This window comes from Cajanus cajan, chromosome 2, assembly GCF_000230855.2.
Source record: "Cajanus cajan strain Asha chromosome 2, NIPB_CcT2T_4, whole genome shotgun sequence".
Classification (NCBI taxonomy): Eukaryota; Viridiplantae; Streptophyta; class Magnoliopsida; order Fabales; family Fabaceae; genus Cajanus; species Cajanus cajan.
Genome location: NC_138518.1, coordinates 49,062,323 through 49,134,411, shown reverse-complemented (window position 1 = coordinate 49,134,411; position 72,089 = coordinate 49,062,323). Strand labels below are relative to the sequence as shown.

The 72,089-nt window shown below is 33.6% G+C and overlaps 3 protein-coding genes and 2 long non-coding RNA genes across 5 annotated transcripts in view; 1 reads left to right on the top strand and 4 right to left on the bottom strand.

The window, feature by feature from the left end:
* Positions 1-14,383: 14,383 nt before the first annotated feature.
* LOC109793870 (non-specific lipid-transfer protein P3) lies at positions 14,384-14,858 on the bottom strand. The gene is made up of 2 exons (XM_020353339.1): positions 14,491-14,858; positions 14,384-14,393 (listed from the first exon to the last, which is right to left on the bottom strand). Exons 1-2 carry the CDS (start codon positions 14,856-14,858, stop codon positions 14,384-14,386), a joined length of 378 nt encoding a protein of 125 aa, XP_020208928.1.
* Positions 14,859-25,387: 10,529 nt separating this feature from the next.
* Positions 25,388-29,729, bottom strand: LOC145954324 (uncharacterized). Its single transcript, XR_014431526.1, has 2 exons — positions 26,620-29,729; positions 25,388-25,560 (listed from the first exon to the last, which is right to left on the bottom strand). It is a non-coding gene; the product is annotated as an uncharacterized LOC145954324 (long non-coding RNA).
* A 516-nt stretch (positions 29,730-30,245) lies between these two features.
* On the bottom strand, positions 30,246-35,302 carry LOC145954323 (uncharacterized). The gene is made up of 2 exons (XR_014431525.1): positions 31,478-35,302; positions 30,246-30,418 (listed from the first exon to the last, which is right to left on the bottom strand). It is a non-coding gene; the product is annotated as an uncharacterized LOC145954323 (long non-coding RNA).
* A 20,860-nt stretch (positions 35,303-56,162) lies between these two features.
* Positions 56,163-60,247, top strand: LOC109808753 (membrin-11). The gene is made up of 4 exons (XM_083068348.1): positions 56,163-56,551; positions 58,370-58,490; positions 58,576-58,725; positions 59,822-60,247. Exons 1-4 carry the CDS (start codon positions 56,298-56,300, stop codon positions 59,981-59,983), a joined length of 687 nt encoding a protein of 228 aa, XP_082924474.1. The 5' UTR covers positions 56,163-56,297; the 3' UTR covers positions 59,984-60,247.
* A 6,663-nt stretch (positions 60,248-66,910) lies between these two features.
* Positions 66,911-72,089, bottom strand: part of LOC109806931 (DExH-box ATP-dependent RNA helicase DExH6) — a 20,703-nt gene continuing 15,524 nt past the window's right edge. The window contains exons 16-19 of the mRNA XM_083068347.1: positions 68,803-69,804; positions 68,243-68,696; positions 67,838-68,024; positions 66,911-67,704 (exon numbers count right to left, since the gene is read on the bottom strand). Coding sequence (XP_082924473.1) covers positions 67,290-67,704; positions 67,838-68,024; positions 68,243-68,696; positions 68,803-69,804 — 2,058 coding nt within the window. The 3' untranslated portion in view covers positions 66,911-67,289. The remainder of the gene's footprint in view (positions 67,705-67,837; positions 68,025-68,242; positions 68,697-68,802; positions 69,805-72,089) is intronic.

The window sequence follows — 72,089 nt, the reverse complement described above, 5'->3', positions numbered from 1 at the left end:
TTTACCTTTGATAGAGTTTACCTATAATAATAGTTACCACTCTAGCATAGGTATGGCACCCTATGAAGCCTTGTATGGTAGGAGGTGTAGAACTCCTTTGTGTTGGAGTGAGCCTGGAGACAATGTCATCTTAGGACCTGAGATTGTGCAACAAACTACTGAAAAAGTTAAATTGATACAGGATAGGATGAGGACAGCTCAGAGTAGACAGAAAAGTTATGCTGACAGAAGAAGAAAGGATTTAGAATTTCAAGAAGGTGACCATGTATTCTTGAAAGTCACTCCGTGGACTGGGGTTGGCAGGGCATTGAAATCCAGAAAACTTACTCCTCGATTTATTGGTCCTTTTCAAATCCTTAAAAGAGTCGGTAATGTTGCCTACCAAATTGCTTTGCCTCCTAATCTATCAAATCTTCATGATGTTTTTCACATTTCTCAACTTCGAAAATACATTCATGATCCTTTGCATGTGATTGAGTCGGATCATATTGAGGTTAAGGAGAACTTGACGATGGAAGCTACCCCGGTGAGGGTCGAGGATCGAATGGTAAAGCAACTTAGGGGTAAAGAAATTCCTTTGGTAAAAGTTATTTGGGGAGGAGCTATACCAGAAAGTGCTACTTGGGAACTAGAGGAGAAGATGAGAACTTCATATCCATTTTTGTTTAATTCAGGTAATTTCGAGGACGAAATTTCTAAAAGGAGGGGAGTAATGTAACATCCCAAAATTTTATTTTTATGTATTGGGATTATTAGAAGGTTTATCATATTTTTACGTATTTTACTATTCATATATACGTATTTTACTATTTATGTATACGTATTTTACTATTCATGTATACGTATTTCTAAATAGTATTTTTTTTTCAATTATTAGAATTTGAATAGGAAATGGCTGCGGTGGAATGCAGAGGCTGCGGAATTCAATTGAATTCCAATTCTATTTATTTGAATATTTTAATAAAAAGTAACTTTTAATATATAATAATGAAATAATATTATTTTAATCTATGCATAGTAACTTCATAAATTCTATAAATAGGAGTTTAAGGTTTTTGGAAATTCATAATTTTAGAGAGAAGAAATTCTAGAGAAATAAAAAGAGAGAATAAGAGAGGAGGTTCTGCTCTAATTCCGGTCCCGATTTAAGAAAAAGAGGAGGAGGTTCTGCCCAAGTTCCTATTCATCCAGGTACGGGGGAAAAGGGGATTATTTATATGTAGAGTACATGAGGGAATTGGGTAGAGGAATAATTTCTTAAAATCACGTTTAATTTATCTGAATGGAAGGCCGAGCCTCCTATTAATTTATAATTTGGAATTTATCTGAATGGAAGGTTGAGCCTCCTATTATTTTGTAATTTAAATGTTCTTGATAAAAGACTAAAATTTACATCTTTGTTATATTTTTATGATTTGGAAAATATAAATGGATTCCTAACTAGGAGGCACTGCCACCTTTACTGGAGTTAATTTATATTTTCTTTATTATTATCTATATATATATGTATTCCTAGTTTTTCACTATATTGTAAGGGTAGTACTTATAAGACTTAATCTGGTATGTATGAGTTTGAATTATCACATTAATTCCATGTTCTATGTATGATTGAGGTTGGATTGAAGGGAAAAGGTTTTGGTTAGGGTTTTCATGATTTCTTCATGATTTCCATGGATTAATGGTTAAAACTTAAATTTATTGCTTAAAATGATGTTTTTTGATATTGTTTATGTTTTTTTTTAATGGTTCAAATTCGTGTAATTTGGATTGGATTCATGATTGGAAGGAATTTTCAAGGTTTTCATGGGTTGCTGGTTGCAGAATGCGCTGGGCGCGCTGAGTGCAAGTCTGGGCGCTGAGCGTGAATATTTTGATTTTGAGGTCTTAATGAAAGTTGTAGCCTTGGATTTTAGCTTTCCAATGGCGTTGGAATCACCCAAAAAGGAGGTCTAGAACTCCAGATATGGATGTTTTAGTGAAGAGGGGTCAAGCTGTCAGCTTTATCTATAGCTGTTGCGGTTTTTATCATTTTTCACAAAGTAGATGATGGAATTAGGACTTGATGTCTTCATGAGAGTTGTAGGAAATTTTCTTATCTTTCATATGAAATAAGGATGAGCATGGTAGGAGTAGTATAACCCCTGATACGCTGTTTATAGTTTATACTAATCATTCTATTGATTATTATATTAGTTATTGTTATGTTATTTGATGGATGATATTGATGTGAATTTGAATTATGAGTTGAGATATTGTATGATTATGATTGTGATGTCTCACATTGATGACTAGGATGGCACGACCCCTGGGTAAGTGGTGCTATAGGGAAGGCGTGACCCTAGTATGATGTGGGATGAGTAGGACAGTTAACACCACCACTTATGTCGCTTATGGCAGCCCTGGCATAGGGTTAATTGCAAGAGATTGTATTGATTGTAATGTGATTGTGTTTCCTCACACCAAAATGGCGAGGGACGGCACGGCCCCTGGGTAAGTGATGCTACAGGGAGGGCGTGACCCCTGGTCTGGTGTGGGTTGAGTGAGGCAATTAACCTGTATCACTTGTGTCAGATGTGGCGAGGCCTTGGCATAGTGTTAATTGTTGGATTGACATGAATGTTGTATGTGAATATGATGAGTAATTGATATATATATATATACACTATATAATGAGTTATGATGAAATTATACTGTGATATGATTGAATGTATTTTGCATATAGATAATTTTTCTTTTCTCACCGTATAAATTGTTGATATTTTAGGTGGAGAGGATCCAACTGCAAGTGGTATATAGAATGCCATCCGTTAATTTGGGAAATGCTCTGATAGTGTGACATCGGGGCAAGAGGATCTCTAGGATAGAATATTTGGTATTGTAATAAATGTTATTTTCTTTGAAAAATGTGTAAACTCTTGAATTTTATCTTTCAAGTTTTATTTTTCAGTCAGAACAGTTATGAAGTATTATGTGAACCCTTTTACCAACTTAAAAAGTTTATTTTCCTTAATTTTTTTTATTTATTATATTTCGATATATGTATTGGGGTAGTAAGGGTGTCACAAACAAGGTGTACCTTAGGGTCACTGATGATGTAATAAGCTAACAAGGTGTAGCTTAGGGTCACTCCCGATGTAACATGCTAACAAGGTGTACCTTGAGTCACCCACGACGTAACATGCTAACAGGGTGTACCTTGGGTCACTCACGGCGTAACATGCTAACAAGGTGTACCTTGGGTCACCCACGACGTAACAAGCTAACGAGGTGTACCTTGGGTCACCCACGACGTAACATGATGATATGATGAGAAATGTGATTATGAGACATGTGATTGGCGCCACATGCATACATCTATGAGTCGAATCCATGACATCCTTGCATGATGAATGACTGTGTATGTATTACATGTAAAAATTGAATTTGCATCTGATTAATGAGTAGTTATGACTGGCTTATATGATTTGTGTGTGTGTTACCTAACTGTAATTTCTACATCTGGAACCGAGTGAGATGTTTCTCACTCCCTTGTTGTTTTTTGTATGTGTTTTAAATTGTGTTGCAGGTGATCATCAACATGAGGATATTGGTGATGAGGCTTAGACTTCAGTTGGACATGCTCTGATAGGATATGTGACATCGGAGCATAGCTAGGCTTAGTTTAAGATTTTATTATATTTGTTTTAGAATGACTCATGTTTCTTTTTGCTATAAATTCTACATTTGACCATGATTTTAGTTTACGAATGTGAATTCTCTACTCTTATATTAATGAAATTATGGTTTTATTCTAAAGATTTTATTTAACCCAAGAATATGTTTTATATTTTTTTTTTATATATATGTTGGGGTAGAAGGTGTCACACACATAATTATTTGAAACTAATATTAAATATATATATATATATATATATATATATATTAGATTTTTCTTATTATAATAAAATTTGAATTATTTTTATAGTAACTAGTCAAGATAAATGAATTTTATTATCATCATATCAAATGACAAAAGAATATTTCACTTTAAATTCTTCACTCATTTAAATATCTAAAATCAAACCTCCAACTACAAATTAATTCAAACTTTTCTTCTTATGTCTATAGACTAACTTTTAACTTTATAATGAATGATGATATAATATTAAGATGAGATTATAGTTAAAATCAATATAAAATAATTAAGCTAAATCAATTAAAATATTTTAATTATTTAAAAATTAATATAACATAATTTATAAAATAAAATGTATTAAAAAATATTAATCTAGTAAATAAAAATTATAAATAACATAAAATAATTAAATCACCTCAATTAAGAACATCTCATTAATTATTTAAAGTAAAAAGTATTATATATTAAATAAATAAATAAATAAAGTTAAAGGTACATTACTAAATAAAAATACATAAATATAATATAAAATAACCAAATATAATAATATAAAAATTTATCTTATCTTAACTAAAAGATAAAGTCGATTAAAGATCAAAGTAGGAAAAGGTTTTCTCACGGTTTTTTTATTTATTTTAAAATATGATAATTAAAATTTTAAACTATTAGAATAAAATAAGAATATTATAATATTATATTAAAAGTTCAGAATATTACATTAAATAATATATTTTTATGTTTTAAAAAATAAATATTCATTGTTTTTTCAAGAAAATCAAGTAATTTGAACCAAATCATCATATTATTAATAGGTTAGGTTTAGTTTAGATATCAAATTTTTATTTTATATAAATCAAATCAATTAAAATTGATTCTTTCATACTCTAATTTATGTCAAATTCGAATCAAACTGTCCTAAATACTCATAATAATATTAAGATTCGGAGTTCAAACATTGTGTATTATCCTTTTTCTACCACTAGGTCTAGTTTAATAGTTCAATTAATAAATTTCTTGTAATGAGATAAAAAAAAATTATTTCAGAAATATCCATATAATTAAATAATTAAAATAATTGTTATATTTAATAACATAATTTCATACAAATAAGTAGAGATATAATGGATAGGGTCTAGATTGACACCGTATACCGCACAAAAAATATACTCATATCTTATTTCATATTTGCATGGATAATAACTTTAATTATTATTATCTTATCTGCTTATATTTATCTGAAATAATCACATATATACTGTTAGTGTAAAGTTTTTTTACATTAGCAACTAATTAAATCTTTTAATTGTGTCATGTCATTGTTAAAAGTAAATATGTTTATAATAACATGACACAATTAAAAGATCTAATTAGTTGTTAGTGTAAAAAAATCTTTACACTAACAATGTATAAGTGATTAACTCTATTTATTTAGAATAATTTTTTTATTAACTTAAATTATCCACCTACTCTAACCTTTAGTGCTTCTGACTATAATTTTTCTGTACATACGAGGGAAGCTTCAGACTTTACTTAAATAAATCGAAATTTTTTTTCGCTTAGACTACCTTAATGTTGGTTTCTTGTACCTATATGCTTGTACAGTGATATGTTACCCACAATTTACTTAATTGCAAAGCTGCAGCTAGATAAATAAAAAAACAAAAAAAATTGTAACAAATTAATGATAAAATTTTATATTTATAATCTATTTTAATATAATTTTTCAAATTTCAATTTTTAACAAATATAATACAAAAATATTGATCAAAGTTTACAGTTATTTTCTAAAACATTTTATCTTTTACTGTAGTCACTAGTACAAAAGAGGTATTCCACGTCGGTTATTTTGAGTTTTTTACGTCAGAAAAAATATCGGCGTTAAATCGGGAGACGTAAATCTACGTCGGCATTGAAAAACCGACGTAAATTTACGTCGGACATTGGTAATATCCAACGTAAAAAAGTAGTAAATAAATAAATAAATAAATAAAAATAACAAGTGCAAGCAGAACGGCCCGTTCTCCATTCAAAACGGCCCGTTCTCCATGAAGAACGGGCCGTTCTGCAAGCAGAACAACCCAAAAGATAAGGCCAACAACCCATACAAATAGAACAATCAAAAAATCGAATAGAACAGATAGCCACAATAGCAATGCGAAGCAAAAAGGTGTTAATGAAACCCTGATTCATACCTGATGAGCTGCAATTGTGACACCCTTACTACCCCAACACATATATTGTAATAATGAAAACTTAACAAAAACAATTTTTAATTTCGGTAAAAGGGTTCACATGAGAATCTTCAAAATTGTTCTTCAATAACCACAACGATAAAAATGAAACGTGAGAGTTTACAAATGATTTTCAAAAATAATATTTACAATTCTAATTTCATATAACAATCTATGTCCTAAAGAAAATCCTCTGCCCCGATGTCACAATATCAGAGCATAACCACAACTCAACCGTTAGCATTCTAGATGTCACTCGTAGCCGGATCTTCCTCACCTAAAATATCCACAAATCGCACGGTGAGAAAAGAAAACATCTATATATATATAGCACATAAGAAAACACAACATATTATCTCATTATAACTTAATATTCATAAATATTTCAACATATCGTATTTCAATCAATCATACATCGTCATCACGTCATAAATCTCAATCACACCAATCATCACAAATCTTGCACTTCACACTATGCCAAGGTCACGCTACCCATTTAACAATCTCAGGCCGTGCTCACCCCTGATATAACACTGTGCCAAGGTCACGTTATCCCTATCCCAGGGCCGTGCTCACCCTTGACATGTTAACCAAGGTCACGATACCCACGTAACAATCCAGAGCCGTGCTCACCCCTGATATAACACTGTGCCAAGGTCACGTTATCCCTATTCCAGGGTCGTGCTCACCCCTGACATGTTAACCAAGGTCACGATACTCATGTAACAATCCAGAGCCGTGCTCACCCCTGATATAACACTATGCCAAGGTCACGTTATCCCTAACCTAGGGTCGTGCTCACCCCTGACATGTTAACCAAGGTCACGATACTCATGTAACAATCTCGGGCCGTGCTCACCCCTGGTCATAGGTGTGAAGAACCACAATCACATCTCATTCACATTCACATCCACATCCACATCCACATCCACATCCACATCCACATCCACATCCACATCCACATCCACATCCACATCTCAATTCCACAATACACACACAATTCACACAAAATGGTGATTCACATACCCCTCAAGTAATTCATCATCTAGATCATCAAACAATATAACAATAACATTCATAAACTAATATAACAAACAGCAGAAGTATCAATTTAATATAATTTTAACGTAAACAGTAAAATCCCCAATTGTTCCAAAACCTAACTCACATGCACTTTTCTACAATTTCGTTCTCCCTCTCAGATCATCATTTTTACAAATTATTAGCATATCTATAATCCTCAACACATACAGAATCTAATGGGATCCTCAATTTCTCAAACAGAAATCATCCAATTTTTCACAACCTAACTTACAGGCACTTTTCTATAATTTCGTTCTCTCTCCCAGAGCATCATTTTTACAAGTTAAACATATATTCGTAATCCTAAATATATATAGAATCACATAAGATAATTAATTCTCCAAACATAAATAATTATAAAATTATTCATAACTCTAAGGGTTCTTCCTCTACCCAATTCCCTCATGTAACTCTACATATAAATAATCTCCTTTTCCCCCGTACCTGGATAAATAGGAACTCGGGCAGAACCTCCTTTTTTTCCTTAAATAAGGATCGAAACTAAGACTGGAGCAGAACCAAATCCTCTGAGTTCCCCTTGGTCTTCAGAGAGAAGAAGAGGAACGAAAGAGAGAACAGAAGAGAAGAGAGAGTGAGAATGAGAGGTGTGTAGAAATGAGAGGATTTGAGACCTATTTATAGGATTTTTCGCCCACCTACCACTACGGCCCGTTCCAAAATTGGAACGGCCCGTTCTGGGCCCTTCAAACCTACGCAAATTTTTGAACTGGAACGACCCGTTCCAAAACCAGAACGGCCCGTTCCCAATCCCAGCAGAACGGCCCGTTCTCCCTCCAGAACGACCCGTTCTCCAAACCAGAACGGCACGTTCTCCCTCTGGAACGGCCCGTTCTCCAAACCAAAACGGCCTGTTCTCCCTCCAGAACGGCCCGTTCTGATTCTCAAATTTTGGGCCTTTAACTTATTCCAGAACGGCCCGTTTCACTTTTGAAACGGCCCGTTCTGGGCAACGAATTGGGCCTACGGCCCATTGAAAATTGGGCCAATAGTGTGCAAATGAGTAACAAAGAGTTCACCCTACTCTGCAGAAGACAAAAAAAATGATTCAGTAATAAAGGAGAGGGAGAGGGTTTACAGAGAAAAAAAACGAAAAGTGATGAAGAGTGAATGCGCGCGGTATGCCTCGCGCTCTCTTATTTAATTTCGCGTCCTTTTTTTACGTCGCACCTAGTAGGGTCCGACGTAAAATGTCAAATCTACGTCGGACACAACATACATCCTACGTAGATTTGACATTTTACGTCAAACCATACTAGGTCTGACGTAAAAAAGTTCGCGAAAATTACAAAAATGTCACCACATTTTTTTACATCGAATTTTTGTGTTTCCGACGTTAAAAGGGTGACGTAATATACTAATTTTCCACTAGTGAATAAATATCAAATAAAATTTGAATATTTTTTTAATAAAATACATTTATTACTAACAATGGCTATGTTTTTTAATATACTTCTGTTTTACACCTTTTATTATATCTATTTATTTATGTAAATGGTACTATCTTTATTTCTTTTTAATATTCGTTTAAGGTTTATACTTTTATAGATAAACCAAGAAATGCAATAATTTTTTTTTCATAAAATGATTTTAATGTTTTTGATTATGTTCTCTTTCATTTTCATTTTTATTTTCATTTTTTGATTATGCCCTCTTTCTTTTTTTATTTTTCATTTTTTATTCCTTTTCGAATCTTGCCATTGGAATATTCTATTTTGCTTTCAGATCCTACATTGCATTTCATGTAAATGTTGAATTTGAAAAAAAAATGGTTTTTTTTTTCTATGAACATGATTCATGTAGACAATTAAGAGTTAATTTGTGCTCTCAATGTGTGGTTTTTGCATGTGAAATATTATTTGTAACACCCCAATTTTCAAAAAGGTTATTATTATTATTATTAGATGGTATTTGGTCATAATTATTTTAATAATTATAGAGGAATATTATTTTGTACGTTTTAAATAATTATTATTTTGGACAATTATTTTGTACGTATTAAATAAGTATTTTTATTAGCATTTTTAAATAAATATTTATATGTTTTAAGAGAAGGTTGATTTTATATGATATTTTGTTATTGAAATTATATTATTATATTTAGGGTCAGAAATATATTATTATTATAGAGAAAAAATATTTTATAATATACATGTACTTATTTTATTTAATTATTTTGAGGAAAATTAGAAGTGGGTTAGAAGAGAAGGAAAATGGGTTGGGTTGACCCAGTCCAATGGATTAATTTTAAGAAAGGAGTCAGGTGGTGTTAACCCTATCTGCCTCATTTGCGTTCTGAAGGGTTAGGAAAAAAAGAGGAGAAACAAAGAGCTCTAAGGAAGAGTACTCAGGAACGATCTTAGATCACACCAAGACCATTCATCTTCTGCTCATCCAGGTACGGGGGAGATGGGTTTCTTCATATGTGAATATAGGGGTGTTCGGGTAGTGAGGGCAATCCCTAAGTCCCTCTAGGAACTCTATTTAAAATTCTGAACGATTATCTGTGCAATCGATGTTCTAAATTCTTAATTCATTTAGAAGAACTTATTTCTTGAATTGTCTTTGAATTCCATTGGGGCTTTCTTGTTAATTCTTTATCCTTAAATTTGATGACTTGAATTTTATGTGTTAAGAAGAGTTTAGATTTTTTTTTGTAAAACCAATAGAAACCAATTTTTGAGGCTTGAGATGTGTATGGATTGATTTGGAATGTATGAAGAATATAAATGGAGTTAAACTGAACCAACGGGGTGTAGAAGTAGTGAAAATTGGTAAAAACCTTGTTGAAACTCGTAAAACGCAAGTTTAATTTCACAGAGGGGAGTCTAGGCAGAGATTTGGGCGCTCAGCGCCAGTTTTGGGCGTCGGGCGTCGGGACCCCGACATACGTTTGTAATTTTGCGATATCTTTCTGTGTAGTTATCCAAATCGAGTTCCGTTTGTTTTTTTAGAAACTAGACATCTGGGGCTACCATTTAGACACAAGAATCGTGTAAAAATATTAATATTTGATCAAGTTATGTGAGTTGCAATTTGAGCCTTCCAATCTGTGTGCGAACCACAACATCAATTTTTGTGAGCCCTGAATGGTAACCTAAACGACTTTATTAGGATTTGTGTTCTTCATGAAAGTTGTAGATATTGATGTTAGGATTCTAATGGAGTTGGGATCACTTAGAAAGGATATGTATATCTCGAGTTATGGTTAAATTATTAACTGAATGTCATAGATATTGTGATGTGTGTGAAGAATTATGTGAAATTTGTGGTCTATGATGTTGATAGCTTAATGATAGGTACCTAGCATGTGAGGATGATATTGCATGGATTGTTATTGACATGTGATAATGTTATATAATGGAGATGCATTAATTATGAGTTACGTGGGATGCATGAGTTGCATGAGACTTATGAGTTGCATGTGGTGCTTGAGAAGCCAGACGTGGCTATATTGCATTGGACCCTGGGCCCAGAGAGGGGTTGAGACAGGGGGGACCATGACGGGAGGCATTCCATGCGTGGGCCGTTGGGTGTTTAACTGCGCAGCTCACTGGCCACAAAGGGTTTAACGGTGGGTGGATTGCCTTTGCACGGGCCGCTGGGTGTTTAACCGTGCAACATACCGGCCCTGGGAGGGTGTGAGAACGGTATGCCCGCATTGGCAACAACTAAGGGAATTGACGAGGTACGCCCATTGTGCGGAGTGCCAAGTTGAGACTCTTAGGAGAGGAGATGTGTATGAGCATATAGTGAGCATGTGTATGAAAGCTTGTATGATTGAAAAAAAATGATGTTTGGTAATTATATGAGATGTATTTGTTGTTTATAGTTAATGATGATATTTTGGTGCACGGTGTGGGGTGGGAATTGGGTAGCTCTATGTTCATATATGATGTTATCTATCTCTCACCGTCCTGTTTTTATGTGGTTTTCTTTTAGGTGAAGATGAAGGCACTCATAGTGTTGAGTTCTAAAGGGAAAGGGTTCTGCTCTGATAGGATGTGACATTGGGGCATGAATTTATGATGCTTTAGTTATGAATTGTTATTTGTCGTTTGAGGAGACTTATTTTTAGGAGTTTTATATTCACCTTATATTTGTAAATTCTGGATCCCTTTCATTTTTCTTTAGAGACCTTGATAATTTTCTTTTAAGAGTAAAACTTTATTATTATTATTATTATTATTTCTATTTATTTCAAGACTTGTGAACCTATGAGTTTTTATTAAAATATGTGGACCCTTCTTGATGTTATATTTATTGAATTATTCTTATTGTTGTTACTTATCTATTATGGGGTAGAAGGGTGTCACATTTAGTGGTATCAGATACCAAATGTAACACCCCAGCAACCCGCATGTGGATATTGTCTGCTTTGGCCGCAGCCCTCAAGGTTTTGCTTCTGGCAATGACACGCATGCCACCCCAAAACGCGTCCACACAAGGAAGGTATCCACACCCATATATATGGCATGCTTCGTTCTCCTTCCTAACCGATGTGGGACTTCACATTATTATTTTAACAAAAACTAGCCTTACTTCCCTGTAATGAATATATTGAAGTGCATTAATGTATATTCCAATTTTGCATAAAGAAAAATTGTATATTTCAATTTACATCGTCTAATAACAAAATTCTGATTTTTGAGGTATATATTAAAATAAAATGAAATCAGGAATCAATTTAAAAAATAAATAAATAAATAAGAAAGATGTTGTTAGAAGAAAAATCATTAATTATAATCACTACAATAAAATAAACTTTTAGTGGCATTTAATATGACTTTTAGTGGCAATAAAAATTGCTATAAAATCTTTTACCGAATTTCACACATTAGCCATTGTATGCAGTGTCGCTAAAATATTTACCGGCAATTATTATACATGCTAGTAAAGACCCTCATAATGGTCGGAAAAAGTGTATAACTTTTTGAGTCATTTGTTGCTGGCATTTAAAATTGCCACTAAGAGTTTAAGAAAAGATTTATAATACTCTTTATTTCTAGTCGATGTAAGACTTGTAAGATGAGTACAAACACACTTTAATTACCTTATTTCTAATTGATGCGGGACTTAGAAGATGAAGGTTATCTTCTAAGTATATATTCTTTAATTTTTTTAATTATCTTATATCCTAAATACCAACTTAGAATAGTAAGTTATAAATCTAACTCAACCTTATAAAACATACTTATAAGGTGAGAGTTATCATTCACTTATATACTCTTTAATTATTTTATTTCTAGTCGATGTGAGACTTAAGTTTTTTCTAACAAATAATTGTCGTTAATAGTAAATTTTGAAGTGATGTAAATACATTTTTAGTGACCATTATATAATAGTCATTAATATTTTTATTAAATAATAAAATAGAGACAATTAATTTATTGCCATTAAATAATTGTCGGTAATACTAAATTTTGTTGTAATGAATATGCTATTACTTAGATTTTCTATCAATCAAAAATTATAAATCATACCCTCGCCACTTCATAAAACTTTATGCTCCCATTGAAGAAAAAAAATGAATAAATTATGATGTAATTAATGTCTAAATTGGAAAAATTAAAATTAAAAATTGTTTGTGTATTTAAATTATTGCATTGCTTAATTAATTTTTCAAAACTTGTATAACCTTTTCATTTTATTTAAATACTTTTTGGTTCATTTATTTGATCTTCTTTCTCAATTAGTTTTTGTGCTAATTCTCGTACGGGGAAATTCTTTTTTTTTCTATAATAATTTTGTTTGAATACATGAAGATTATTAGGTTGTTAGATAGAAATTGTAGGTATAATTAATGTTATTTGAGAAGAATGTTTTCATGAACATAGTTTTCTGTCATGAAGAGAGCTACTCCATGAAAAACGAATTCAATTATTAGTGATTAGTGTGGTGAGGAATGGATGCATAAGGCTAGTTGTGAGTATTGCAAAGATTAAAGTGTTAGAAAGTCAACATTACAAAGGTTTTGGCCTAAACGAAATTATTTTGCTTAAGCCAATACCTTGCCGCACCTAATGGACACATTTTCTACAAAATTTGGCTTAAGTGAGAAAAACGTGGCTTAAGCGAAATATGCTGCGATTTGATTTGTGTTCATACTCTTCAATATTTGCCTGAAGCGACCAATCCTATTCTAATATGGTTATCCTTTATTTAGCATTATTTAGTTAAATAGGATATAATCATTGCATTTGAAGATACAAGATCTTTAAGAGTTTGTAAAAGGGTATTCATACTCCTTGTATCTATGTATATACGAATTACCAATACTTCAATTTGTTTCACGTATTCATATTCGATATGTATTCAATAATCAATATGATACTTTTGGACACTTCACTGATACGTGACAGTAAAGTATCCTAACCTTTAAAAATATTATAAAAATTTTATTTAATTTCGATACTCTCATATACTTCACCGATACTTATGAGTAATAAGTATTCAAATTTTTAAAAAAATATAAAATATCCATTACAGCTAAATAAGATATATAAAACATGTTTAATGTAGAAACATAGAAATATTGATCTTTTATAAACTGTAAATGACAATTATCTTCTATATAGATAATTTTAAAAAAGAAATAAAATTGATAATATTATTTTTATTTGTAAATAATAAAACGTAATTTATAATAAAATGATTTATAATTTATTTATTTTTAATAATGTACAATAAATATATTTTTAATTTAGATTTGCGAAATATCAATTATATATTTAATATTAAAGAATTTTGATCAAAATTACATGTACATATTAATTATATTATATGAATATTAATATATATGGACACATATCTTACATGTATATTTTATATATTTTAAAATAATCATATCGCCGTATCGTATCAAATACGTATCGTATCGGTAAATTATAATATTATATATTGTTATTTTTGGGGAAAATAAGGGCTCTTTTGAATTCACCACATGTTTATTAGATCCAAATTTATTCATCCTTTCATGTAATTCATCTTTCTTGAAGAGGTGAACTTACATTGGCATTTACACGTCATACACAATCAACTTTTTCTTAGATCAGATCACAGAACTAATTAATGATACCTATATCTCTCTCTATTTTATGCTCATTAAGTATCAAATGGCATGATGGTGTCAAAGCCTATTTATCTTCTTGAAGAATCATGGAATCCTGCACATAATTAAGCAAAACAATATTAAAAATAAATTATGACACGAAAGTTTAAGTTGTTTAACGTACGAGAAAGAGAAAGATGGGAGGGACTTACGAGTCACAATTCTCTCTAGGGTCAATAGGAAAATAAGAGGAAATGTTGCAATCTTGTGGAAGCCGTTTCACTTTTTCGGGATCAAAATGAAAAAATGCTGCATTCTTTTGCAGACACTTACAAGCTGTTCTTTTACGTTGAGTGGTGTTGGCATTGTGAAACATTGCTGCGACTCCTTCGCAGCAAAAAGCAGGTGCAGGTGGTTTACTTGTGCTTGTTGAAGCCAAATAATACACACAGTGGATAACTAAGGGTTGTTCGTCAATGCACTCACCATTAGCTTCACCTTTACTCAGTGTTGTGACCACCATCCCAAAACCTAGAACAAGCATGAGAATAAGAGCCATAGTAACTTTCTTCTCTTCCATCTTATGTCCAATTTTTTTTGTATGCAACTTTTCTTGTCAGTATTGTTGTCAAGTTTTTATGAACTATGCTTAGCATGGCCTTATTATATAGAAATTGCGATTTATTTTTTGGTAATTTATTTCTAATTTATTAATATTATACTATGCGATTTTCAGGGAGGCTGTTTTTTTTTTAACACCAACAGAATCATATTCTTGTGATTAAAATAATATTATGAATACAATGAGGATTATAAATATTTTCAGAATCAAACAAAATAAAATTTTTAATTAAGGAATGACATACCAAATTACTTTTTTTTTAATATTGAATAATAATAGAAGGAAAAGAATTTCATAATTTAACTAATTTGATTAAGAATCATGTTACACTAAAAAATATTTTCCTCATTAATATAAATTTGATTCACTGTCAATTTGCAATTTGCTTCAATAATCACATTATGAAATTGGGACTGTGGAGCCAATAGAAATATCTTCCTCGATAATATGAATCTAATTGACTACCAATTTGTAATATGATTAATAATTATATTATGAAATTGGTGATTGTGAAGCCAATATACAATATAGTACTTGCTTCTCCCTCCTTTACCAGCATATTGGCCTTGATAAAGATAATTTTTACTTGCAAAATATCTTCTCTTTCATTCTTTAAACAAACTTCAATTCTTGTGATGCCTTTCACAAAATATATATATATATATATATATATATATATATATATATATATATATATATCACAATCGCACTTCAATTTGTCTAATAAGAAGGAATCCACACATTTAAGGAATGTTTAATAACCTCCACTAGATTTGCTTGATGTTCATCACCATTCAACATTTTGTTATCATTTAACCAATTTACAAGACCAAACTTTGCTCTATTTATCACTATATCTGCTTGTTCATACTTTGCATTCCACATCACACCACTAAAGTCTCCATATAGTCATGACGAAAAGTTGTAATTTATCTTCAATAATATTTCATTTTATTTAAAAAAATAAATCATTAAATGATTCACAGTTCAACAAAGCATGATCAATTTGTGGCCACAGTTCACATTTCTGCAAAACTTCAAAGCTTTGTAAACATGTCGTATATTCTAAGGAGGCTATGTTGTTGAGTTTTCTATTTAGTGATAATTAATGACAATGAATAGAAAATAAAATACATTTTACAGTCACTTATGATATGCATAATCATATGTTTTATTAATATTTCCTCCAAACCGTATTATAGGGTATAATTTAGAAGGAATTAGTAGTCCTTTTTATAAAGTATTTTACAATTTTATAAAACATTAATTCTAGTTTACATTTTATGCCCCTATTAAAGGTTATGTGAATAAGTTTTTTTTTTCTCATATCTTAAACTCTCTAAAGAAAATTGAATATGTATAAATAAATAAAAAATTATAGATATAATACTCGAGTTGTTTTAAATTAGTAACAACATGATATACTTATCTATAATTTAAAGCAAGTACAATTCAAAATAATAACAAACAGATAAGAATATAATCCCTTGAGTATAGAAGTGTAGTTTAATGGTATAACACGCCCCCGCAAGATTGGAGTTTTGTGAGCAACACCAATCTTATTTTGTAATTATTGATAATGGGCCGGATAGAGGTCTAGTGTGGTAGTCTACAAGTTGATCAGTTGTACAAACATGATGAACTTTGAGTTTTTCATGTTGGACTAAGTCTTTGACAAAGTGAACGTCAATTGAAATATGTTTCATACAACTATGAAATACCAGATTATGAGTAAGGTACGTGGCACTCAGGTTGTCACAAAAAATTATGGTGCCTTTGAGGTGGTGACATCTAATTCATCTTATAGGGAGTGAGTTCATGATAGTTCTACTGTAAAATTTTCTAGAGCTATATATTCAGCCTCTATTGAAGATCTAGCTACAGATTATTGCTTGGAGGATTTCCAAGAAATCAAGTTGGAGTCGCAGTATACAAGATGTGCAAAGGTAGAGGTGAAGTCATCCTTATTTTCAGCCTAATCAACACCACTATATGCAATGAGGGAAAAGGATTTTGGGTTTTTTTTGAAGCATTATACCATGAAAGATGGTGCCTTTAAGATAACGTAAAAGCCTTTTTAAAGTTGTTAGGTGTGTGGCAGTTGGTTGCTTCATGAATTAAGCCAACATGTTCATGGAGAAAGCAATGTCAGGCATATCATGGACAAATACTAGAGGTATCGATTGTACTTCTGTAGCAGCTGGAATCAATGCTTAAAGAACCATCATTCTTGCGTAGGAAAGTGTCGATTGACATTAGAGTGAGGACAACCTTGGCTTCATCATTTTGGTTCTCTCTAAAAGATCAACAATATATTTGTGTTGACTAAGGAGAAATCCTGTGGTAGTTTGAATTACCCTAACACAAAAAAAAAAATAGTGTGAGTCATCCAAATCTTTGATAGAGAAGGTGTGTGCAAGGGCTTCAATCACTAGTGGAAAATTAGTATATTACGTCATCTCTTTAATGTCGGACACACTAAAATCTGACGTAAAAAAGACGCGGTGGCATTTTTGTAATTTTTGTGACGTAAAAAAGTTCGCGAAATTGAATAAGAGAGTGCGAGGCACACCGCGCGCATTCACTTTTCATCACTTTTCGTTTTTTTCCTCTGTAAATCCTTTTCCTCTCCTTTGTACTGAATCATTTTTTTGTCGTCTGCAGAGTGGGGTGAACTCTTTGTTACTCATTTGCACAATGTTGCAGCTCATCAGGTATGAATCAGGGTTTCGTTAACATCTTTTTGCTTCGCATTACTATTGTGACTATCTGTTCTATTCGATTTTTTGGTTGTTCTATTTGTATGGGTTGTTGGCCTTTTCTTTTGGGTTGTTCTATGAAGCAGAACGGTCCGTTCTACTTACAGAATGGCCCGTTCTTTGAGCAGAACGACCCGTTCTCCATGAAGAACGGGCCGTTTTGAATGGAAAACGAGTCGTTCTGCTTGCACTAGTTATGTTTTTTTTTTTCTTACTACTTTTTTACGTCGGACCTTGTTTTGTCTAACGTAAATTTACGTCGATTTTACAAAGTCGACGTAGATTTACGTCTCCCGCATTAACGTCGGTATTTTTTCGACGTAAAAAGCTCAAACTAACCGACGTGGAAAACTTCTTTTGTACTAGTGAATGCACTCAACAACCTTGCTAGAGGAGTTTCCTATAATAATAATATCATCTATATACAAGAGTGTGTATAGAATAAGGTCACTACTTCTGAGAATGAATAAAGAAGAGTCAAATTTTGAATTAACAATTCCATAATCGCATAGAAACTTACGCAAGGTTTGCAACCAAGCCTTTAGAGCTTGCTTGAGATCATAGATTGAATTTCTAAGACAACAAACATGATGAGGCTTCTCAAAATGAATGAAGCTATGAGCTTGTTTCATATAGACCTTTTCACTTAAGGAACCATCAAGAAGGCATTATTCACATCCAATTGGCGAAGTGGCTAGTTGTGTTGTTCTGTTAAGGAAAGAACTATTCTAATTGTTATTGATTTAAAAATAGGGCTAAACGTTTGAGTGTAATCCAACCTTGGTCACTGATGAAATCCCTTGGCTACTAATCTAGCCTTGTACCTATCAATGTCACCATTAGCTTTCTGCTTAATCTTATAGACCCATTTAAAACCTATGAGGTTTGCATTTTGAGGTTGAGGTACCAAGCCCCATGTTCCATGTTGGATTAAAGCATCAAATTCCTTACTCCACTACTAGAAAAATTAATATTTGTGACGAATTTTTGTGACGGAAAAAACATCGTCACTAATAGTGACGAATTTTGTGAGGGAATTTTTATTTTTGACAGACTACCATTTATTGAAGTTTGTGACGGATTTTGTGACGGATTAAATTTTGTCTCTAAAAAATCCGTCACTGAATAAAAAAAATAAAATTAGTGACGGATTTTGTGATGGGTTAAATTTTGTCTCTAAAAAATCCATCACAAAATCCGTCACTAAATAAAAAAATAAAATTAGTGACGAATTTTGTGACGGATTTTTTAGAGACAAAATTTAATCCGTCACAAAATCCGTTACTAATTTTATTTTTTTTATTCAGTGACGGATTTTTTAGAGACAAAATTTAATCCGTCACAAAATCCGTCACTGAATAAAAAAATAAAATTAGTGACGAATTTTTTAGAGACAAAATTTAATACGTCACAAAATCCGTCACTGAATAAAAAAATAAAATTAGTGACGGATTTTGTGACAGATTAAGTTCCTCTATAAATATTCTCTCACAAAAATGCCTCATAATACTATAATAAATAAGTCAGTAACGGATTTTGCAACGGAATTTTTGTCAACATTTATGAGGAATTATTGATCCCTATCAAAATAATAAATTTTATTTATGAAATTTTTATATGTAAGAATTATGCAGAATTAAAGAATATATGTTAAATTGTTTTTTAAAATTATGACAAATTAATCCATCGAAAAATTTATATTTTTGATGGAAAAAAATTTGTAAGAAAAGTTATATTACCGATGCAATATGTCCGACAAATTTATATTTGTCAAAAATGTAAAAACTTTTTACGAAAATTAACAATCATATAAAAATAAAGGTCCACAAAATTATATATATATATATATATATATGATGAGGGTTATAATAATACCGGTATAACTTTTACTAAGTATTACACTGCTCAATAACTTTATATTAAATGAGAATCTTATAAATCCAATCGTTAAATTGAAAATTCTTAACTCTTAAATCATATGTACAAAATTTTATCATAATCCAAGATGATTTGATACTTCATTCTTATAAAACAAAATTAATGTAATATATACATTTCAATAAGTCATGGTGTGTGTTAAATTTTATCGATCCAATTGTTAAATTAAAAGTTATTAAATTTTACTAATAATTAATTTAGAAAAAAATAATTAGCTTTGGAATAAATTATTTGCTAATTAACAATATAATTGAAACAATAATTATTTTAAATTATTTAACTAAAATCTTATTGACAATTTACTATATGATCTTAATATTTTTGTATAACTAATATCTGGTTTTAAATTTGATGTGAAAATATTATGATATAATTTGATAAGATTTTAAGTTTGTATTTTATTAATGGTTGAAAATTAGTAAATAAAACAAGGATAAATACATTTTTTGAATTTTATATCTTTGATTTAAGATAAATAAATATATTAAATTATTTAATATTTTATTTAAAATGTTAAAATTTAATTTATAAGTATGTAATAAATAAATATTTATAATTTTATAAATTATATTATCATTATAAATTATAAAAATAAATAATTTAAATTATAATTTTAAATAAAATTAAGTAGATTGTTAATTATAAAATTAAGTATATAAAAATAAAGATTAATTAAATATATTATTATTATTATTCGTAATATAATTATTATATATTATTATATTTTTATAATAATCTAACAGTTGAATTTACAAAATTTACATTTAATATAAAGTTATTAAGCAGTGTGTAATACTTAGTAAAAGTTACACTGATATTAGTATAATCATCCTCTCTCTCAGAGAGAGAGAGAGATAGAGAGAGAGTGGAGGAATCAAATAATTTATGAAATAACTCTTGGTAAAGTAATTCCGCTCAATAACTCATGGTGTGTGTTGAATTTCATCGATTCAATTGTTAAATTAAAAGTTGTTAAATTTCACTAATAATTAATATATAAAAAATTAATTAGCTTTGGAATTAATTATTTGCTAATTAAAAATATAATTGAAATAATAATTATTTTAAATTATTTAACTAAAATCTTATTGACAATTTACTATATGATCTTAATATTTTTGTATAACTGATATCTGGTGTAACACCCCGAATTTTCTACTAATACAATGTTGAATATTATTATTTTTATATAGTTATTTTTGTTAATTAAAGGGGTTTTTATAAAAGATTGTAAGGGTTTTTAATAATTTAAATTAATTGGGAAAGTTTTTGTAAAATTCTATTTTTTTTTACGCCGGAACAGGCTGTTCCAAAATTGGAACGGGCCGTTCCAAAAGAAGAAAATAAGTTGTTTTTGAAGAAGTAGAATGGGCCGTTCCAAATTTGTAAAAGGCCCATTTTTGTGTTTCCTAGAACGGGCCGTTCCCAAAGGGAAACGGGCCGTTCCGAATTTCATAAAACGCCTAAAAAGTTAAGTTAGAAACGGGCCGTTCTGCTTATGGTCAATCAGTGGTAACACGAACCCCAGAACGGGTCGTTCTAATTTTAGAACGGGTCATTCTGCCTTTTGGAAACGGGCCATTCCGATTTTGGAACGGGTCGTTCCAGTTGAGAAATTTACGCATATTCGAAGGATCCGGAACAGGCCGTTCCGAAATCAGTACGGGCCGTTCCGGGTGCACCAGGATGCCTATAAATAGGGGCATAGGGGGGGTGAAAATTTTATACTGAGTGAGAAAGTGAAATCTTAGAGAGAGGAAGAGAGAGAGAGGGAGAGAGAGAGAGAGAAAGAAAGAAAGAAAGAGAAAGAAAGAGAGGGGAAGAAAAAGAGGGAATCCAGAGGAGGAGGCCCTGCACAAGTTTCAACTTCGCTTATCCAGGTAAGGGGGGAGTGAGAAACCTCGCTCAGGGGTGTGGGGATAATTGTTAGATAGTTTGATTGTCGGATTGGCCCCCAATCCCTTGCCGTTGTTCTGTTTTATTTTCTATTTGCTCTGCTCTGTTTCTTGTTGGAAATAATAAATGATTATGTAACCCCAATCCCTTGTTGTTGTTCTGTCTGATTTTCTATTTGCTCTACTTTATTTCTTGTTGGAAATAATAAATGATTATGTCAATAATGTTAAAAATGAATAAGTTTTAATATGAATAAGAATTCCATTTGTGAATTCCTATGCGGACCTTATGAGGAGTATTGATGACATGACCTTGTAAAATATGGACAAATGACATGAGACCTAAGAATGGACTATTGAGACAAGTTATGATTATGAGAATATGAAAAATAATGACATGATGTACTAAATAAAATTATGTAATCAGTTAAATGTTGAGTCAATGAGATTATGTATGTATGACATGCATCATATGTATATATTACTCCAGGTGTGCCGCTGAGGCCGCATACCCACGATGTAACATGCTAATAAGGTGTACCTTATGGTCACCCACGATGTAACATGCTAACAAGGTGTACCTTTATGGTCACCCACGATGTAACATGCTAACAAGGTGTACCTTAGGGTCACCAACGATGTAACATGCTAACAAGGTATACCTTAGGGTCACTGCGACACCCTCTACCCCACATACCATAACACAAATAAAAAAAATTGAATAACAATTTTTTTTTCATAATTGAAATACCAAACATGTTTAAATAGAAGGTATCACATCCATAACTTAAACAGTAGCTTAATCATCGGAAATTACATAGAAATAATATAAGGTCTTCCTAAATAAGTTTATAAAAACATTCTAATCTAATTTTATCTATGCCTCGGTGTCACATGTCCTATTAGAGCAAATCCCAACATAGAAGCCTAAGCTTCATCACCAACATCCTCAGTCTCATGCTGATAATTACCTGTAAGACATTCAAGAAAAAACAACACAAGAAAAGGGAGTGAGAAACATCTCACTCTGGCTCACAGTGTAGAAATATACGCCGGATAGCCAAACACAAACAAAACAGGTATAACATAGATAAATTAATAAAATCATCACATCTCACTCATCCAAGACATCAATTTTTCATATAAAATTAAAATGCACATGTATGGACACAGACTACATTTTATCATGCATGTGGCGCCAGTAACATATCACATGGCATATTGCCGCTAGCAATACACGAAGAGTAGTCTAGGAGTACATGCCAAGTCACACCCTCTGCGCACTCTCACTAGAAGGACATACTACCAGAGTCTCGTCGGGATAGCTAAGCCGCGCAAGATACATCCCATGCACACAATGGGCGAGACTAGGACTTACAAACCGAGTTATCCCCAAGGACTAATCCCCAAAGCTTTTACACTAGGGGGCCTTCTCTGGCGGTGTATTCCATATCGTACCCTTAAAAACATTTATGCACATGATGCATGTCAATCAAGACTCTATGCATTCTCATATCACATTATTATCATCACATCTCATCATCACATTTCATCATCATATTTCATCATCATCATATTTTATCATCATCATATTTCATCATCATATTCACATTACCACGTTATCACATTATCACATTATATTCACAATTCTCACAGAGCACTTTAATCCATATTAAAACTCATCTATTTGTGAAATTAAATACATATTTACACTCTGTAAACATTAAGGAACAAAACAGAAAACTCAAAAGGTAAAACAGAAAACATTTAAGATTTGCCTATTTCTCATAGGGTTCCCACAGGAACCCACAGAGCACTCTAATTCATATGAAAACATATTCATTTTCAAAATTAACCACATCCTCATGCATCACATCCAACAAGGAACACAACAAAGCAATCATAAGGCAAAACAGAAAACATTCATATTTTACCCGTTTTCTCATAGGGTTTCCCGTAGGAACCCATATAAATCTCAAATCATACAATTACAATTTTAAAACTGAAATTAATCATTCATTCAAGCAATTTATACAATTAATTACATACAAGAGGAACAATAGATGAAACATATACAATTGGGGAAACCCCTCATACATGAGCAGACAACAAATACAACAAACACAGGATTGGGGGCCAATCTCACTACCCAACATATATTCCCACACCCAAAGCGAGGTTTCTTACTCCCCTCATACCTGGATGAGCAGAAGACAAATGGTCTTGGTGTGATCTAAGATTGTTCTTGAGTACTCTTCCTTAGAGCTCTTTGTTTCTCCTATTTTTTTCCCTAACCTTTCAGAACGCAAATAAGGCAGATAGGGTTAACACTACCGGACTCCTTTCTTAAAATTAATCCATTGGACTGGGTCAACCCAACCCATTTTCCTTCTCTTCTAACCCACTTCTCTTTTTCCTCAAAATAATTAAATAAAATAAATACATGTATATTATAAAATATTTTTCCTCTACAATAATAATATATTTCTGACCCAAAATATAATAATATAATTTCAATAACAAAATATCATATAAAATCAACCTTCTCTTAAAACATATAAATATTTATTTAAAAATGCTAATAAAAATACTTATTTAATACGTACAAAATAATTATCCAAAAAAATAATTATTTAAAACGTATAAAATAATATTCCTGTATAATTATTAAAATAATTATGATCAAATACCATCTAATAATAATAATAATAATAATAATAATATTAATAATAATAACCTTTTTGAAAACTGGGGTGTTACAGTCACCAGTGATGTAACCAGGTGTACCTTAGGGTCACCAGTGATGATATGTGAAACTTCCTTATGGCGCCACATGCATGCATTTATGAGTCGAGTCCATGACATCATAGCATGATAAATGAGTACATATGTGATATTGATTATTTATGTGTATTTTTTACATGTGATTTATATTTGTTGTGTGTGTGCTATCTAACCTTTATTTCTTCACCTAAAACTGAGTGAGATGTTTCTCATTCCCTTGTTGTTTTTGTATATGTTTAAATTATGTTGCAGGTGATCAGCATCATGAAGATGTTGGTAATGAGGCTTAAGGCTTCAGTTGGGCATGCTCTGATAGGATGTGACATCGGGCATAGCTAGGCTTATTTTTGATGTTATTATTTTAAAAAGCTTTAATTTTCTCTTCTTTTGTAATTTTGAACGTTCTTGAAAAAAGACCAAAATGTACATTTTTGTTATATTATTTTTATTACATGAATTGAAAGTTATAAATTAATTCCTAACTAGGAGGCACTGCCACCTTTCCTGAAATTAGTCTATATTTTCTTTTATATGATTTCTTGAATTTTAATACTTACATGTCGACTTGTTATGATTTATGAGTTACGAATGTGAATCTTCTACCTTATGGTATTTGAGACAATTATTTTATCCATGAAAGATGTTAACTATGAAAGATTTTTATTTACTCAAAAAGGAAAAAGAAACAATATTTTGTGTATTAATGTTGGGGTAGAGGGTGTCACATTTAGTGGTATCAGAGCAGGTCGATCTAATCGACCGTGAGTTATGTACTTATCATGATTCTGTTGTGTACTTTGACAGTGTTTTGTTTGTTGTATACTTTGTAATGCTTTGCTATGATGATGATGATGATGATGATAATGTTCTCCTTATGCTGATATTGTAGAGTTTGATATTGTTAAGTTATTTGGTAATTAGAGGAATGATAGTCATGATAGTGTTAGCTAATACCATTATGACCGCTCTTCTTCATTCTTATGATTGCTTATTTGTTTGATACTTCTTGTGTGACACCCTCTATCCCAACATGTACATTGTAATAAATCTTTTCAGTTACAGTAAAAGGGTTCACATAAGAAACTTCAACAACTACACTAATTGAAATATCAAACATAAAACACAAGATTCTTTACAAATTGTTTTCAAAATAATATTACAGTACCAAATTCACATAAATATTTCATCCTAAAAATCCTTTGCCCCGATGTCACAATATCAGAGTATTTCCCAAAATAAAACAGTTGGCATTCTAGATGCCACTCGTAGCCGGATCTTCTCCACCTAAAATATCCACAATTTATACGGTGAGAAAAGAAGATATCTATATGCAAAGTACATCCAAACACACCATGTTAAAATCTCATCATATTTCTTTATTTAATAAATTATTTACGATCATGTATCATAGTTTATCAATTCATCATAATCCACTTAGATTTTATAATTAACAAAATCATTTATACCTTTTCTCATTCACATCATTAAAACAATTATTTCACTATTCATAACTCATGTCAATCTCAACATCATCAATAATTCATGCCAATCTCAACAATTAACACTATGTCAAGACCTCGCCACATCTGACACAAGTGATACGGGTTAATTGCCTCACTCAACCCACACCAGACCAGGGTCATGCCCTCCCTGTAGCATCACTTACCCAGGGGCCATGCCATCCCTAATCATTTGGTGTGAGGAAACACAATCACATTACAATCAATACAATCTCTTGCAATTAACCCTATGCCAGGGCTGCCATAAACGACATAAATGGTGGTGTTAACTGTCTTACTCATCCCACACCATGCTAGGGTCACGCCCTCCTTGTAGCACCACTTACCCAGGGGCCGTGCCGTCCCTAGTCATCGATGTGAGACACCACAATCACAATCAAAATCACATTCATACATCCTTTCATCTTATAACTCAAATTCATATCACGTACGCAATTCCATATCACATAGATAACAGATAAGCTCAATATAATAGGGTTTACATACCCCTCAAGCAATTCACATCAATATCATTAATTCTTAACAAGTAATATAACAATAACTTTCATTAATATAATAATCAATAGAATAATTAATATAAACAGTAAAACCCCTCATTATTCCAAAATCTAGCTCACCGCATTTTCCTTACAATTCATTCTTCTTCACAGATCATCATTCCTACACTTAGGCATATTTATAAACCTCAACACAGATAATTTTAATAGAACCAATAATTCTCCAAATCAAATAATTGTAAAATCAATCATAATCCTAAGGAATTCTTCCTCTACCCAATTCCCTCATGTACTATACATGTAAATAATCCCCTTTTCCCCCGTACCTGGATAAATAGGAACTCAGGCAGAACCTCCTCCTCTTTTTCTTAAACCGGACCGTAACTAGAGTAGAACCTCCTCTATCTTCCTCCTCCTTTCTCTCCTTAGGCAGAACCTCCTCTACTGGATTCTTCTTCTTCTCTCTCCCCTTTTCCTTCCCCTCCTCTCTCTCTTTCTCCCTTTCTCTCTCTTCTTTCTCTCTCTAGGACCTCTTCTCCAAGTTATGAATTTCCAAATACCCTAGGGCCCTATTTATAGAAATTTTGAAGTTACTATGCACTATGCACTATTCATTAAAATAATATTATAAGTTACTATGCACTATTCATTAAAATATTAAAATTAATTAAAAAATTGAAACTTGCTTCCCTCGTGGTTTCCTTAGCAGCCATTTACTATTCACGTATACGTATACGTGAATAGTAAAATACGTATATGTAAATAGTAAAAATACGTATATATAAATAGTAAAATACGTATACGTAAATAGTAAAAATACGTATACATAAATAGTAAAATACGTATACGTAAATAGTAAAATACGTATAAAAATATGATAATCCTTCTAATAATCCCAATACATAAGAATAAAATTTTTGGGATGTTACATTACTCCCCTCCTTTTAGAAATTTCGTCCTCGAAATTTTTGCAATGATAAACTCTTCGCTTCTTACTTCTAATTCTTATGCAACCTCATTACCTTACTTATACAACTCTATCAATTTCATCAAATGATTTCTAAGGGTAAGACAAATAACCTTGACAAGCCTATCCATATAAACAAAATCAATCTCTTAAGTGTCTCAGACAAATCTATCACTAAAGTCTTATCCATTCACCATTTTACTTCCAACATGGAGCGTCCAAGTGCTACAAAATTCTTAAAGACTTATAGTATGCTAATCACAAGTATACAATTGCTTCACTCCTCTCTTCATCATAGGTCATAATACTTCCGCTGCGCTACTCTGATACATCGTAGTAGTTCTTAAATGAATGCTAAGAGTACTATTACGTCCTTTTTCTAAGATCATCTTTCTTAATTCAAGGTTACTAAGCACCCAAATTTACTCTTTGCACTTCAAAACAATGTCGATTTCTATTTAAAAATGGTTATCTATACTTCTACCAATCTTCTCCATTAGATTCCCTAATAAAAGATCTGACTCCTAGGCTTCTCTGATCTCACCCATTAATTCACTAATCACTTTCAACATAATCAATTCAATGCCCCTAAGGATAATCTCACACATCAAGCATAAGTCTCTAAATTCTTCAATCAAATCCAATCCTTAAATAATCAAAAAAATATTATATCAGTGATCATCATAATCAAAGCATCTGTCACAATATTGATATTACTTCTATAATCATCTATAAAGATCAAACACCTAAGCATGTTAACTAGATACACATATCAAATCACTAATTTTACTATTCCATCTACAACCAAGTCAAACCTCTATCCATCACCTTATTCTATATCCTCATATCTTGTTACCAATATGAATCAACTAATTGTATTTCTCCAATTTCTCTCAATGATCCACTTGTTATTCGAGTCATACCTAATTTTTCACCACTAGGAGTAATCTCACAAGTCAGACTTAAATTCTTAAAAAGATCCATCTTTCTAATCATAAGGAAAATATAAAGGTTTTCTAATCAAAACATCAATTACCACAATGGCTTTGGCCAAATAACTAATAAGATCAAAATCTTATTTCTTAAGAAGTTTCTAACTATCTCTTTTGGTCAATAGATATTTAAAACTGAATACCTCAAGCTTAGAATCATATAGGTAATGTCTCCAATTCAAGGTCATGGGTAAGGTAATTCCTCTCATGAATTCTCAATTTTCTAGAAGTATAAGCTATTATTTGATCCATTTTGCATTCACATTCTATCCAAACCTACCTTAGGAACATAAATATATACCACAAAAGACTTTCTAAAATCTAGTAGTATTAACATTAGTCAATCTTGCCTTAAGAGTTGGAACTACTCTCATACCTACTATCCCACATAAAGACAATACCCCTCTTAGTAATATAGTTAAGGGCAATGCTATCTTAAAAATTCCTTTAATAAATCTCCAATAATAATAAACTAATATCATAAAACTCTTATCTTCACTAACTGGATTAGATATCTCCCCACTTAAACACAACTTCTACAAGAGTCATATCCATGTTTACCTCAACTGGAATTTATAGGGACAAGAAAACTTATCTCATACAATAAAAATAAATTAATCAATTAAACAAGCAATCACTCAATCAATAAAAATAAGATAAAATAAAATAATAATACTTTGATAACTCAACATACATCCGTCTTGAATATATCTCCACCCTTAACTACAATATGATCATATCATACCCTAAGATCACTTTTACTAACCACACTACATTCACCAATTGATCCCTAAGGTCATCTATCCACATATCAACCTACCTGCATATTAAATCATATTCGAATACCTACTTTAAACCTTCATATATATCATCCATATGAACAACCTTTACCACATAGCATCATACAACCTTAAACAACCTCTTAATCCATATGATAACGCACCGAAATATTTTAACAAAGTCAATTCTTATCCTTGCATTGCCTACTAACCCAAAAACATTATTATACATCCTAACTTCTCTTTTAAACAACTACCAAAGAAAACAACACATCCCACGTGATCTCAACCTATCACCAAAGAAAGCTAAGTGATTAAACTACAACTCTTATGAAGACATCAGAATTTAAAAGGATCATCTTCTTAGCTAAAAATTCAAAAATCACCACAGATATATTAAATGCTTACAACTAGACCTTTGCTCATCAAAGTAACTATAACGGGAGTGCAAACATCCCCTACACACTAATGCATCAACATCTAAGCCACAAAATACCTCAATCCTTCCAAACTTACTTCTTACCACCTCAAATTTAAATCAAATTTTCTCACCACAAATTTAAACCAAACGATTCACATATTCGTATAAAAAAAACTTAGAAAATATGCGGCTATCAAATTCTAGAAATCATCAATTCTTCAATTTCTCCTTAAAAAAAATACCAAAACCCCATTTCTCGACATATGTCATCCTTGAATTCAATCACTACAACTATAGCTTTCAAAAATTTCACTAATCGTAAACTCTTAGTACACTTAAAATAAATCTATGTCTTATTCAAATCTAAGGCCTCAATAATTCCTATAATATTAGCACAGTATCTCGTCTATTATTCACACATATGCTTTCAACATAAGCGATATCACTAAACCACTACCTCTTACGTAAGCAAGAAATATCAACAAATAAGCGATTATCAAAGAAGCAATCAAAAATAGCATTCATCAAAATCTATCATACAAATCCTGAGAACACATTGCACACAAATAACAACATAATCAATCATCACATTAGCACATCAATCAACTCATCACATTATTAATCTACCAAACAAGCATAGTAGACTCATAACTCACGGCCGATTGGATCGGCCTGCTCTGATACCACTAAATGTGACACCCTCTATCCCAACATGTACATTGTAATAAATCTTTTCAGTTACAGTAAAAGGGTTCACATAAGAAACTTCAACAACTACACTAATTGAAATATCAAACATAAAACACAAGATTCTTTACAAATTGTTTTCAAAATAATATTACAGTACCAAATTCACATAAATATTTCATCCTAAAAATCCTTTGCCCCGATGTCACAATATCAGAGTATTTCCCAAAATAAAACAGTTGGCATTCTAGATGCCACTCGTAGCCGGATCTTCTCCACCTAAAATATCCACAATTTATACGGTGAGAAAAGAAGATATCTATATGCAAAGTACATCCAAACACACCATGTTAAAATCTCATCATATTTCTTTATTTAATAAATTATTTACGATCATGTATCATAGTTTATCAATTCATCATAATCCACTTAGATTTTATAATTAACAAAATCATTTATACCTTTTCTCATTCACATCATTAAAACAATTATTTCACTATTCATAACTCATGTCAATCTCAACATCATCAATAATTCATGCCAATCTCAACAATTAACACTATGTCAAGACCTCGCCACATCTGACACAAGTGATACGGGTTAATTGCCTCACTCAACCCACACCAGACCAGGGTCATGCCCTCCCTGTAGCATCACTTACCCAGGGGCCATGCCATCCCTAATCATTTGGTGTGAGGAAACACAATCACATTACAATCAATACAATCTCTTGCAATTAACCCTATGCCAGGGCTGCCATAAACGACATAAATGGTGGTGTTAACTGTCTTACTCATCCCACACCATGCTAGGGTCACGCCCTCCTTGTAGCACCACTTACCCAGGGGCCGTGCCGTCCCTAGTCATCGATGTGAGACACCACAATCACAATCAAAATCACATTCATACATCCTTTCATCTTATAACTCAAATTCATATCACGTACGCAATTCCATATCACATAGATAACAGATAAGCTCAATATAATAGGGTTTACATACCCCTCAAGCAATTCACATCAATATCATTAATTCTTAACAAGTAATATAACAATAACTTTCATTAATATAATAATCAATAGAATAATTAATATAAACAGTAAAACCCCTCATTATTCCAAAATCTAGCTCACCGCATTTTCCTTACAATTCATTCTTCTTCACAGATCATCATTCCTACACTTAGGCATATTTATAAACCTCAACACAGATAATTTTAATAGAACCAATAATTCTCCAAATCAAATAATTGTAAAATCAATCATAATCCTAAGGAATTCTTCCTCTACCCAATTCCCTCATGTACTATACATGTAAATAATCCCCTTTTCCCCCGTACCTGGATAAATAGGAACTCAGGCAGAACCTCCTCCTCTTTTTCTTAAACCGGACCGTAACTAGAGTAGAACCTCCTCTATCTTCCTCCTCCTTTCTCTCCTTAGGCAGAACCTCCTCTACTGGATTCTTCTTCTTCTCTCTCCCCTTTTCCTTCCCCTCCTCTCTCTCTTTCTCCCTTTCTCTCTCTTCTTTCTCTCTCTAGGACCTCTTCTCCAAGTTATGAATTTCCAAATACCCTAGGGCCCTATTTATAGAAATTTTGAAGTTACTATGCACTATGCACTATTCATTAAAATAATATTATAAGTTACTATGCACTATTCATTAAAATATTAAAATTAATTAAAAAATTGAAACTTGCTTCCCTCGTGGTTTCCTTAGCAGCCATTTACTATTCACGTATACGTATACGTGAATAGTAAAATACGTATATGTAAATAGTAAAAATACGTATATATAAATAGTAAAATACGTATACGTAAATAGTAAAAATACGTATACATAAATAGTAAAATACGTATACGTAAATAGTAAAATACGTATAAAAATATGATAATCCTTCTAATAATCCCAATACATAAGAATAAAATTTTTGGGATGTTACATTACTCCCCTCCTTTTAGAAATTTCGTCCTCGAAATTTTTGCAATGATAAACTCTTCGCTTCTTACTTCTAATTCTTATGCAACCTCATTACCTTACTTATACAACTCTATCAATTTCATCAAATGATTTCTAAGGGTAAGACAAATAACCTTGACAAGCCTATCCATATAAACAAAATCAATCTCTTAAGTGTCTCAGACAAATCTATCACTAAAGTCTTATCCATTCACCATTTTACTTCCAACATGGAGCGTCCAAGTGCTACAAAATTCTTAAAGACTTATAGTATGCTAATCACAAGTATACAATTGCTTCACTCCTCTCTTCATCATAGGTCATAATACTTCCGCTGCGCTACTCTGATACATCGTAGTAGTTCTTAAATGAATGCTAAGAGTACTATTACGTCCTTTTTCTAAGATCATCTTTCTTAATTCAAGGTTACTAAGCACCCAAATTTACTCTTTGCACTTCAAAACAATGTCGATTTCTATTTAAAAATGGTTATCTATACTTCTACCAATCTTCTCCATTAGATTCCCTAATAAAAGATCTGACTCCTAGGCTTCTCTGATCTCACCCATTAATTCACTAATCACTTTCAACATAATCAATTCAATGCCCCTAAGGATAATCTCACACATCAAGCATAAGTCTCTAAATTCTTCAATCAAATCCAATCCTTAAATAATCAAAAAAATATTATATCAGTGATCATCATAATCAAAGCATCTGTCACAATATTGATATTACTTCTATAATCATCTATAAAGATCAAACACCTAAGCATGTTAACTAGATACACATATCAAATCACTAATTTTACTATTCCATCTACAACCAAGTCAAACCTCTATCCATCACCTTATTCTATATCCTCATATCTTGTTACCAATATGAATCAACTAATTGTATTTCTCCAATTTCTCTCAATGATCCACTTGTTATTCGAGTCATACCTAATTTTTCACCACTAGGAGTAATCTCACAAGTCAGACTTAAATTCTTAAAAAGATCCATCTTTCTAATCATAAGGAAAATATAAAGGTTTTCTAATCAAAACATCAATTACCACAATGGCTTTGGCCAAATAACTAATAAGATCAAAATCTTATTTCTTAAGAAGTTTCTAACTATCTCTTTTGGTCAATAGATATTTAAAACTGAATACCTCAAGCTTAGAATCATATAGGTAATGTCTCCAATTCAAGGTCATGGGTAAGGTAATTCCTCTCATGAATTCTCAATTTTCTAGAAGTATAAGCTATTATTTGATCCATTTTGCATTCACATTCTATCCAAACCTACCTTAGGAACATAAATATATACCACAAAAGACTTTCTAAAATCTAGTAGTATTAACATTAGTCAATCTTGCCTTAAGAGTTGGAACTACTCTCATACCTACTATCCCACATAAAGACAATACCCCTCTTAGTAATATAGTTAAGGGCAATGCTATCTTAAAAATTCCTTTAATAAATCTCCAATAATAATAAACTAATATCATAAAACTCTTATCTTCACTAACTGGATTAGATATCTCCCCACTTAAACACAACTTCTACAAGAGTCATATCCATGTTTACCTCAACTGGAATTTATAGGGACAAGAAAACTTATCTCATACAATAAAAATAAATTAATCAATTAAACAAGCAATCACTCAATCAATAAAAATAAGATAAAATAAAATAATAATACTTTGATAACTCAACATACATCCGTCTTGAATATATCTCCACCCTTAACTACAATATGATCATATCATACCCTAAGATCACTTTTACTAACCACACTACATTCACCAATTGATCCCTAAGGTCATCTATCCACATATCAACCTACCTGCATATTAAATCATATTCGAATACCTACTTTAAACCTTCATATATATCATCCATATGAACAACCTTTACCACATAGCATCATACAACCTTAAACAACCTCTTAATCCATATGATAACGCACCGAAATATTTTAACAAAGTCAATTCTTATCCTTGCATTGCCTACTAACCCAAAAACATTATTATACATCCTAACTTCTCTTTTAAACAACTACCAAAGAAAACAACACATCCCACGTGATCTCAACCTATCACCAAAGAAAGCTAAGTGATTAAACTACAACTCTTATGAAGACATCAGAATTTAAAAGGATCATCTTCTTAGCTAAAAATTCAAAAATCACCACAGATATATTAAATGCTTACAACTAGACCTTTGCTCATCAAAGTAACTATAACGGGAGTGCAAACATCCCCTACACACTAATGCATCAACATCTAAGCCACAAAATACCTCAATCCTTCCAAACTTACTTCTTACCACCTCAAATTTAAATCAAATTTTCTCACCACAAATTTAAACCAAACGATTCACATATTCGTATAAAAAAAACTTAGAAAATATGCGGCTATCAAATTCTAGAAATCATCAATTCTTCAATTTCTCCTTAAAAAAAATACCAAAACCCCATTTCTCGACATATGTCATCCTTGAATTCAATCGCTACAACTATAGCTTTCAAAAATTTCACTAATCGTAAACTCTTAGTACACTTAAAATAAATCTATGTCTTATTCAAATCTAAGGCCTCAATAATTCCTATAATATTAGCACAGTATCTCGTCTATTATTCACACATATGCTTTCAACATAAGCGATATCACTAAACCACTACCTCTTACGTAAGCAAGAAATATCAACAAATAAGCGATTATCAAAGAAGCAATCAAAAATAGCATTCATCAAAATCTATCATACAAATCCTGAGAACACATTGCACACAAATAGTAAAATACGTATAAAAATATGATAATCCTTCTAATAATCCCAATACATAAGAATAAAATTTTTGGGATGTTACATCTTGCTTATGTAAGAAGTAGTGGCTGAGTGATATCGCTTGTGTTGCAAGCATATGTGCGAGTAGTAGACGAGATATTGTGCTAATATTGTAGGGACTATTGAGGCCTTAGATTTAGGTAAGACATTGTTAAGGATTAGGATTATAATCTTAGTTGTTATCTGGGTAAATCTAAAGTAGTGGTTGATGCTTTGAGTAGGAAACATCTATATTCATCTTTCTTTATGGTTAAAGCGATGAATCTTTTGGCTCAAATTAGGAATTTAAGTTTGACTTGTGAAATTACTCCTAGTAGTGGGAAACTAGGTATGACTCGAGTAACGAGTAGATTGTTGAAGGGTATTGGATAAGCATAATTAGTCGATTCATATTGGTGGCAAGGCATGAGGCTATAGGACAAGGTAGTGAATAAGAGTTTGCTTGGGGTATAAATGAAGTGGTAAGACTTGAAGACCGAGGATAAGTACATAGTGAACTTACACTTAGGTGTCTAATCCTTGGAGAGGGTTATAAAAGTAAATATAGTGACAAATGCCCTGAGTAGGATGAGCATTCATCTATCATTTTTGATGATATAAGGGTTAGATTCGATTGAGGATGTTAGAGACTTAAGCGTAATATGTAAACTCACCCTTAGGAACATTGAATTGAATATGTTAAAAGGACTAATAGATTAATGGATGAGATTAGAGGACCCAGGAGTTAGATCCTTTCTTAGTGACCCAAGTGAAAAGATTGGTAGAGATATAAATAGCCTTTTACAAGTGGAAGTTGACGGTGTTTTAGGGTTCAATGATAAAATCTATGTGCCTAGTAAACCCAAATTAAGGAAGATGATCTTAGGGAAAGGACATAAGAGTACTCTTAGCATTCATTTAGGAGTTACTAAAATGTATCAGAGTGGCGCAGCGGAAGCGTGATGGTTTAAGGTGAAAAGAGAAGTAGAGGGGGTTAGAGTTCCTTAAGAATTATGATTTTCAATTGAATTATCACCCGATAGGCTAATGTTGTAACTGACGCTTTAAGTAGAAAATCTTTGAGAATGTCTTCTTTGATGATTAGGGAATTGCATATGATTGAGGAGTTTAGGGATATGAGTTTAGGGTGTGAGTTGACCTCTAAGAGTATTAAGTTGGGAGTTTTGAGAGTGATTAATAGCTTGATAGATGAGATTAAAGAAGGTCAGAAGGTAGATCCTTTCTTATTAAGTCAAGTAGAGAAGTTGAATCAAAGTGTGGAGAGTGAGTTTAAATTTGAAGTGGATGGAGTTTTGAGATTTAAGGATAGGTTGTGCATTCCTAGTGTGCCAGAGCTTAAGAGAGCAATCCTAAAAGAAGGTCATAAGAGTAACCTTAGTATCCATCCAGGAGCCACTAAGATATACCAAGACCTTAAAAAGATGTTTTGGTGGCCTAAGATGAAGAAGGAAGTGGAGGAATTTGTGTATGCTTGCTTAGTATATTAGAAAACTAAGGCAGAACACCAAAAACTTTCAGATTTATTGCAACCTTTAGATGTCCTAATTTGAAAATAAGATTCTGTATCTATGGACTTAGTGGTAGTTATGTATGATATTCTTAAGAAATTTGATCTTATGGATAGACTTATCGAGTTTGCGCACCTTGTACTTATTAACATTAGACATTTCTTGGAAAGATTGATAGAGTTGTACATCAATAAGGTAGTGAGTGTTACATGGGAATTAGGAAGAAAGATGCGAGAAGCTTATCCATTTCTGTTTTCAGGTAAATTTCGGGGACGAAATTTCTAAAAGGAGGGGAGAATTGTAACACCCCGAATTTTCTACTAATACAATGTTGAATATTATTATTTTTATATATATATTTTTGTTAATTAAAGGGGTTTTTATAAAAGATTGTAAGGGTTTTTAATAATTTAAATTAATTGGGAAAGTTTTTGCAAAATTCTATTTTTTTTTACGCTGGAACGGGTTGTTCCAAAATTGGAACGGGCTGTTCCAAAAGTGGAACGGGCCGTTCCAAATTTGTAAAAGGCCAATTTTTGTGTTTCCCAGAACAGGCCGTTCCCAAAGGGAAACGGGCCGTTCCGGATTTCATAAAATGCCTAAAAAGTTAAGTTACAAACGGGTCGTTCTGCTTATGGTCAATCAGTGGTAACACGAACCCTAGAACGGGTCGTTCTAATTTTAGAATGGGTCGTTCTGCTTTTTGGAAACGGGCCGTTTCGATTTTGGAACGGGCCGTTCCAGTTGAGAAATTTACGCATATTCGAAGGATCCGGAACGGGTCGTTCCGAAATCAGTACGAGTCGTTCCGGGTGCGCCAGGATGCCTATAAATAGGTGCATAGGGGGGGTGAAAATTTTATACTGAGTGAGAAAGTGAAATCTTAGAGAGAGGAAGAGAGAGAGAGAGAGAGAGAGAGAGAGAGAGAGAGAGAGAAAGAAAGAGAGAGGGGAAGAAAAAGAGGGAATCCAGAGGAGGAGGCCCTGCCCAAGTTTCAACTCCGCTTATCCAGGTAAGGGGGGAGTGAGAAACCTCGCTCAGGGGTGTGGGGATAATTGTTAGATAGTTTGATTGTCGGATTGGCCCCCAATCCCTTGCCGTTGTTCTATTTTATTTTCTATTTTCTCTGCTCTGTTTCTTGTTGGAAATAATAAATGATTATGTAACCCCAATCCCTTGCTGTTGTTCTATCTGATTTTCTATTTGCTCTACTTTATTTCTTGTTGGAAATAATAAATGATTATGTCAATAACGTTAAAAATAAATAAGTTTTAATATGAATAAGAATGCCCTTTGTGAATTCCTATGCGGACCTTATGAGGAGTATTGATGACATGACCTTGTGAAATATGGACAAATGACATGAGACCTAAGAATGGACTATTGAGACAAGTTATGATTATGAGAATATGAAAAATAATGACATGATGTACTAAATAAAATTATGTAATCAGTTAAATGTTGAGTCAATGAGATTATGTATGTATGACATGCATCATATGTATATATTACTCCAGGTGTGCCGCTGAGGCCGCAAACCCACGATGTAACATGCTAATAAGGTGTACCTTATGGTCACCCACGATGTAACATGCTGACAAGGTGTACCTTTATGGTCACCCACGATGTAACATGCTAACAAGGTGTACCTTAGGGTCACGAATGATGTAACATGCTAACAAGGTGTACCTTAGGGTCACTAGTGATGTAACCAGGTGTACCTTAGGGTCACCAGTGATGATATGTGAAACTTCCTTATGGCACCACATGCATGCATTTATGAGTCGAGTCCATGACATCATAGCATGATAAATGAGTACATATGTGATATTGATTATTTATGTGTATTGTTTACATGTGATTTATATTTGTTGTGTGTGTGCTATCTAACCTTTATTTCTTCACCTAAAACTGAGTGAGATGTTTCTCACTCCCTTGTTGTTTTTGTATATGTTTAAATTATGTTGCAGGTGATCAGCATCATGAAGATGTTGGTAATGAGGCTTAAGGCTTCAGTTGGGCATGCTCTGATAGGATGTGACATTGGGCATAGCTAGGCTTATTTTTGATGTTATTTTTTTAAAAAGCTTTAATTTTCTCTTCTTTTGTAATTTTGAACGTTCTTGAGAAAAGACCAAAATGTACATTTTTGTTATATTATTTTTATTACATGAATTGAAAGTTATAAATTAATTCCTAACTAGGAGGCACTGCCACCTTTCCTGGAATTAGTCTATATTTTCTTTTATATGATTTCTTGAATTTTAATACTTACATGTCAACTTGTTATGATTTATGAGTTACGAATGTGAATCTTCTACCTTATGGTATTTGAGACAATTATTTTATCCATGAAAGATGTTAACTATGAAAGATTTTTATTTACTCAAAAAGGAAAAAGAAACAATATTTTTTGTATTAATGTTGGGGTAGAGGGTGTCACATCTGGTTTTAAATTTGATGTGAAAATATTATATGAGACAATTAAATAAGATTTTAAGTTTGTATTTTATTAATGGTTGATAATTAGTAAATAAAACAAGGATAAATACATTTTTTGAATTTTATATCTTTGATTTAAGATAAATAAATATATGAAATTATTTAATGATTTATTTAAAATGTTAAAATTTAATGTATAAGTATGTAATAAATAAATATCTATAATTTTATAAATTATATTATCATTATAAATTATAAAAATAAATAATTTTGATTATAATTTTAAATAGAATTAAGTAGATTGTTAATTATAAAATTAAGTATATATAAATAGAGATTAATTAAATATATTATTGTTATTATTATTCATAATTAATTATTGTATATTATTATATTTTTATAATAATCTAACGGTTGAATTTACAAAATTCACATTTAATATAAAGTTATTAAGTTGTGTGTAATACTTAGTAAAAGTTGCACCGGTATTAGTATTGTAACGACCCGCCATAGTCTCTACACTTAGTGGAATCGCACTACTGCTAGTGAAACTAAGAGAAATATTAAGCTGGATAACTCATACATACATGTACAATTAAAAAATGAAAATAACTAAGTTTCTAGTTATAAAATAAAACGCCATATATGTTGATGGAGGACCATCCTTGAGACATTATATAGGGCCTATCACAAGGTCCATGGCTAGGAGAGTAGAGGAAGATGAAGAACACACCACACCAAAAGCCATGATCATCATGTGTGTGGATTTTGGGCCCTCTCCTTAGCTTGTTGCTTTCCTTTCCTATTTTGCCCTTGTATTTTGGGGTACATTAGCTATTAGGATTTTATTGTGTATTTTTATTTAGCCTTTGTATTATGGGCAAAAATAGGCTTAGGATTTATTTAGGGACTTCACCTTGATTAGTAAGGTCAAAAGTCCATTTCTTTCATTTTCTAGGACTAAGGGTACTTTAGTCTTTTTGGAGAGATGAGAGCCATTTCATTTGGGCTGCATCTAGGGTTCATTTAGGGTGCATTTGGGCTTGAAACTTTTGGCCAAATGCTCCCAAGAAACCCTAGGATGCTCTCCTCTCTCTATAAGTACTCTAGTCCCTCCACCTTGTACCCACTTTGGAATATATGCATTTTGAGTGAGCCTTTGTGCCTCAAAATCCTTCCTTAGTCTCTTAGGGTCCTCATGCCCAACCTCCTCTCCTCTCTACCCTAAAGAGAGTTTGAGTTTCCCTTGAGTGGCCTCCACCAACCCTTGGTGGAGAGAGCTAGCCAAGAGCACCAAAAACACCTTCCACCTTCCCACCTCCATTTTCGTCCACCTTCACCTCCACCCTTCAATATTGTTTTTCCACCACCCTTGAGGAACATCTAGCCATCATACTTCTTCCTAGACCATGGAGAAAGAGGGAGCTCCTCCTTGGAAGCCAAAGAACACACCATGGAAGGAAGGAGCCCATCATGTGGTATCAAGAGCCATGGTTGTCTTCAAGGGTGACTTGTTTCCTTCTCTTGTATCTTTAAAATTTTTCCTTGTCATGTCTATGTCTTCTTACATGTCTTGATGTTATCTTTGATGTCTTCTCAAATATTGCTTGAAATATTGTGTTCTTGTTGAGTGGTTCATTACTTGTTCATGAGCCTCCTTGTTCTCCTTTAGGATTCTCTTAAAATAGGTTCTTTTGTGCTTTTTTCTATTTTGTCTTGGCTGGACATTTTTGTTACAAGAACATGATGAACATGTTGAACACTACATGAACTCTATTTTGATCTTTTCTCATCCAAGTTTTGTCAAAGTTATGTTTCCCTCTCTTTTTCTTTCTCCTTAAAATTCAAAATCTATGCATGACACACCTTGGTTTGTATGAAACATGAAAAATGATGCATGACACCTATTTCCTTGTGGCTAGTTGAACCATATATGTCCATCTTAGAAGTCAATCTTGCATGATAATTAGTCCTTAACATGCTCCAAGATTTGTTGAGTTTCTATGTGTAACTTGTATCTTGCACATTTATGGTTAGCCACTCTTGCATGCCACCATCACCCCTTGTCTTGTTGTCCATTTTGTGTCAACCAAGTGATTTGTAAGTCTGAAAAATTTCTGAACACACTGCAAAAATATGCACCTAACAAGAGGACAAAGAACCAAATACACTTCACCCAAAACATGCCATTTTTATGCTACTAGTCCTTTTTGTCTCTTTCATTTTTTGTGCAACCTTGTAAACCACCACAAGTGTAAAAACCAAGCAACATAACAAGTAAAAAGAGAGTCAAAATCTGACCCTATGTGCTGCCCAAAAAATCTGAAGTGAAATTTGAAAACAAAAGAGAAAAGAAAAGAAAAAAAAAATTAAAAGGAATTGTTGTTAGACTTGTGGACTTGGACCATTATACCCTTGCACATTTGGACTTGGACTTGGACTAATTTTGGACCCTATTTGGCTGGACTTGGACAAATACCTTGGCTGGACTTGGGAGGATGGACATGAAATTATAAAGACAAGAAACACTAAACACTTAATTCTACTCTAGAGCCATTCTAAGATTTCCTTTGAGTGCTTGCCTTTTAAATGTGCCTTAATTTTTGCTTATCTTTCTTGGAATTCTTTGTGTTTTGTCTCATCAATATTCCCTTTGAGTTTAGCCTTTCTAATTGAGCATTTTTAGTTTTCATTTCCTTGGCCTCCTTCTTGCTCTTGGTTGGTATACTAGGTGTAGATAAAGTACACTTCAATTTTCCCTTACAACTTTGGGGAGATTGAGGGGGAGGAGTTGTTCGTGTAGCCCAAAGAACTTTGGAAGGATTACTAAAAGTCTTGGAGTGTAGACACCTTGGGAGAGGACTAACCAAGTTTTCTCATTGTGAAGGAACCACCATTGGAGGCTTGAAGACTTTAATTTCTTGTTTTCTCTTTTATGCCTTTTTCTTTCCCTTTCTTGTTGTTTTTGTTGGGCCACTTGTGTATTGGTCCCTATTCATTTGTTGGGTTGTAATTGGCCTTTTAACTAATTAATTTTTGTAATAATTTCATTTAGTACTTGTGGAAGTGTCTTGAATACCCCCAAGGTCACTTCAAGCTTCCACCCTAGGGCCTCCGACTAGCCTATGTTTTATTGTTTTCATTTACTCTTTGTTATTGTTAGTATGCATGCTTTAGGTTCTCTTATGTGTTTAGAAGGCTCTAAATTTTCCTACTAAGGGTCCGTGCACACACTCACACTTTTTGTGAAAAATTTGATTTTTGTGAGAAAAGTGAAAAGGGGCTTAGTGATTTCTACTTGAAAAGGCTTGGTTTTTAAGAGACCCCTAGTGGTCCACCTCCCTTGATAGTTCACTTTGTACACTTAGGCCTCCTATCACTATTCTTGCCCTCAAAATTCTTTTGTGAAAACCTTTTATCACTCACTCTTTGTGAAAACATTTCCAAGAACTTCTTTGTGAAAACCTTTATTGATCAAAGATGAGTGATCATTCAAGTGTGAGGGGTCAAAATACTCATAGTAGTAGACATAGTCTTAGGGATGAGCTTAGAGAACTTAGGGAGTATATAAAAAGAAAAGAAGAAGAAAATGCAAAAAGAGAGGAAGAATATAAGAGAAAAGAGAGAGAAAATGAGAAAAATAATAAGGAAATAAAAGAGATGTTAGCAAAACTAGTCATGAGAGGAGGAGTTGGGGGATCCAACCCAAGGGTAAGCATCCCTAGAAGTGAAAGTGAGGGTAGTCAACACCCTACAAACCCCCTAAGTGATAGCCATTATAGTAGTCATCACAATGATGATTACTATCAAAGGTCACCAAGAACACAAAGACCAAGACCAAGGGAGTCTTCCAATAAGGAACCCAACATTACTCTTCCCTCATTTCATGGCAAAGACAATGTTGAAACATATTTAGATTGGGAAATGAAAGTTGAACAACTTTTTTCTTGCCATGGAATAAGTGAAGAGAAAAAGGTTTCTTTAGCAACCCTTAGCTTCCAAGGGCATGCTATGTATTGGTGGAAATCTTTAGAAAAAGAAAGAAGAATGCATCATGAACCCCCAATTCAATATTGGAATGAACTCCGTAGTGCCTTAAGGAGGAGGCATATTCCCATATACTATGACCGTGAGCTTATGAATAAGCTTCAAAGGTTGAAACAAAGGTCATCTAGTGTGGAGGAGTATAGGCAACAAATGGAGTTACTTATGATGAGGGCGACTATAAGGGAAGAAGAGAGGACTACCATTTCTAGATTTCAAAGTGGCCTAAATCTTGAAATAAGAGACAAAGTTGAACTTTTACCTTATAGAGATTTCAATAAGCTTGTTCAACTTTGTTCAAGAGTGGAGCATCAACTCAAAAGAAAATTTTTTAGAAAAGAATTCACTCCCTCTTATTCCAAGAACTTCAAGAAGGAGGGCCCCTCTTCCAAACCTTATTCCAAAGAAAAAGAGCAAGAAAAAGAAAAATCTTCTTTTAAAGCACCTTCCAAAGATGCTAAAACAAGTGACATCAAGTGTTTTAAGTGTCTTGGCCGTGGGCACATTGCTTCTCAATGCCCAACAAAGAAAACCATGATTTTAAGGGGCCAAGATCACTATAGTAGCCTTGATGAAGCTACTTCCTCATCTTCGAGTGATGAAGAAGAAGTTTTAGAGTCCGAGGAAGAAACTTACCCATGTGAAGGAGACTTATTAATGGTAAGAAGGCTTTTTGGGAACCAATCTAGTAATTTAGACCAATCCCAAAGAGAGAACTTGTTTCATACAAGATGCAAGGTTTTAGAAAATACTTATTCTCTCATTGTGAATAGTGGGTCTAGTTGTAATTGTTGTAGTACTAGATTGGTTAACAAGTTAGCCTTGACTACTCTACCTCACCCTAAACCTTACAAGTTACAATGGATAAATGAGGAGGGAGGTATTGTGGTCAACCAACAAGTAAATGTACCTATCTCCATTGGCAAGTATAAAGATGAAATTTTATGTGATATAGTGCCATTGGATGCTAGTCACATTTTACTTGGAAGGTCTTGGCAATTTGACAAGAAAACTATTCATGAAGGCCTTTCTAATAAAAATAAGTTTCCACCACTTGGGCAAGAAAATTGTGTTGTGTCCTCTATCACCTTCCCAAGTGAGTGAGGACCAACTCAAAATTAAAGCCAAAAGAGAAGAGGATAAAAAAAATAAGAAAACAAAAGAAAGAAAAAAAAGGTCTCCCCTTAAAAGCTAAAGAAGGGGAAGAGAAGGTATCAAGTTTAGAGGCAAGTGTCCCCTCTAAAGAAGTTGCTCACAAAAGCCACTTATCCATTAAAAATGACATCAAAAAAACATTTTTGCTTGAGCAACCTTTATACCTCCTCCATTTCAAAGAGACACTAGCTGCCACTAGTCATGAACTTGAGTCTCTACCTCAAGAGGTTCAAAAACTTTTGAAAGAATTTGATATTCCCTCAAGAAGTTCCAAGTGGGCTTCCACCTTTAAGAGGAATAGAACATCAAATAGACCTCATACCGGGGGCTAGTCTTCCCTATATACCCGCCTATAGGACTAACCCTCAAGAGACCAAAGAGATAGAATCTCAAGTTGAGGACTTGTTGAAGAAGGGTTGGGTTCAAAAGAGCCTTAGCCCTTGTGCCGTTCCCGTTCTTTTGGTGCCCAAGAAAGATGGCAAGTGGAGGATGTGCACGGATTGTAGAGCCATCAATAACATCACTATAAAATATAGGCACCCAATCCCTAGGCTAGATGATATGTTGGATGAACTACATGGGGCAATCATATTCTCCAAAATTGATCTTAAGAGTGGTTATCATCAAATTAGAATCAAAGAGGGTGATGAATGGAAAACCGCTTTTAAATCCAAGTTTGGTTTGTATGAATGGTTAGTGATGCCTTTTGGTCTCACCAATGCCCCTAGAACTTTCATGCGTCTCATGAATCATGTACTTAGGGATTGCATAGGGAAATTTGTAGTTGTATATTTTGATGACATTTTAATTTTTAGAAAATCCTTAGGTGGGCATCTTGGGCATCTAAGGGAAGTGTTAATAATTCTTAGGGACAACCACCTCTACGCCAACTTAGAGAAATGCACCTTTTGTAAAGAAAATGTGAACTTTTTGGGTTTTATAGTTGGCAAAGAGGGAGTGCAAGTTGACCCCGAGAAAATAAAAGCCATCCAAGATTGGCCCACCCCAAAAAGTGTGAGAGATGTGAGGAGCTTCCATGGTTTAGCAAGCTTCTATAGAAGATTTGTCAAAGACTTCTCCACACTTGCATATCCCCTCTTAATGAGCTTGTTAAGAAGGATGTCCCTTTCATTTGGGGTGAAGCCCAAGAAAAAGCTTTCAATGCTCTTAAGGAAAAGCTCACCAATGCACTCATTCTAGCCCTCCCAAACTTTGCTCAAACCTTTGAGCTAGAATGTGATGCATCCAGTTTTGGCATAGGTGTTGTGTTACTTCAAGGAGGCCACCCCATTGCTTACTTTAGTGAAAAACTTCATGGGGCCACCTTGAATTATCCCACCTATGACAATGAGCTTTATGCCCTTATTAGAGCCCTCCAAGTATGGGAGCATTACTTAATGACTACAGAGTTTATCATACACATCGATCATGAGTCACTTAAGTACATTAAAGGGCAAGGGAAGTTGAACAAGATACATGCCAAGTGGGTAGAATATCTTGAGCAATTTCCTTACATTATCAAATACAAGAAGGGAAAGAATAATGTAGTGGCAGATGCTTTATCTAGAAGACACTCGTTACTCTTTTCCTTGGGCTCTCAAATTCTTGGATTTGATAATATAAAGGAGTTGTATGAGAAGGATCAAGATTTCCAATCCACCTTCACCAAATGCCTCGAAAAGCCTTTTGATGGGTTCTATCTTCTTGAGGGGTATCTTTTTTAAATGGGAAGACTTTGCATACCCCAAGGATCCATTAGAAAGCTTTTGATTAAAGAAAGTCATGAGGGAGGTCTCATGGGCCATTTTGGGGTTGATAAAACCCTAAGTCTTTTAAAATATAAATTCTATTGGCCACACATGAGAGTGGATGTTCAAAGGCATTGCTCCAAGTGTATCACTTGTATTCAAGCAAAATCAAGAGTGATGCCTCATGGACTCTACACCCCTCTCCCTATAGCTAGCTCCCCTTGGATTGACATTAGTATGGATTTTGTACTTGGTCTCCCAAGGACCCAAAGGGGATTTGATTCTATCTTTGTGATTCTATCTTCAAAGAGGTGGTCCATTTGCATGGGTTACCCAAGACTATTGTGTCCGATAGGGATGTTAAGTTCCTTAGTCATTTTTGGAAAATTCTTTGGGAAAAACTAGGAACAAAACTTGTCTATTCCACTACTTTCCACCCACAAACCGATGGACAAACCGAAGTAGTGAATAGATCCCTATCGACATTGTTAAGGGTCATTCTCAAAGGGAACAAGAAGACTTGGGATGAATGCCTCCCCCATATAGAGTTTGCCTACAATAGAGTAGTCCACAAGAGTACTAACTTATCTCCCTTTGAAGTTGTATATGGCTTTAATCCTCTTACCCCTCTTGACTTGCTCCCACTCCCTAATACTACTTCCTTGTATCACAAAGAAGGAGTATTAAGGGCTGACTTTATAAGAAAATACCATGAGAAAGTCAAGAGCAAAATTGAAAAACAAACTGAAAAATATGCCAAATACAACAACAAAGGGAGGAAAAAGGTGACTTTTGAAGTTGGGGATTGGGTTTGGCTTCACTTGAGAAAGGATAGATTTCCTACTCAAAGGAAGTCTAAACTAAGCCCTAGGAGAGACAGTCCTTTCCAAGTCCTTAAGAAGATTAATGACAATGCATACATCCTAGACCTTCCCTCCGAATATGGAGTTAGTTCCTCTTCTAATGTTTGTGATCTTACACCTTTTGTAGGGACTAATGACATAGAAGAGGTTGAAGATTTGAGGTCAAATCCTTCTCAAAAAGGAGGGGATGATGGAGGACCATCCTTGAGACATTATATAGGGCCTATCACAAGGTCCATGGCTAGCAGAGTAGAGGAAGATGAAGAACACACCACTCCAAAAGCCATGATCATCATGTGTGTGGATTTTGGGCCCTCTCCTTAGCTTGTTGCTTTCCTTTCCTATTTTTCCCTTGTATTTTGGGGTACATTAGCTATTAGGATTTTATTGTTTATTTTTATTTAGCCTTTGTATTATGGGGCAAAAATAGGCTTAGGATTTATTTAGGGACTTAACCTTGACTAGTAAGGTCAAAAGTCCATTTCTTTCATTTTCTAGGACTAAGGGTACTTTAGTCTTTTTGGAGAGATGAGAGCCATTTCATTTGGGCTGCATCTAGGGTTCATTTAGGGTGCATTTGGGCTTGAAATTTTTGGCCAAATGCTCCCAAGAAACCCTAGGATGCTCTCCTCTCTCTATAAGTACTCTAGTCCCTCCACCTTGTACCCACTTTGGAATATATGCATTTTGAGTGAGCCTTTATGCCTCAAAATCCTTCCTTAGTCTCCTAGGGTCCTCATGCCCAACCTCCTCTCCTCTCTACCCTAAAGAGAGTTTGAGTTTCCCTTGAGTGGCCTCCACCAACCCTTGGTGGAGAGAGCTAGCCAAGAGCACCAAAAACACCTTCCACCTTCCAACCTCCATTTTCGTCCACCTTCACCTCCACCCTTCAATACTATTTTTCCACCACCCTTGAGGAACATCCAGCCATCATACTTCTTCCTAGACCGTGGAGAAAGAGGGAGCTCCTCCTTGGAAGCCAAAGAACACACCATGGAAGGAAGGAGCCCATCATATGTACAATCATCCCAAAAATAATATTCCCTAGTGCCGGTCAAGCACAGACAAAATCGTTACCCAAAATGGTAACCCTAACACGAGGATCCAGCTCCCCGTCTCGCAGCGGTCACCTCAACTCCAAGCTAGCCCTGACCTGCTCCCATACCAAGTATGATCATCGCAGTTCCACCACATGGAAACAGAAGGGGTAAGCTAGAATCACAAATCAATCATACATGTATAGAACAATAATCTATACTACACAATCATCCAATCATGAAGTCAAACACCACACTTCATCATATTAATAATCATGCAATAAATGCATCTCATGACAGATATCAATGCATATCAATCATCTAATGCGTCGTCACGCATACACCTAGGAGATCTCCATAACAATAGAGCTGTATAAGTGACATTCCATCCTACCGAAACCACCCCAACCGTTTTCACGCCCAATGCGCCCGCTCAGTCACAGCTAAACAGGATATAATTCTTACTCGGGTTTACTCGGATGATGTCACTTACACAATTGGAAGTCCAGATCCACCGTCAGGTATAGCACAGCTGGGCTCCATAACTCTCATCCAAACTAACAAATTCAGTCACATGCAAACACAAAACATAATGCATAGGCTCCAAACGACTCAAAATAACTTAAATCTCACATGCATCCAACCTATGCATCAAAATTATCAAAATCCTCCTTTTTCTCAAAACCCCAAAATTGAGATTTTCTTCAATCTATCTATGAATTCTCAACATTCATGCACCTATTGAGTTTCTAAACTCACATGCAACCTAAACAACAAACATTCTAGCTTCCCTCACCTGAAGATTGGCTCAAAATAGCCAATAATTGAGAAGAAGTAGAATTTTCTTCCGAAGCTCAACCCGGAACTTCAATCCTCCAAAGAAAGCTTCCTAATCTGAATTTCAAGGAAAGACAGAAGGCATTAGTGATCTAGAGGAGAAAAGGAATCATATAGAGAAATTTGGGAGAGAAAGGAGCTCACAGACCCAGAGTCCTTCTCTCTAAAACTTCTCTCTAAAAACTCATTCTCCTCAACTGCCCCCAACCCCTATTATAGAAGTTCCGGAGTGGCCAGAACGGCCTGTTCTAAATCCGAAACAGCCCGTTCTGCACCCCTTCATCATGGGCAAAAATCACATGCAGAACGGCCCGTTCTAGGACTCATCCAGAACGGCCCGTTCAACATCCAGAACGGCTAGTACTCCAACCAGAACGGCCCGTTTTGGAATTTGGAACTGCCCGTTCTCCCACTAGAACGACTCATTCTCAACTACGTTTTATAGGTCAATTCAGTAGTTTGGAACGGCCCGTTCCAGTTTGGGAACGGCCCGTTCTAGTTTGGGAACGGCCCGTTCTGGGCTATTGAATCAGCCATATTTTTTTTAGAAAAAAAAACTTACTACGTTACAAGTATAATCATTCTCTCTCTCTAAGAGAGAGAGAGATAGAGAGAGAGAGTGGAGGAATCAAATAATTTACGAAATAACTCTTGGTAAAGTAATTTCGCTCAATAACTCATGGTGTGTGTTGAATTTCATCGATCCAATTGTTAAATTAAAAGTTGTTAAATTTTACTAATAATTAATATAGAAAAAATTAATTAGCTTTGGAATTAATTATTTGCTAATTAACAATATAATTGAAACATTAATTATTTTAAATTATTTAACTTAAATCTTATTGATAATTTACTATATGATCTTAATATATTTGTATAACTAATATATGGTTTTAAATTTGATGTGAAAATATTATGATATAATTAGATAATATTTTAAGATAGTATTTTATTAATGGTTGATAATTAGAAAATAAAACAAGGATAAATACTTTTTTGAATTTTATATCATTGATTTATGATAAATAAATATATTAAATTATTTAATAATTTATTTAAAATGTTAAATTTTAATTTATAAGTATGTAATAAATAAATACTTATAATTTTATAAATTATATTATCATTATAAATTATAAAAATAAATAATTTAAATTCTAATTTTAAATAGAAATAAGTAGATTGTTAATTATAAAAGTAAGTATATATAAATAAAGATTAATTAAATATATTATTATTATTATTATTATTATTATTATGGGTAATATAAAATTATTATATATTATTATTATAGTACAAGTATGAGATTGTATAGTTGAATATGACTTAAATGAATTAATTTGTACAAGTTATACTGACAATATGCATATACATTTTGGTAGCTTATCTCATAAGAACTTCACAGTTAAGCGTGCTTGACTTGGAGTAATGTTGGGATGGGTGACCTTTTGAAAAATCTCCCAGAAATTGTGCAAGCAAGGATAAAACACAATTAAAAAAGTGAAATATCGTAAAATAAACCACTCTTGAGAGGCCAACATCCCTATCAACGTGTAGCGTTAATAAGAGGCACAAATTTCGTCACAAATTTGTGACAGAGTTAATCTGTCACAAATTCCGTCACAAATTTGTGATGAAATAAATCTGTCACAAATTGTGACGGAAAAAAGTCCCTCACTAAATTCGTCACAATTTGTGACGAAAATTTATTAATTTATGAACATTTAATATTATAAATTAGTGACGGAATTTGTGATGCCTTAATTCTGTCACTGATTGTGACAGACTGAAATTATCCGTCACTAAATATTTAGTGACGCCAATTTTGTTGACGAAATCAGTTTTGTCACAAATTTCGTCACTAATTTATTTTGTGGCAGATTTTAACATATTTAGTGACGGATTTTGTTCCCTCTCTAATTTTAACTTTTCTAGTAGTGCTCATAGCATCACACCATGCACTAGATTTAAGAGCTTGAGAAACAAATGTTGGTTCCAATGAAGGTAGTAAATGGTATTTTGGGTTAGGCTTGTGTATTTGGTCCATCACTCTTGTGATGGTGTAGTTGAGGAGGGATATTGAATGAGAGTAGTAGATGGTGATTCCATAGAAGAATTTGTGGTAGGTGGACTAAATTGGGAAGCTAAGGTGGGGTTGGTGGGGTAGTTAGCATAAAAGAGGTAGTAGGTATAGAAGAGTTTGAATTCTAAGGATTTGGAGGAATGATAGGGTTGTTAAGATGTTGAATGATTAGTGTAACACCCCGAATTTTTTTACTAATACAATGAATAATTATTATTTATTTTTGTATTTATGAAGATTATTTTCTTATAATTATTTTGATTAATTAAAAGGGTTTGATTGAAGTTTTAAAGGTTTTAATAATAATCATTTATGAAAATTATTTTGTATAATATTATTAATTATGATATTTTGTTATAATTATTATTTGAAGAAAATCATGTTTTAAATTGTTTTGATATTTTATTTTAATTTGATATATATATATATATGTGTGTGTTAACTATTTATTTATTAATTAACAGTCCTGGATTTTTGTAGCTCTGGAACGGGCCGTTCCACTTTGGGAACGGGCCGTTCCAAATCAAGCATGCATGGGTAAAATTTTAACCTAGAACAGGCCGTTCCACTTTGGGAACGGGCCGTTCCACTTTGGGAACGGGCCGTTCCGGATGTGTTTTTAAAGGACAAAGTGTTGACTCAGAACGGGCCGTTCTGGTTTTGGAACGGACCGTTCTGGGAGAGATTTTTGTACATGTTCTATGTGCCCAGAACGGGCCGTTAACGGGCCGTTCTGGCCGCGGCCTGGTGCCTATAAATAGAGCGTTTTGCACTCTTTAAAATTCATTTTCTTCATTTTCTTATCTTTTTCCTCCTTTCTTCCTGAAGATGAAGGGGAACCTAGAGGGGGCGACCAACAAGATTCAGCTCCTGCTTATCGAGGTAAGGGGGGAGTGAGAAATCTTGCTCTGGGTGTGTGAATATATGTTGGGTAGTGGGATTGGCCCCCAATCCTGTGTTTGCTGTATTTTTTTGTATGCTCATGTATTAGGGGTTTCTCCTAATTGTATCTATTTTGTTTATTATTTTTCTTATATGCAATTAATTATATGATTTGAGATCTCTATGTGTTCCTATGGGACACCCTATGAGAAATAGGCAAAATATAAATATTTTCTGTTTTGATTTATGATTGCTCTATTATATTCCTTGTTGAATGTGATGTGTAAGTATGTGATTAATTTTGAGAATAAATATGTTTTGATATGATTTAGAGTGCTCTATGGGTTCCTATGGGAAACCCTATGAGAAATAGGCAAAATATAAATATTTTCTGTTTTGATTTCTGATTGCTCTATCATATTTCTTGTTTGATGAGATGTAAAAATATGTATTTAATTTTATAAATAAATGAGTTTTGATATAAATTAAAGTGCTCTGTGGAGGCCTTGTGAATATGATGAGATAATGTGAAATGTGATTGAAACATGAGATATGAAATGTGATAATGAAATATGATGAGAAATGACCATGAGAAAGGATAATGAGATATGAGAATGCATAGAGTCTTGAATGACATGCATCATTTGCATAAGTGTTTTAAGGGTACGATATGGAATACACCGCCAGAGAAGGCCCCCTAGTGTAAAAGCTTTGGGGATTAGTCCTTGGGGATAGCTTGGTTTGGAAGTCCCAGTCTCGCCCATTGTGTGCATGGGATGTATCTTGCGCGACTTAGCTATCCCGACGAGACTCTGGTAGTATATCCTTCTAGTGAGAGTGCGTAGAGGGTGTGACCCGGCATGTACTCCTAGACTACTCTTCGTGTATTGCTAGCGGCAATATGCCATGTGATGTTTTACTGGCGCCACATGCATGATAATATGTAGTCCGTGTCCATGCATATGCATTCTTAATGTTATATGAAAAAGTGATGGTTTATGTCTTGGATGAGTGTGATGTTATTATTAATTTATCTATGTTATACTTATTTTGTTTGTGTTTGGCTATTCGGCGTATATTTCTACACTGTGAGCCAGAGTGAGATGTTTCTCACTCCCTTTTCTCGTGTTGTTCTGTTTTGACTGTTATACAGGTGATCATTAGCGTGAGGCTGAGGATGTTGGTGATGAAGCTTAGGCTTCTATGTTGGGTTTTGCTCTGATAGGACATGTGACATCGGGACATAGATAGGATTGTTTAAAATGTTCTTATTAAATTATTTTGGAAAATTCAGTTTTATTTCTTTGTAATTTTACGGGCATGTTATTTGGATTAAGTTTACGAATGTGAACTCTTTACCCTTACGTGGTTGGAAATTTGATTTTTATTGATGCAAAATTCTATTTTTTTATAATTACTGTATATGTATGTTGGGGTAGAGGGTGTCACAATTAGAGGATGAGGAGAAAAAGAGTGATTTTTGTTTGAGCTTTTTCAATTTGAATTTAGAAAAGGGAGCGAAGTATAGAATTTGATTAAAAGATAATATCAATTCATGAAAAGTCACATGTTTGGGGAGATATATCTTTTGGGTTGGGGGATGATAACATTAACAAACATGGTGCTAAGGGGAATCACCAAAAGAGACACAAGGCAAGCTTCAATTTGATAACTTATTTTCATAATATAGGCAGAGCCAAGGGTAGTACAAGCATCCAAAAACATGTAGGTTAAGATAATTAGGACTGGATCTAAACAGAATTTCATGAGGACACTTGTTATTTAGTTGAGAAATTGGCATGAGATTGATTAAATAAACTGCCATTTGAAATGCAAAACACTATAATTTTTTTGGAACCCAAGAGTGGGACAAGAGAGTGAGTTGTTTCCACTTTATGACAATGTTTACATTCTACAATGCCAATATGCTTAGGAGTGTAAGGTGGACTAACATTGTGAGATATTCCATAAAAATTGAAGTAAGATTAAAGCTTTATGTACTTAATGTCACCATTGGTGTTAAGGGGTTTAACTTTATGGGAAAAACATTATTTTAATCTTTTTATGAAATTGTGGAAAAATAATGAGAACATCAATTTTACTTTTTAACAGGAGTGAAGGTGGTCACGTCGAGCATGAAGTTATGCCAAAGAGATGCCAGACATCTTGGTGCTAGTGCGAGATGCTACACTTGGTACGATTTAATGTTGAATTTACGAAGAGGTCAACGTTAGACGTGGCCTAAATCACGCTAGGTAAGACTAAGACAAAGAGGTACCATACCTCATCACATCAGGCGCGAGTGATCCCACACCAGGCATGAGTTTAACAAAAAGGCCCTAGTCTCTCTGCATCGAATGTGATTTATTTTTCACTAGGCGTCATACCTTTTCCTTTTACATCTTTTTATTTAATGAATTTCTTGTTGAATAAGTAACTATGAGAAAGGATTGATACTGTTACTAATAGATGAAATTAATGAATATTGATGTGTAAATTGACATTATACCATGGTGTTGTTTGAATAATCATATTTAGATACTCTTGAATGACTATGATGAATTTTATGATGGGATGACTTGTGAGAATTTGATGATGAGATATGACAAATAAGTCTAGTACTATGGATTGGCAATTAAGAAGTTAAGAATGTATATTATCATTTGTTTTGAGTTCATGCATTTCATGCTTTGTTTTGCAGGATAATGTAAGTCTGTGCAAGTGGGATATCATAGGTCATCTACTTGTGTTTTGAGAGGTGTTATGGTGGGGAAACCTCTAATAGGAATAGGAGCCTACCATGGCCAACTATAAAACTTTGATAAGACCTTGATAGACATTCCTTAGTTGAGGTGGATCGAAGGGATCACTATTGATGGGTGATCTCTATACTATTTGATGAGGTGGTCCTGCTCCATTACTCATAGGCTATTTTGTACACTCAATGATAAAAAGAAAATTGGTACCACATGCATGTACAGATTAGGGGCATGCATCTCATGAATCTCAATTTATGCTTATGTTGTATTGTAAGTGATTGGATGGAATGAGATATACTATAATTGTTATTACTATTGAATGAGAGAATTGATGATGACGTATAAGATGTGATTGTTGTCAATATGTGTGTATGTGTGTCTTTATTATGGCTTGTATATGTTGTTATGGGTGAGATATATTTTCACTCTTTATATTTGCATGTTTGGATTTTCGCTAAATACCATTTGTAGGAATTGAGCAGTTACAAGATGATGGGTTTAAGAAGGGAGAACCATAAAAAGGAGTCTTGTTCTAATAGTGTGACGTTAGGCTAAGTTTTAGGATTAATAATTATTCTAAGTTTAATTTCTATTTAATTTTGTTTTATGATTTTAAGAGGTCGTTCTTAGTTTTGATTAAAACAATGTATTATATTTTTTTTCTATGATTTGAATAATGGATACAAATGTGAACTATTTTACAAGTTTTATGAGAAAAATTATTATAATTTATTTTTTTTAGAGAAATTTTATTATAATTTATCTATTAAATTTTTTGGGATAAAAGGGTAGGTCTCTAGAATGTGAAAAAAGTTCTTAACTTAACTGCTTACTATCATTTATGTCTTTGAATGTATATCAATAATATTATTTTAGTGACACATTTTTTTTTTAATTTTGAACTAACATGGTTGTGAATATTTGTACTTTCATATATGTATTAAAAAATTTCTTAATATGAGGCACTAATATGATAACACCTTCTGAAATTTGATGACTAATTTGGGTATTTACTCGATATGAAATATTGGTATTTTTATGGTCAATCGACTTAGTAAAAGATATTGTACTAAAAAACCTTGGTAAAAAATAAAATAATAATAATAATAATAATAATAATATAAATCTATTAATAAAGCATTAAAAAAAACTAATATTATTATAGTGAATTATGTAGAGGAGAAGGAGAAGAAGAAGAAGAAGAAATAGAGGAAAGAGATGAATGAGAGAGAAAAGCAAGAAAGGCGAGAAAAAAGAAATAAAAGAAAAAAGAAATCATGCAAAATCTGCTTAAAAATATTGGTGAAATTGTTTGATAAATAAATTACATGTAAATTATACTAAAAAATCTTACAAAATTCATTAAAATTTTTATATTTATGAATACCAACAATATTACATATTATAAATATGAATGAAAGTAATAAATAATGATTTTTTTATACATATATATACTTTTATTAAATCAATCTCAATAAAGATAGATTATTTTTAATTCGTACAAGCACTATAATTAAAAAATATAATATTACATATTTTTAATCAATTTCTAAATAATAAAATTTTAAAATAAAAAAAATTGAACTCAATTGAACCAAAATCAAAAGTTAAGTTAAAATTTCATAATTTATTCAAATCAAACCAAAATAATTTATAATTAATTTTTTTTAATTTATATCTTTTAAGTAAAATAAATAAATCAAACCATACCGTAAATACCTCTATAAAAAAAATTAAGGTGATAACATTTAGTAAGTATTTAAACTAATTTCAACCCAAATTGAAAATCGGGACAACTACATGACAAAATTATATGATTAACTAAATTCAAAATGCATGAGTATTAAAGTCTCCAGAAAAATTAATAATAAAAAATATCACAACCTGCAATAACGGTTCATCTTGCGCTTATTTTTTTTCTCGTGAACGATAAGCATTCTCTTTCTCTCTCGGAGAAACTCTCAAAGCCACCACCGTCATCGTCACCGTCACCGTCACCGTGGCCGCCATGGAAGGAGGTGGAGGAACGCTCTCGGAGATTCACCAATCCGCGAAGAAACTCCTGCTCAGGTCTCGCGACGGCCTCGAACGTCTCGAGCGCCTCGAGTACTCCGCGACCGCCGCTGCCGCCGTTGCCGGCGCCGACTCGGAGCTTTCGTTCTCCGTGAAGAAGGACATCACTCAGATCCAATCCCTCTGCGTCGAGATGGACCGTCTCTGGCGATCCGTCGCCGCCAAGCCTCAACGCGATCTCTGGAAAAGGTAAACCTAACTATACGATTCGACTCGGATCCCGATCTCGTTGAATCGGTTGTTTCTATTAGGATTGTAGCTATCTGTTTCTGATGAAATTGCTTCGATTATTTCGTGCGTGTTGATTCGCGATGTGGTTTGTGGAGTCCGGAATTGCGGTTTTCGAATTGTGGAATGATACGTTTGGTTTTCAATGCATAACATGGATTAGTGTTGACAATTTTATTTTAGAAATGAACCGAAGGAGTAATTCAAATTCAAGGGGGAATGATGTAGTAATGTTACTTATTGGTATTGTTTAGAAGATGGGATGGAAACGTGTGAGGGATTATGGATTGTTGATGAAAGATGATTCGAAATGTAGGGGTATGTTGGAAACATGTTGTGTGTTTTGAGGCAAATTCAGTGCTTGATGTGGTTGATTAATTTTGTTGACTGAATGCGCTTTTTTTTCTTCTTTTTATTCGTTCGGTTTCTGAAATGCATTTTTAGCATTATTTCTTCTATTGTTGTGTTTCTTTCATGGATTGTTATGGTGGATTTCAGTAAAGTATTTGACATGTTAGAGTTCATGTGATTGCAATTTGTGATTGTAATACACTGATATATTATTGTAAATTCAAGAATCTGCACTCAAAGCTAGACGTTGCACATGTTGTTAACTGATGTATGCATGTTTATAGAAATGTATCGGGAGTCTTACTATCAAGTAGAAAGTTTCATTGATTTAGTGGTTTACAAGGACAAGTACTTTTGGGGAAGGGAAACCATTACTTTGTAAATTTACTCATGTATATGCTAGAAATCAAGACTTGTCAATTTATCATTATCGTTAAAAATAACGAGAACTTCAGTGCATGCGTGCGTGGTTTCTTAGCTTTTGCGCAGCTTCTTATTTCTCTTCCAACTGTGTTCATTGAATTGTAAGAACAACTACATAAATTTGTTTTTATCTTTGTTGCCTTTTTAAGCAACTATCTGTAATATTCCAATAAATAAACGAGACAAGTAGACATTATAATATTTACCTTGTTTCACCCTTGATAGGGACTTGGGTATTATGGGGTGCCTAAGTCCCGCAAGGAGTAGTATGGAATGCTTGGGGTAGTATTTAAGTACTTGGTTCAACTCCCTTAACAGCTAGCTTTTAAGGGTGGGCTCCACAAGAGCTTGAGTGCTTATCAGCCCTCGCCCTCCACATATTCTACTTTAAATCATTTCACTATTGAATCTCAATCTTTTGGACTAAAATTTATATCCCAATTCTTTTCCTTGAACTTTTCCAAGGTGGATATTCTTTGATCATAGTTAAAACCTTTAGTAGCTTCAGAATTTTGGAGTCCCCAGCAAAACCTCAATATCTAGGTTCTCTTAGAGCATGTTTGTATACAAGTTTAGAAAAAAATTTATGAGCTTCTCTACTGAAAAATACTCTATTTTCAGTAGAGAAACTCTAAAAAATGCTTATAACTTGTATGTTGTATCCAAATAGGCTTTTAATTGTCTCAGTTATGTGGTTTAATCATATTATTAAATGGTTACACACATAACTATATACTATTTTTCCTTTCTATGAAACAAAAATCTATTTTTTTTCATTTGTTTCTTCTGTTTATATTTATATATATGATTTGGTTAATCATATTATGTAAAATGGTTTCACACATAACTATATGCTATTTTTCATTTGTATGAAACAAAAATCGATTTTTTTCATTTGTTTCTTCTGTTTATACTTATACATGATATATATCATGGGTTCTGTTACTGGGCTTGAGGTATTCTAGTTGATCATTTTCATTAAAGGGTATTATGTTTTCTTTGCAGAAAAGTGGAACAAATATCAGAAGAGGCTGAATCGCTGAGAGCAAGTTTGGATAAATATAACTTACGAAATCAGAAACGAATGAGGGAAGCTAATGAGAGAGCAGAACTGCTGGGACGAGCTGTATGCTGTTGCTACAATGCTTTAGTTTGATGATTTTATTTATTCTTTATTTGGTCTAATAGCAACTGCATTTGAAATTTGCTAGAATGGGGATTCTGCTCATGTTTTGAGAATTTTTGATGAGGAGGCACAAGCAATGCAATCAGTTCGCACTTCTTCCCGAGAACTGGAAAATGCAAATGCAATTGGGGAGGCTATCCTCTCTTCAATACATGGCCAAAGAGAACGGTTGAAGGTATTTTCATTTCTGCTTTCATTCTTCTACAAATAGCATACTTGATTGCTGGATGTGATGATGATATGACAAGATTTGTATGCTATAGTTTAGGTCTAGCCATAATAATATCTTTCTGGTTATGGGTTACAGATTAGATATTATTTCTGTTTTTAGGCCAAAAATGTAATTTCTTTACCCCGAAAATTTATATGGTAATTGCTTAAATTGCTGCAGTCCCGCAGATCATTAGCTATATTAAATTTATTTATGTAAAATTTTTGTTTCTATTTCTTGGTCAGTTTACGATGTTATCTGTTTCAGATGTTGACCCCTTACACATGTCCAGTAGGTCATTGATTACATTAGATATAATTATGAAAAATCTCTGCTTTCTGTCTCTATTTCTTGTCCATTTTATGCTATTTTATGATTCAGATGTTAAACATGTCTCCATTTCCATTAAATTTTAATAATTCTGTTTATTTTGCTAATCACATATAGACTGAATATACGTTCTGAAATCCTAATCAAATTCATTACACTTGAACAATCCATTTTGAACAATACTATGAAAGTGTGTTCTTGGAAATTAAGGACATGTTTGATTGCCTTCTCGCTTTTCTTTTTTCCTTATAAAAACTGTTGACTAATAATTTTCCACTACTCAGTCAATTTCTTGTCCGCTTCTTCTGTTTTCTTCAAATGATCTGTTCATTACGCTTGGGGATAAACACTTTCAAATGTGCTGGAAAGACAAACAAATTATAGAAAACAGTAAACAAACAAGGCCTAAGTCACTTCTTTTTTACTTTTATGTTTCATGCATCGAGCATTAGCATCATACTTATTTTGTTTTGATGCCTTTTAATTGTATACTGCCTACTATTCTTTTATTGAAAAGAAAGTGTAACATTATTTTGGTGTTCTTTTTTATTTTACTTATATTAACAATCAGATTGGTTTTTACCCTTTTTTTAAGTCATCTAGATGGTTAAATGGTTTTAAATTTTTAATCCCTATCTATTTTTACACTAGTCATAATTACCGAGTCATTAATTATCCCATCTTATTGTTGTTGATATACCATTTCATTTGGACTTGTATCTTGGTGCAGAGTGCACATCGAAAAGCATTGGACATACTCAATACAGTGGGGATATCGAACTCTGTTTTGAGGTTAATCGAGAGACGAAACCGAGTTGACCAATGGATCAAATATGCAGGAATGCTATTGACTGTCGTTTTCTTGTTTGCCTTTATTTTGTGGAGACATTGACCACCGTTAGATGTTGAAAACTGAAATTTCTACGTTTGTGAGAGCATATAAAAGTGAAATACAAAGTATATTTGGCTGAAATGTGAAACTTTAACAGCTTGCACAACATGAGGTAACATACAAAGTATATTCACGCGTTAGTTATTTGATATTTTAGGCTACTTTTGATTTGGAGTATATGTTATTATATTCCAGCATTATTTTGTATTCCATATTATAGTTCAAACCCCAAGAGATGCTTTATGGAACAAGTTTTATTTTTTATTTTTCGAAGTGTTGAGGATGATTACTGGTCTGTAACTCGCATAAAACCGGAGGGAACCTGAATCAACGAAAACAATTGTACTCTATGCTTAAGCCATCTTAAAAAAAATAGTACAAAAGTATTGCACCATTTATTTTATTTTATTTTTTGAGAAAATAGCATACGGTCACTTCAAACTTAGTATTTATGAAAAATTGATTTTCATATAGTTAGTATAAAGATTTACATTCTCAATTAATCAGAAATTATTATTGGTGTCTTTTAAAGTTAATATAATGCAAGTCAAGAAATCTATCATCTATCTATCATCTATGGCAATATGTGACTAGATAATATGAAAATATTACTTTACTGTGGATACGTTTTAATTAAATTTATTTGTATATAGGCATACCGAACTTTTATTTCATATCAGATTTTTAAAATTGTTGTAACTTATCCTTTCTGTGCATGGTTCGGTCACATTACGGCTTCCCTTCAGTTCTTGCATGACAATTCTAGACATTGGAGACGTGGCTCCTACAATCTCTACCGTCTAGACAAGAGTCTTGCCCAGTTGCCCGTGAGGAGGGTGGGTGTTGGGGGTGGAAGATGCTGTCCAAAGGACACACAGGATCGTACGAAATTTTTTTTTAAAAAGATTAAAAAATAAAAATAATATAAAATGAATTCATCACCATCGATCTAAAAATAAAGAGATCTAACGATCTAAAAAGACTTTTCCTAGGTGGGAGACTTGATTCCCCTCCTACCCCGGCCTTTGTCTTAAACTTTGACTTCAACCATTCTTGCATTACATAACAGAAATCGTGACTTTTGTAGCCTGGGAGGTTTGTTAAATAATAATTATTTTTTGAAAGCTTGATATGTTAATAATATTTAACAAGCGCTTCTACTGTGAAGCATATGAAGAAGTGTCTCATCAGTAATTCAAAATAATATTTTATTAGATAAATTTTTTATAAATTTTTAATAAATATTTAATAATTTTAAATTTTGTTTTTTATAAATATTTATCTTATAATTACATTAATGACCTTTATCACAAAAGTGATTAATATATAAGAATTTTAATTGAATATCATTGCTTTTTTTTTTTTAATCATCATCATCACCTTAATAACATCATTTGTGTCTCGGTTGCATCTTGCATCAAAGTCTAATCCCAATAGCTTCTATAAACTCTTAGTAGAAGAGAACACAGTACCTTGGTAATTCTTGATTGGGTTTGAACCCACTTCGCATCCTCAAGGTTATCCGATAGTTCTTTCTCCAAAAACAAAAGGACCTCACAAATGCATCATCATGATTTTGAGTCGATTTGCAAGCGTTATTTGTGAGTGATGCTAAGGGTCGACAATTATTGTTGTATGATAATTTGTAACTACCTAGGCTTTTGGCAGCTAGCCAATTGAGCTAACTGATCGACCCTTTTGTTGTTACCACCGGGAGTATGTCGGACTTGAACCTCTTCAAAACCTTTTTTTTAATATTTTTGAAAACATTGAAGTGTTTCACCAAATGAGGTTCTCTCACTAGGAAGGAGTCGTTGATCTGTTTTGCAGATACTTTGGAGTCGCTCCAACATAAAATCTTTTCTACCCTCATTTCTCTGGCTAGTTGAAGACCAGTGATTAAAGTCTTGTATTCAACTTTGGTTGTTTGAGACTTCAAATCCGAAACCTAGTGACTATTCCAATACAACACTATTTGGGTCTCCAAGATAATTTGTGCACCATTACCTTCGTCATTTGACATGAGGTCAAGAAATTTACCACCTCAAACTCCAAAAATATATTTCTCTAGGTTTAGCCGCATGTTGTACCACGACAACTCTTGAAGAATCTTTCTCAAGTCTCAAATATTCTTGGAAACTTCTTTAGATTTAACAATCATGTCACCTACACAGACTTCCAAATTTCTCCTAATCTATTTCTTAAACACCTTGTCCATGAGGCGTTGATTAGTTGCTCTAACATTTTTTCAATTCAAAGGCCATAACCTTCTTTTAGTAGTTAGTTGATTTAGTTATAAAAATTGCTTTCTCCTTGTCGTAGAGGTATATCCTAATTTGGTTGTACCTCGAGCAGGTGTCTAAGAATTTAAAGATTTAGTTGCCAAATGCACCGTCAACGAACTCATCAATGTTTGAAAATGGGTACACATCCTTTGAAAATGCTTTGTTAAGGTTAGTGTAATTAGTACACATTCCCGGTTCTCACTTGGTTTTTTTTACCATTACAACATTAGTCAACCAAGTCCTGTACGTTATTTCTCAAATGAAATAAGCGTTCAAGAGTTTGTTCACCTCGACCTCGACCACCCTTCTCCCTTCTCCTATCTTTCGTTTCTTTTAAGCTACATGCCTAGCTTCATGACAAACAACTAGGCAATGGCAGTGAAAGTTTGGTTCTATACTCGGCATGTCCTCTACCGACCAAGAAAATAGGTCTAAGTTCCACTATACAACTTTATTTACTTGACTATGCTCGACATCATCGGTTGAGAACCAAGATACATCATATGTGTGATGGCCCTCCCCACCTAAAGAGATGATGTTTCCTTAATTGGTATAACCTTTCTTCTTCACCTAAACAAGGGCCTAAATTTAAGGGCTTCAAGTTAAAGTAGGAGTAACAATAATAGCATTCACTTTTCCTTCCCCCCTTTAGGAGTTGTACCTTTAGGCTAGCCATATTACATTTTCTAGTCATTTTTTGATCAACTTGAACAATCATGACCTTACAAGAGGAAGAGGGGAACTTCATAGTCAAGTTGGGCGTGGTCACAACTGTGCTAGGGGCATTACCAAAAGGATGACCTAAGGGTATGTTGTAGAATATGTTGGTGTGCACGACAATGTATCAGACCATAATGGTTTGGTAATCCTTTTAATCATAGATGAAATATGTTTGAAGTAAATACATCCTCTTGTGGTGACTCTCTCCCCTAAAAATCCAATGAGTGGTTTGTTATATGACATGAGGTCTTCTTCTAGGATTTCCGTCTGTTTGAAATTGTTCCAATATAAGATAATATTTGCCAATCTTACTTAATCCACTAGTGTTTTATGTATGACATAGTTGGTTATCTCAACATCAATGATCATAGAGTCATCCTGAACAGAATCGGCCCTTTGAAAATCTCTATTAATGAAAGTTATGGTTGGCATCTTGGTCAATCTTATACACTCCACCATGTTGATCAATCTAACAACTCGAAGATGTCTTCTTTAGGGCCGCCAGTAGCGAATCCTCTCATTATGGTATTAATAACTCTCCTTAGTAATTCTTGAGAGGCATTGTGAGTCATCTCTACTTTACGTAGATCGACTCTGCTCTCATCCTTTGATTTTACCACTTCGATCTTGTTCTTCTTCCCTTTCTAAGTGTGGCACAACTTGGGTCTCTCGAGCACGATAATGCCTTCACTTGAGTGGGTGCCAACTCACACAAAACTTCAAATGACCCTACTTAATGAGATCTTCTATCTTTTCTTTGAGTGTTGTACACTCTTTAGTCGAGTGGAATTTTTGTGGTATTAGCATGATTTGGTGAAATCCACTTGAGGCGAAGTGCTTCCCCGTTTTGGTCCTGTCAATACTTTAGAAGCCAAATTCCATTCTATGAAGCAGGCTCTGGTGGTGTCTAAAGAAGTGTACACAGAGTATTTGGGGATTGTGGGGGGGACAATGCTTAGAGGGGTCCATTGCCCTTCCTTTTACAATGGATGGATGTGTCGTACTTTTTGACTAATAAGCTCTTCTGATTTTTAAGGAGTGAGGGTCTCCATGATCCTCCAAGTGAACGGATGCCTATATGGCTCGACAAGGAAGTTTATAAACATTTTGGCTTGAGCATTGGAAGGGGAGGCGAGGGAGGCAGTTGGTGAGGTTTTCGAATTTAACTAGTGAAAACATGAGACATTAAAGTATGCCCCTAATGCAAGGAATCCTTGTTTTCCATTTTCCCTGAGGGTTCCCACATTTGGTTCAAACTTCTTAGGTAGGAATTCTCACGCCAAAAGGCTGAGAGTTCCAAGGCATCTCTTTTTCACATTTTCCACATAGCAACCATCTTTTATCTTCACAAATGAATGACATTCAAAATGTTGAATAATAGAAATTTAACATATACCATGAGTTATTAAGAAGAATAACTATATCAAGAATTACTCTTGCAGTAACTTGATCCCTCCTCATATGTGTGTGTGGACACACACATATGTACATATACAGAAACACACATACATACATCTCCCATCTATTTTGTTGATGATGTTCTCATCTTCTATCGTGCAATATAAGATCAAGCTTAAGTGATTAACTCAATATTGGAGGAGTTTGTACAACTTTGAATCTTAAGGTAAATTTGGAGAAGCCTAAATTCATCACCTTGTGAGTTGTGCCACAACATTGGAAGGGGCAGTTGAGGGGGATTTTGGGTTTTTCTAGCACAACTTAATGGGTAGGTACTTGAAAATTCCACTGATGCGGAGAAAGCCTAAGATGTCTAACTTTCATCCTATTGTGGAGCGAATCCAAGGTCGCTTAGCTTCCTAGAAATGGCGTTTACTTTAAGAATATTTGTTTGGGTTGTCCTATGCCTGTGTTTGGGCACATCTACAAGGTCATCCTAATTTTTTTGTTGTTGTTCAACTTGAATGTAATCTTACGTATAAATTGGTTGTCTACCAACCCCAGTCTTATAGATTACGCTAAGAAAATCCTAGTATTTCCTAATCTTGGTGATCTGGAGATGGTTAAAACTAAGCAAGTTGATGATCTAGTGATGTATGGACCTAGTGCTTTGTGATCTTCTCTTCCTTAGAGCTAAGAAATAACTTGAAGATGGAAGTTGTTGAGGTGATTAGGGATTTTCCTGATGTTATTTCAGATTATGTTTCTCCAATAACCTATAAAGTGAAAGTGACTGGACATACAAATAATGTTTATTGTAAAGTGAAACTATACATAAATATTGTGCGAATATAAGGTTCACAACAACAAAGTAGAACATGGAACATCTTGTGAAATTGTTAATCAGTGATTGATAAAAGGCATGTGAGTTGTTTAATGAGTAATTAAATTTAAGTCATTTACTTTTATCTAATGGTTGAAATTAACTCATGTTAATGACATGAAGAAAAAAAATCTTCTCATTAGATGTTCCTCTCTCTCTCTCTATCTATATATATATATATATATATATATATATATATATATATATATATATATATATATATATATATATATATATATATATATATAATATAATAAATATATAATTAAATTATTCAATTTGAGGTTAAATTATGTCATTCTTTTCTTCTTTCAATCTTCTTGAAGTATTAAAAAAAGCTACAATTGCCAAAAAAAAAAAAATTCACTCTAAAGATGATTCTAATTTATTGTCGTGGAATAATGAATTGAGTTCAAATAGACATTTAGAAGATACTATTAAAATTTATATTTTTTATTCTTTTTAACATCTTCCTCTTCCATTCCCCCCCCCCCCCCCTTTATTTTGTTAAGTTCCTTTTGTCCCTTTATCAATTTTCTTCTCTCTCTCTTTTTTGTTTTTTCTTCTTACTATGTCTCTTTCACCTTTCTAGTTTCTTTTCTAACATTTTTCTACTATCTACTTTATGTTTTGTTTATGTAATGATTTTTATTACTAATGATGAATAACTCATGAATTTTTATTAACTTAAATTAAAATTAAATAATAAGCCATGTAATTTTTTCTCCATTTTATTTTGATCCTCGTTATTTGTTTTAGTACTTCATATAATTAATTTTTCTTTTATCATTTTAGTATGTGAATTTTCTTTTCAAAAGACCAACTCAATGAATAAAATATTACTACCTCCATATCCTTTCAACTAAGTTACACCCTTTAAGAAAAATTAATTTAGTTAAGAACATTAAATTTTACAATAATTTAAACCTTTTCCAATCTCTTAAATTAAGACTTTATCTTTCCACTTAATCATTTCTCATAAATTAACTCTTGAGAAAGATATATCTTATTCAATCCTAATAAGAGAGCTTTTATCCCATTGATTTCAAACATTTATTATTTATTATTTAAAAGAGTTAATTAAATAAGATTATTTTAAAGAATATAAATAATGTATCTAACAAATAGAAAAGGATCTTAGAATAAAAAGAGTCTTACATAGACAAAGGTAGTATAAGAATTACAATGAAAACTAGATATATTCCTAGAATTAAATACATAACAAATTAATTACAAGAACTATTTAAAAATAATTTTGTAATAAAAATAAATTAAAAAATCATTATATCTACGGAGAAAAACATTTAAACCAATAAAATATTATTTATCCGAAATTGGTGACTGCGCCAGTTATACCTACTTTCGCTTTGGTTGTCTAGCTGAAGACAGGTAGATGAGCTTCACCTCTGTTCAGTTTTCCTTTCCTTTTCATTTTCTATTTCATATAATCAATATTCGATTCTCATATGGAAGAAGACTATGGGAAAAATATCATCCTTTTAATGAATCACAAATCTCAGTATTCCTGGCAAATAAAAAAACAAAAGTACCCTGTTTGCAAGATTATGATGGTTCGCCATCCATTGATTGATCATAAGGACCCTCATAATTAATTAATCAAAGCAAAAGATGGGAAATAAATTTTGCAGATATAGAAAAAGGGTATTTGCTGGCAATGAATACTGAGTTTTCACATAATATTAGGAGAGAGAGAGAGAGGACACCTAGGACCCTAAACCTTAAAATTTTTGTAGCCCCCACGAACCAATAGGGTCCTCCTGGTTTTTGTGTCTCCCTCTCTTCATGTGAGAAAGCCACAGACCTCATTTCTGTGTTGGCCACAAGAAAGGCTAATCTTCTAAGTTAGCAAATTTCCTAGCAAAATTTTCCGGTCAATATGAAAATATTATACAAGGGACAACCTAGAGTGTGAGAAGAATTAGTTTAATACTATCATGAATTGTCATGATTGATTTTGCTTGAAACTAATATTGACCATTCTATAAATGGTTGGTGAGTATCAGGCTTTCACATTCGGGGTGGCACGTACAGAACGGAGTTGATAAACTCCAGCAGAGTCCGCAGCTACGAGTTTGTCACAACCGCTAGGAGGGACATCGAGCACATGAAGACCGATATCAAGACTATACGCATAGTGAGTCAACCAGTCAGCAACTACGTTTCCTTCGCGATAACATTTGGAAATTCGAACCATCCAATTTCCGTCCATCAACTCAATTATGGACTCTATAAGGGGAGAAAAATAACCACCCTTGGCCTTTTCATCAAAAATAGCATCCACTGCTGAATGACAATCAGACTCGATCACCAGCTTCGAAATGCCCTTATCCTTAGCAAGCTTGAGGGCAGTGAAGATACCCCACAGCTCAGAGAAGATGATAAACTGAATAGAAAACCTCTCTGAATCCTTTCCTCTGAGACACAAAATGAAGGGGGGAAAATGAAAAATTGCAGTTTGTCACACCTAATAAACGTGTGTTTCTATAGTGAAAGTCACACCAGAGAATCTGAGAGAATACTAATTCACTTCATTTAAGCAAAAGTTACCTGCAGAACAAGGGTCCAAGATTAAGTGCGAAGCCAAAGCACCATGAACCTGTGGAATCGCGAAAAGCTCCGGCACAGCTAGAATGACGTTGCTTAAGCCTGTAGGATCCATCTACATTAGCCTTGATCCATCCTTCCTCAGGAAAGGTCCACCCAACAGCAATATTTATCTTCTGATAGGAAGCCCCTGTTAATTGCCCGTAAATGTACAATTAAAATTATACCTTCACCCATAATGAGCAATAATGCAAGAAAATGAGGATAAATACAGCTGATACAGACGCAATTGCAATTGTGGGGACCTCAAACAACATAGTGTTTATGATTGTGCTTGCAGACCACAACACAAAACCATGCCTTCAACTAACAATGGAATAAAAAAAGTCTTACAACTTCACCCCATACCTTTTGAAGCATCACCCCGCATTTCTGGATTTGGATCTTTAGAAGGTGACGAATCAGTCATGGTTACATCATCTTTTTCATCTGCTGACTGGACTGAGCAAGCTGCACTTGTTGCAGTGTTCTGACATGTAGGATCACTTGGATTTTTGGCACCGTAGGATGTGGATAAGCTAGATCCAGAAGAAGGCACATCATTGAGATTTTTAAGCGCTGTACAGAACCCTTCTGGAGTCTTATCTGTTTGCTTTGTGGGGGTTGAGCATGCCAAACCCATTGGAGCATTTTGATTAGTTTGGTTACTTGGATTGGTAGCATTTGTAGTAGTAGTCAGTGTATTAACGAAATCTGAGGTCTGTGGTATTCCAGAAAGTCCATGACAAGACAGAATGCAAGCTAAGGCATCCACAGCAGTCCTTAGAACAGGAGGAAGAACATCATCTGTTGAATGTGTCACCTGAAAACAAACAAATATATCAAACATTGAAAAAAAGGAATAATGTGGTTACAAGATCATCAAATAAGAAGAATCTGAGTAAAAATAAGAGAGAATATTGAGCTACTTTGTATGAAATAGCTGCGGATAATTGCTCCCTCAAGTAGATCATCAGAGAAGTATCAATTGCTGTTGACTCAAAATTAAGCCACCCATCTATGGTTACTCTAACTATATTATCAGGAGAAGACATAAACTCATCTCCCTCTGTACAATCCTTTGCTGGAGCAACTGCAATGTCTTTGGAAAGCAGAAATAATGGAAGTAGTCCAACAACAGTACAGTTGCTTATGCACATGCCCCTGTCGCTGCTAGTAATCTCATCATATGCAACTAATGAGCAATCAAAAATTTTCTGACATGACAACAATGAATTAACGGAATGACTATTCAGGCTAGCAGTATCACCACTTTTAGTTTGAACAAAAAATTTATTTCCACTTCTGTGAGGAGAAAATAATTTCCCAACCATTGGATACATCCCTGCTACCAAAACAGCTTGAAGTATACCCAGATCATGGGCATTTGAGCGGTAACTTGAAACAAGCCCATGAATAAGCCCATGCCGATATAGTTCTTCTATTAATTTATCACGCATCGTCGCTAACCTTTTCAAACTCTTATAAGAAACAAAATACTGAGAACAAAACCGTGATTCTAGACCCATTTTCTTTGCAACATGCCAGCAATCAAATGCTGCTATTATAGCCAACTGGTCACCACATCCCCCATACAAAGAAGCAAGCTCAGATCTGGCAGCTGCAGCTCTCTTCTTTTCATCAGGTAAAATCGGATGAAAAAATAGATCTGTACACTCAGATGCACAAGCAAGAGTTAAAGCTGGATCAAGGCAATTCATCAATATGGCAAAAAGAATCATCTTGCTTGTTGATGGATGAACAGGAAGAGAGCCAAGCTTCTCCCCTAGCTTGGTGATCTGTTCATCAACTGACAAGGCCCCAATCTCTTTAAGAACTCTAACACCATTTTGTATAGACTTAAATCCTGGAGGATCTAATGTCCGGTTCAGAAACCCTTCTATTTTGCAGCTTGGATCAAGCAACTTCACCTGTCACAGTTAAAAAGAAGAACCATATAACATGAGGGAAATTTTGTACTTAATATGTCTCAATTCATTTTTATAGGATATAATATGAAGCTGTAGGTCAATACTCAATACAATAGTAGAGGGAAAAAGGAATCATAAACAAAGTGAGAAACACAAAATATATAAAGGGAGGCAAAGAAAGAAATTAAACTCAATCTTAGTTGTTTATCAAGGAGACTCTTTAAAAAATCTTTCACAGAGCACAATGCTTAAACAAACTATCCATAAGCCATGGGTGATGAAGAGACATTTGACATTTCATTCATTTACTTTATGATTTAACTCTCAAGCAAGATAACAGAGTTCTATACCATCCCTTTATTAATCTTTTAAATGAGGAGAAAAAATGCTTTGTTCTGTTCCGATCCGTTCCCAATCCAACTCATCCCCCCAGTGTTAATCTTCGGGCATTTCTCCCATAGACAAAGTTATTGGTCTTTGCCTATTTGCTTCTCACAACCTAATACGGAAGTTGCTCCAAAGTTGTAAGATATACACATGATTAAGATAAATGGATAACGATCGGAATGGCAAATGTTATGTAAGCCCAGTGAGCTGAATTCTATTTGTTGGGAGTTGTGGTGAATTAATAATAGTTACACTTTTAATAGAATGGGTCAAGTAGGTTTTATAAAAATGGGCATTGTAGGCTATAAATAGATGGAATAAAAGACTAGTGTCATTCAGTTTTAGCTCAAAAATTTGGTTTGGGGAAATCTCAGGCTCTCAATTCTGAAAGGGACAGCTTTAGTGTATATTAACAAAGAACGAATATGTCTCCAGTCAGGGTTTTGGGAGCTTACAACTCTCCCCAAATCAATTCTTCATGCTAAAACTTACTTCCACTTGTCTTTTCTTCATCTCTATTTATAGCACACACTGCCAATCGACTAAAAGTATAATTAAAAATTAATAACTAACAATAACTCCTTCAGCTAAAAGAACCCAGCCAATTAGGATCACCTAATATAGAATCATTGTGAATTCTCGGGTGTAGCATAAAAACCATTTCTTTTCTTCATATTTCTATATTTTCAACACTACATTTTTGGGAGGTTATATAAAATTTTATCGTTTTATCATGGAATATAAAAACCGCTAACTTTTGAGTTATCAATTAGGGAAGATGAATACCTGCAGACAGAGATCTTCAATAGGCATTTCCTTAATTTCAGGTACCTGAATATCTGGCAAGGAATCAGCTTGACTTTTTAAATATAGACGGTAACAAATTCCAGGTTGACAGCGATTAGCACATCCCTCTCTTTGCTTAGCACTTGCTTTTGAAATCCAAGATGATTGAAGAGTTAACACATTATTGTAAGGATCATAAACTTTTCCTTTGACAAGTCCAGTGTCTATGACATATGTTAGATATAATTTTATCTTATAGTTTTTATCTTATAGTTTTTATCTTATGGGCCTAGGCCCACTACTTTGTATTTAAACACATCTTGTGTTTTGCAATACACAAGGAATATGTTCTCTCCATTCACCATTACTCTCAACATGGTATCTAGAGCCTAATCCTTGACCTCCCGGTGGACCCACTGTTCATCGGTGCCCGGAGAACGTGTCTCATTCCGTTTTCCAGCTACCCACCCTGTCGAGTCTCCTTCCGGCAATTTTTTTCCTATTTTTTTTTAAGGTTTTTTCTTCGCTGCCGCCGCCGTCCGCCGCCGCCGCCTTTCCGGCTGGCGACCCCCCCACCCAACTCGCCTTCCTCCGGCGAACCCAACGCCGCCAGTCGCATGGCAAACGGAGGCCGCACGCGCCCCCACGCGCCGGTTCCGTGCTCGCGCAATTTCTCTCTCCTCTCCGTCGGCCGCCGCGCGTGGCGGCGCGTCCGGCGGCGATCACCGACGCCGGACTCGCCCAGACCCCCTCTACCTAGATCTGTGATTTGTTTTGTGATCGGCCATCGTTTGTCCCGGATCCCTTCCTTCTCGGGCCGTTTTTCTCTCTCCTGTTGCTGTTTCTCTCTCCTGTTACAGCATCTATGGCTTCCTCTTCCGCTGATCGGCCTGACTCTGCTATTTTCACTAATTATGTCAATGTCCCTCTTTCCATTGACAAGTTAGATGGCACCAATTATGATACTTGGGCTTCGGATATCAAACTTTGGCTTAAGGGACAGGATTATGTTGCTCACCTTACCCAAACAGCTGCTTCTCTTGATGAGAAGGATCGTCCTCGTTGGTTGAAAATTGACGCTCAAATTTGTAGTGTCCTTAAGTCGACTATTC

Coding starts and splice junctions, on each gene's coding strand:
- LOC109808753 (XM_083068348.1), top strand. CDS start 56,298: ATGGAAGGAGGTGGAGGAACGCTCTCGGAGATTCACCAATCCGCGAAG. Junction 58,491..58,575: donor CAGAACTGCTGGGACGAGCT/GTATGCTGTTGC, acceptor GAAATTTGCTAG/AATGGGGATTCTGCTCATGT. Junction 58,726..59,821: donor GCCAAAGAGAACGGTTGAAG/GTATTTTCATTT, acceptor ATCTTGGTGCAG/AGTGCACATCGAAAAGCATT.
- LOC109793870 (XM_020353339.1), bottom strand. CDS start 14,858: ATGGAAGAGAAGAAAGTTACTATGGCTCTTATTCTCATGCTTGTTCTA.